The sequence below is a fragment of the Psittacula echo genome, assembly GCF_963264785.1.
Source record: "Psittacula echo genome assembly, chromosome: Z".
NCBI lineage: Eukaryota > Metazoa > Chordata > Aves > Psittaciformes > Psittacidae > Psittacula > Psittacula echo.
This window is the reverse complement of record NC_137742.1, coordinates 86,874,285-86,935,232: the sequence shown is the minus strand read 5'-3', so window position 1 is coordinate 86,935,232 and position 60,948 is coordinate 86,874,285. Positions and strand designations below refer to the sequence as shown.

The 60,948-nt window shown below is 37.7% G+C and overlaps 1 protein-coding gene across 1 annotated transcript; it reads right to left on the bottom strand.

The window, feature by feature from the left end:
* Positions 1-1,536: 1,536 nt before the first annotated feature.
* ESRP2 (epithelial splicing regulatory protein 2) lies at positions 1,537-45,336 on the bottom strand. Its single transcript, XM_080636601.1, has 15 exons — positions 44,802-45,336; positions 43,776-43,904; positions 23,545-23,658; positions 21,533-21,647; positions 20,676-20,774; positions 20,465-20,519; positions 19,539-19,649; positions 18,558-18,690; positions 18,319-18,361; positions 17,513-17,814; positions 15,557-15,778; positions 14,144-14,330; positions 12,728-12,920; positions 11,559-11,736; positions 1,537-2,594 (listed from the first exon to the last, which is right to left on the bottom strand). Exons 1-15 carry the CDS (start codon positions 44,934-44,936, stop codon positions 2,505-2,507), a joined length of 2,106 nt encoding a protein of 701 aa, XP_080492727.1. The 5' UTR covers positions 44,937-45,336; the 3' UTR covers positions 1,537-2,504.
* Positions 45,337-60,948: the final 15,612 nt, after the last annotated feature.

Genomic DNA, 60,948 nt, shown 5'->3' with positions numbered 1-60,948 from the left:
CTCTGTGTTAGAAGGACGAAGTGAACTTAACACAGGTATAGAGTACAAGAGAGATTGTTCTGCAAAACAAAGTAAAATTTGGTGCAGTTCAACTGAATTAAATAGGTCTTTGCTGTAATTTTAACAAGGCTAAGAAAAAAGCAGGATAGCAAATGAGATTATTTAGTATTTGGAGTTGATTTACTTTGAAGTGCATTTGCCCTCATGAATTCTTAAAAGACAGTTCCAAAACACTGGGTTTAAAGAAGACATCTGTCTACCCTATGGCACCAGAGTAGGCAGCCATTTCTTATAACATGCTGGAAGTCTTTCCAAGTTAAGTTTGGAAGCCCTATTTGTTGGATAGAAATGGATCTCTGAAGTTTCAAAACCAAAGGTTGAAGGATCAGAAGCTCAGAATACAAGGTTAGTTTGTTGGAGAAATCAGCACCAAACAAAACACATACTGAAAAACCAAACAGTTTTATGCGTAATAACTCAAACCAAGTTAAGGTCATGTGACATATGTTTTCATGAGTTTATAAAAGGTTAAAAAATTTAAGGGTTAAACTTTTTATAGAATATATGCATGCCAGGTATACTGCAAAGAATTAGACTTCTTAGTTATTACCCATAGCGTTTTCTGAGCAGCTTTACATTCAAAGATATGAAAATAAAGCAAGTACATGCCACCCAAACACTTGTCAGGCATTAGAAGTATTCTTAAGATATAAGCAACAGTACACTTTAGAAACTAAAAGCAGGTATAAGACAGTTAGTACAGATTTCCTACAATTTCTTCTCACAGAACCAAAATTAGCCAGGAAATAGCATGCAGAAAGAAATTCAGACATAAAACACACCATGCCAGAAGCCCAGTTCAGGTTTGGAATAGTGTGGGGTGTCCCTGCCCATGGCAGGGGGGTTGGAACTAGATGATCTTAAGGTCCTTTCCAACCCTAACTATTCTATGATTCTATTTCGGAATAACATTCTGCTCAGTAAGAAAGTTGTACACGGTTTGGGTTGAGCCACAAATCTGAGCTAAAACATGGTCTGCTTTCAACCAGCTCTTTGCTGTTAATCCATATTGAGTCATTTACCATCAGTCCTGGATGTAAGCTAAATATCACAGTTTAGAGTCAGCTGGAAACAGACATGGAGCACAGTCAGATTTGTAGGCACAGAGGAGAGCTTTAAAAAGCAGTTCAAATAGCAGCATTGGTGTAATACCAAAATCAGGATTTGGAAATTCACATCATAAGAGTTCCATAGAAAGTTAGTAGACAAGCCTACATGTTCTGCAAGCAACATACTTAAAGTAAAATAAAGCCCTGTGTGATACTACTGAGGACTGCTTAGAATTCAGGATGAGCTACTCCATAAATTATTTTCTAGTCAAAGATTGTTTTCATTTCATGCAGCGTAGAACCTGCTATGCTGCTGATTTATTTTCCAGTTACTCTGAGTAAAACAAGAGAGCCAAACAGATTGCCCAAGGTCACATAAACATAGAAAATCTCAGAGTGATAATAAGTGTTCTGTATGCCATCAGATTATGCAGCCTCTGTAGCTTCTCCCTAACAGATCTAATCATATCATGAGAGAACAACTCATTTGAAAACAACAGAAGTGATGATGAGTATATGAAAATAACTCTATCAAGGCCCAGTATCCAATTGCTGTTTTTTGTACTGAAAGTTTTGTGTGGCTTTTTGTTGTTGTTGTTTTGGGTTGTTGTTGGTTTTTGTTTGTGTTTTTCTTTTTTTGGGGAGCAGGTTGTTTTTGGGTTGTTTTGGGTTTTTTTAAGGAAAAAAAAGTAGTAACTGGTCAGTAGCATTTTGAGTAGAATACAATAGTACTTGCACATCACAAACTCCAAATTTTCTTTTGAGAATTTTCATATTAGAATTTTTTTTTTAAATCATGTGTTAGTACCAAAAATGCAGGGAAATTTACCATTAGCAAATTTAGTCAGTTGCATTAGAAAGACACTATACCAAAGAAGTTTCTCCTAAAAAAAAAAAAGAATGTAATGGTTTACATTGTATCAGAGAGACCAAGAAACAGACAGCTATATGATACAGGAAAGAAAGTCAGAGGTTTGGGGGCTTTTTACACACACACTTGTGTGTGCTTTGTAGCCATATCCAGGAAAAAAAAAAAAAAAAAAAAATCATCTGCTATGCTAAAAATAAAACATTGCACTGAAAGCTTCACATACAAATCAAGGACTAAGAAATCCTTTTGGAAATTTAAACACATCATCTACTCAGAACCAGGCAATCACACTACCTCCACCACTACTATCCCATCACTCACAGATCACAATTGGCCTATTATGTTAGTTGATTTTTTAACAGGACAAAAGCAGAAAGATTAAAGCAAGAATCCCAACGCAAGCTAAGAAGGAGAATAAGCCATAAACAAGAACTTTACCACTAAGCCCTTCTTTCCCTTCTCATTCAACACTGGAGAAGCAGCTTCTGCCAGATGATCTTACCTTCTTCAGAAGTTACAAAGAGTTACAAACAGACCCACTCTTTCGGTGCTTGTAACACACTCCTTGCTTGATCACTCAGCTGAATAAGGCCATTGTAGTCATCAGGAGCATACTACAGTACAAGTGTGATATACGATAATCAGCACGAGAAGGAATAGTTCTGGTACAGCAAGCCACACAGATGATCATTTGCAACCATAATTAAGTACATCATCTATAATAACTGGCAGGAGACATTGAATTTGACAGATAACTGTTTTTATGCAAGATAAAAAACCCGTCTGGCTTATGCAAGATAAAAAACTTCTGGAATTACTGATTGTAGAAACAGATATAAAGTAAATTCATACGGGGAATATTCTAAACTGTGTATTTGAACTGTTCCTTATCAAGGAAGGGAAAAAGGTCAGACCACAAAGTGCTCCTTTTTCCCCTTCTACTTTATGAGACAGAAGCATCAGTACCAAAACTCTAAAGTTTGCATAACCATGCTTCCAGTAACAAGTCTTACTGGGACAGATGAGCACCTTCCAGTGTGGGAACTGAAGTGGGGCATTACAGATCTCATTCAGATCTTTCATGCAGTCATGGAAATAAACTGCAGCTTTCCCAGGGAAGAGTGATAAACACTCTAGCTGCATGTAATACTTGCATTACATAGACTACACCTGCACACTTACAGAAAATCCCAGCATAAATACACTTTAAGATAAAATAGCATTTATACTAATGTAGGAAAAAGAAATGAACTATACAGTGTAACTGTGTTGTGATAGATTTGTAGCAGAATATTAAGATATAGTGACTGCAAAGTACAATCACATCAGTAAATTAAAACAAAAATCCCACTTGTGGATCAGATCTAGGAAATATTTGAGATCTTAAATCTGAACAGTAATAATGTATACTGCAGGGTCTGGTACAAATATGAAATCTATAGCCATAAAATAGATCTTGGGGAATATGAAACATTGTTTTGTATCTATCTCGTAATCTTTCCAAATTACATATCCTGGAAAGGGACTGAGCATTCTTGCACATGGTACAAAGACTACTGGAGTGGCTCCTGTAATCCAGAAGACAAATATTTAGCCTGATACAAGTTACTGAATATCATTTCAGTGGCAAGAAGTTTCCTGTCTCTCCCAGACTAGCATTTTAGAGGACTGACAAATGCACACAATGTAGACATACTATGCTGTCTTTCTTTTCTATTTCTGTAATACAGAGTCTCCTGCCAGTTTAGGAAGAAAAAGGTATTATATTCTGGCATACAGAACACATTGTATCCATCCAAAGTGAAGTTGAAAAGAAAAAATACCAACCGTCACAGTATACACCTTCCACAGAGACAATAACCAAGAGCCCAGAGAACATAAAAGAAAAGAACCTCCCAGAATTTTACTACTGAATTCTAGCCACCTTCACATCTAGACCCATGCCATTAAGTAAAAGACAAATATAAGAAGTACCTTCTAGATAGCCTCTGCCAGGGCAACCAGACCGTGCAAATATTAGATTTATCAGTTCCCAGACCTGCCCTTGAAACAAATCTACAAAATGTAAGTTTACTCTTTGGAAGGAATGTCTCAAGATAGTACATACTTTAGATTATCAGTAGAAGTAGAGTAGGCAAAGATCTATGTGAGGGACAGTATTTAAAAGGTTGTACTTGAAATACACAAACAATGTAGAAAGGAAGGAAAGAAGAAAGGAAAAAAAAATCAAAATACCCAGCAACAGAAGCAACTTCTAGACACAAGAAAGGTAAAAGACTGCAGTTAAATGAAACAGAAATTGTGGAAGAGTAAGTTCTTTAAACATACAGATTTTGGAAAGTAGTACTGCAAACCAAGCTAGAAAATAAGGTGGGAGAATTCTTGTTCTCTGTGTATGAAATGGAAACTACCCTAACATGCCTTAAGAAGTACGTAATCATGAATACTTCTGATTCTGTCTGCATTTCAGAAACCAATGAGAACAAAACAAAACATCCAACTGTGCAGGACAAAGTGTACAGCCAAAGGTAAACCTGTAAGCTCATTGCTCAGAATAGAAATACAGTTTTGCTAGCTTCACCTCCAATGCAATAGGCCCAGTATAATCAGCTGGAAGTTCACTAAGCTAGAATCCTGTAGTTTGTTTCCCATCCAAGTATGACAATACTGAGATAATATAAAACTCCACATTGTATATTCAAATACCTACACTTTATCACACAAATAGCTAGTAAAATGTTACCAAATACTGCAATAGTTGCCCTTAAAGTGGAATAAGATTAAAGCAGACCTCAATGTTAGTGCATCCACTACCTTCTTCCTACCCCACTATCATCTCATTCCCATCTTCCTTTCTTCTCTGAACAGAAACACAGCCTCTTTCCTCAGAGCTGCTGCATTCTTCCCTCCTCCTTGTGAGCTCACAGCTCTTGAGAGGAGTTCGACTTCCATTCCAACCTAGAAGTTTCTATTATTCTTCCTCACCCAGGGGTTTCCTCTTACTCTCGGTATGTCAACAGTAGCATTAAAATATAGTAATCTAGATGATAAAAAGGGGGAACCTATTTCCTAGAATGACTGAAGAAGAAGGCAGAAGTAAATTCAGACAAAGCAATTTCTTTTAACTTTGAGTAGCCATGAAATAGTCTTGCTTAGTCTAGTAAGGAAGATCACACAAAATACCATTCAAATTGAGAGCTTCATCAGAAAAGTCAGCTGCACAGTGAAGGCCATTAAGATATGGTTCTCAGCATATGCTATAATGGCTTCTTCCAGTGATCAGAGTTGGGAAGTAGGATCCAAGAAAGTTGGAAACTAGGTATGGGATAAGATTGGCATTTAGAATCAGAATTAGGAGATAGTAGCAAACCTTTGCAAACAGTTACTAAGTAAAAGTCTGGGGTCAGTGATTAGCTCTACAACAGACTGAAAGATGACAGGAAGAATATCCATATATATATATATATGTATAGACATATATATATGTATACACACATATATGTATATATGTATACACACATATATATATATGGGGGGAAAAAAACCCCAGCTGAATGGAACAGAGATTCCATCAAATAGTGAAGAATGGCGCTTTATGTTCCCTGCATTCTTCTTCAGTTATCTCCCTGTGACAATGGAGAATTTCATAGCTGAAGACAAAGGCAAAATATTGCTTCCCAAAGGACACGTTGGTACTTTACAGAATCATCACTTTACCTTACAAGCATAAGGTAAATATCTTTCTAGATATAAACATTTGAAATGGCAGAGATACTCATGTATATTAAATTATGTTGTAATATAGTCTATAATATTCAATAACATATGATAATAACTGACAGATATATCTTAAATAACACTACTTCCCTCTCCTAAAGGAGATGAACATTTATGACTGTATCCAGTATAGTAGCATCTCTTAGGTAGACCATCTGCTATGCTTACTACACCGCAAAACCATAGTTTTGTAAAAAAAAAAAAAACAAACAAAAAAACCCAAAACCAACCAACCAAACAAAAAAACAAAACAAAGCAAACAAACCAACCAAAACAAAAAAAAAAAACCAACAACAAACTAAAAAAAAAAAAAAAAGAAAAAAAAAGAAAGAAAAAGATAATAGGAATCAGAGACAGACTGGTTAAAAAAAAAAAAAAAGTTAGTATACTACACTCTCCTTATAGCTGTTGTTTTCTTCTTCGTCCATGCTATTTCTTTCAGTACTACCTGCTATGTTGAAAGGAATATGGGACTGTCTTTGTCCCTCACAGACTGTACACAGATTTAAACAGGACACCAAACAGAAAGACACTGATTTCCATTTCATTTCTGTATCTCCTAGAGTAAGCATTCAAGGATCAGTCTGAAAAGGCATATGCAAAGCAACCTAGGGTAAAAAAAAAAAAAAAATAAAAAATCTATTGCTAAAACCAAAATTAAACTAAGAAAGTATATTTAGATGTGACACAAATGGGGAAAAAAATAGAGGGAGGGAAGAGAAGGCTGAAAGCTAAAAAGAAAAAATAATTTTATGTGTATATATATATATATCTCCATCACCCTTGGAAGGGAAAACATCACAGGCAAAATGGCATTTTCAGGATTGTAGTTGCAATTCTAACCCAAACTACCAATAAACTCTGTTCCTAAGAGAAGAAATCGATTTCTCAGACTTTGGAAAAAAGTTTAGATACTGTAAGCGTGCAACACAGAATCTGACCTAATGACCAGGTAGCTAACCTTTGGCACAAGAGTGAGGAGAAACAACCTAACGTGGCTTTGCCATTATCGCTTGCACCCCAAGCATGCTGATACAAGCACTGGCCACCACCTGAATGCTCTGTGGAACAGACAGTGAAATATGTAATACCTGTTCCCAAAAATACAGCTTGAAGGTGGTGCCACTTAGTCTCTTGCTTCAAGCGTGGAAGGCAACAGAAGAAACAGTAACCATTAATTTACTACACTCAGTTCCACAGATGCTTTCACTACACAAGTAACATTCCCAGGTGGGAGATAAATTTAGCAATAAAGCAAACAAAACAGATACTCTATTACAAGTGCATGGTAAGAGCATATAATAACATCTATATTGCCAAATGACTTCAAATACCAGTGAGTGGGCATTCATCCTCTACCACATTCTCTTTCCCTTCCTTAGTCAGAATGTGCAATGCCCGGAGCTGGCATACAGACATGGGGTATCCCTTTCAGACTATGAAGGGTCAGATTTCAAAAGGAACCCATAGGAAACAGAATACTTCTTTGTTCAAGCATGCAATTTGGAAAAAACCAAAAAAACCCTAATCCCTAAAAACTAAGTAACAATGAAGCCTGCTGTCCTGATACAAGAGAAATGTTGCTAATGCCTTTGGAATTAAGCCATCCATCCACTCCCCTTCACTTCCTTATTACTCTTTTAAGCACAAGCCACCCTTTTTCCCCGTCAACAATAAGCCTTGAATTCTGGGTTTCTGAAGACTTGGAGGATTAATATATTGCAAAAGCTCTTTTTAGCTGCAGATAAAAAGCACCTAAGCCCAGTACAGGTTTAAGGAACAGTATTTTAAACTCCACCTACAAAAAAACACAAACATGTACACAAAGAAGTCCCTTCATTTCCATCCTAGATTTTTGAGCACATTCAGGAGGCTTTAAGTAATGCTCAGATGATGAGCATTGCCCCTAAATCTTAGTCTTCTCCTAGTTTATTTTTTTACTAGTTGAAGCACTACCATAATTACACACAACTTACCTAAATAGGAAGTCTGCTTTCTAAGAACTAATCCACACAGACTTTTTTAGGCAGACATGAGTTCACCTTACATGCCAAACTCCAAAAAAGTAGCCTACTATTACTAAATGCATGCTGAATGCTAGCTAAGATGACAGCTGTGAATTAGCTTTTGGTCAGCTAAGACCATGGCACCTACTTGTACATAAACCTAACAGTTGTCAGAATACCAACTCTGTCAGTGTTGGCAATAAATCTGCATTCTCATAATCAGTAAAAAAAGAGAAAAAAAAAATAAAATCAGCTCATTCTTTGGAGACTAGAAACATTTCTCATTGATTCATCTAAAGGTTGAAAAGTAAAATCCATGGAGGATTTAGCCTGTCAATAAAGAGAATGACATTTTAGCAAAGCATTTCATTCTGATTTGTACAAACAACTACATGTAAATCCATCACTCAGCTACACCTGATCCTTATTTAATTTCTCTCATTGTTCCTACATCTGTAGAGTGATGGCCCAAAGTAGCAGAGCAGTGTGTTGCACGTAATTACTATTTTTGCACCAATTCTTCCTCAAACTTTTCCCCATAGGATCTGAAATATTAATTATTTTTCTTAATTCTAGAAGGGTCTCTTCACAATCACTTTTTTTTTTTTTTTTTTTTTTAATTATAATGGAAGTTTCCTGTAAGCATCCACAAATCCCTTACTTTAACATAATGCCCATAATGCTGAGTCACTTGTACTCAGTACCTGTCAGAGCTATGACTGTCATCCCACTGTGCTATCCAAACTGTATGATGGGTTTGTTGTTGTGGTGGTTTTGGGTTTGTTGTTAAGTATCTTTTATCTATGTATCCGGTATAAGATTGGAGTCAAATCAATAGCCCTATTGCATTACAGTACAACTAAAAAGCAGTTTAACATGAATTACTAACTGAATCAGTGTACTAATATTAGCTGTTTTGAAGATTACAGTACGATACTATACAGGAAGATGATGGGAAAAATTAACATCTCCAAGATTTACTATTAAAATTCCTCACAGGTTTTTCAAGATTGTTTAATGCAAGATACAGTAAACACATGCAAGCTGGAAGGAATTCTCAACAATAAAAATAAGAAAGCAGAACTACAAGAAGAAATCAAACTGCTGAACCACTAAACAAGAGGTTTGATACAATTATATGAAAATTAAAATGCTGATCTACAGATTTTTATATTATTTATAAGAAGCATGTACTGATGTTGAGACCAGCTTTTTGAAGCCCATGATAAGCGAAGTCTATCTCTTAAGAGGCAGGTCTGGTATGAAAGGTGCTTTCACTCTGAGTAGCAACATGTGCATACATGCAATAAGCCCATCAAGACTGAAGGAAGAAAACAGAAGAGAATAAAGCAAGAATTGAAACTTCAAACCTGTTCCTTCCAGACAAGTACACAGAAAGACAAAAATCACCCTTCGATCTCAGCATCTCCAATCTGGTTCCCAGAATACCAACATTGAAGCCCACTGAATACCAACATCAATTAGTTATACAGAGATTAAAACCATGCCCAAAACACTCATGATTACTAGGAGCTCACTTTACAAACGAGCAGGAGCATCATGCAATAAATCCTTGGCAGCAAAAGAAAATGAAAAAATTATGTGATGAGATAGGAAGGGAAAAAAAAAAATAAAAAAAAAAAATCAGCTATTGCTCCAGAGCCATAATATTGCCCCAGTATAGTAAGTCACCACCTTTTTCTCCCCTAAAGGAATGAGCGAGTATAAAACTAGTATTACCACATGCGGGATTCCAAGAACAATGGAAAATAATTCCTTGGCTCCTTTCTAAGATACTGAACCCGATCTCATTTGGACAACATCTTCTAAAGAAATCAAAGAGGTGACCAATGTAATAACAGTAAATGATGATGACAAGAGGTTGCAGCAGAAGTATATAGTTTCCACCTTGTAGCAAAATTTCCATTCATTTGAAACACTGAATGGTGCAATACAAACACTGTGAACTGCTCTCCAAAAGCAGAAACAAGGAAAATGGAAAACTCAGCACAAGACCCAAAGTCCACATTCACCAAACTGAAGATCTAATAGAAGATAGAGCTACTAGACATTGTCACTGAACTGTTCCATGCAAGGGCAGATTCAGGTCACATTTTTCAATGCTGCACTTACAGTTCTGGCTGAATTTCAATTCAGAAAATAGGCTTCTCCACTTTAGGTTTTAATACAACCACCATTCATCCACCAAAATGCCCAGTAAGTTAAAACAAGACAAAACCAAAAAGTAAAATATCAATGGCTAAGCAACAGATGAATGATTACTACTGTTTGGCTGGAAACAATGAAAGCCACACGTAAATTGCATTTGGTTTGAGCTCCGGAAGTATCCGTTGAAGAAAAAGCTCTGAAATACAACATTTTGTTTCTTTTTAATTACTATCAAAATTCAACGCACTTTTCATAAGCTAACTTTCAAAATTTTCCACTGAAAAACCAAGTATGTGAAACTATATTCAAATACAAATGTACCATTTGAAAAGAAGCCATAACAGGCAGAGCACTGCATCTTCCAAAACTCAAACATGCATGTCTAATCATTGGTTCTCAATCTACCTTCATTTACATAGCAGACATCTTGCTCTACTAATTAAAGACTTTGTTCAGTAAGAATCTTAAAGAAAAGACATATCATGCCTGAATGTTTCACAGTAACTCCTGCCATGCATTAAAAAGAACTCATCTGCATCTTAGGCTTTAGCAATATCACTGTTACACAACTTACAGAATTCTGAAGGACAAACATGCAAAAATAGTCTTTTTTTCCACACACATCCCTTGAATAGGTCATTTGAGACCCACCATGTTAAGTCAGGGCTTCAGCAGTAGTACCAACAGGGTATTTCTGCTATTTGTGCAACTGCTCTTATGTACAGAAATTAAACACTCACCAAAATATAACCATATTCAATTATCTTCCCTTTTAGCAAATATGTGATGACAAAACAAAGGTATAGGTAACAATATCCTCTGAGAAAAAAGGCAGAAGACATGGAAGGACCCATTCCATGAATTTAAACAAGTGCTGCTGGAAAAAAACATTTGTACATGGTGCTCTGCTTTCTTGCTTTTTTTTTTTTTTTTTTATTTGTTTTGTTTTAAATGTTCCTCAAGTTTCTATGTGTTTGCTCACTGACAGAGCACTGAATCAGCACATAGTGACTGAAGTTACCTACAGCACACAGAACATTTACTATCAGTAGAAAATGGTCTGATGAATACAGTTTTCCTTTAGGTTTCAATGTAATGCAGTCTTAATGGAAAATGTTCCTGCCTGTAACCTAAATAATTAGTCCTTGAAAGAGTGTCTGACAGAGGTGTCTGTCCCTCTCCTTTTGCAAACAAGTCACCACACATATGCCACAGCCTTTTGTACTGAAAGTTTGCCCCCAGTAGGCTTTAACACCCAAGTATTGAAGGTCAAACACTGCCCCTGCATAGGTCTTTCACCAAAAATAGGCCAGAACTGAAAGCTCTTGGCAACCCCCACTTTCCTCTGACAGCCTCACTCACTCTGGGGCTTTGTGCCTTCTGCCTCTCTAAGCTCAAGCCCTAACCCTTAGACACCAAATTACTGCTGTCAAATTAGTATATGTTTATTACATAAGAAATAAGGCAAATTGTGTATTAGACGTCGGTCTGCCTGTTAAATATACAACATTGACCTTTCACACTTATTCAGTAGTTTCCAACAACACCCACTTGCTCAGTTTGATCCCCACTGATTGTCATTCGGGGGTCCAAATACCATACCAAGGAGAGGGGCTGCATACTGACCTGGTACCCCTGGAAGAAACTGAGTATCTCCTTTATTCCTGTATTATATGGCAAGCCCTGCATACGGACTAATGCTCCAGGCTGGGGCAGAATCGGAGTGTGGGTGGCAGTGGCAGCAGCAGCTACAGCTCCTGGAGGAGCTGTAAGATACCCCACTGTGGTGGGGGATACTGGAGGACTGAAAGAGAAAGAGGCAAAATAGTTATGAAAACTAAAACCTGGTTTTATCACTTGAAATAGGCAAAGATGAAAATGAAAATTTAAATAAGCCCAAAACCCACAGTAATCCTAGCAGCCCTGATGTGGACTTTCAAAATTTCTCTTCAGCATCTGATAATTTATTTTCAGATAAGAGAGGGAAAGGAACATAGCTAACATTTGTAGTTGAAGGCAAAGAGTGGCATTTGTTAGTTCACAGGGGAGAAGAAAAATGGTAGCTGCTGGTGATTTGTTCTAAGCTTGTTCATAAAACCATGAGGAAAAAGAAAGTGGGGAAAAGAGAGAAAGTCATAGTATAAAAAGGAGACAAGGGCGCAAAACTGGGACTTCTGAGCCACAAACCATTGAACAAAGCAGCAACTCTGGTCAGGGCCCTCCTAGCAATTTGCCAGATGCTTGGGCTAGTAAATGTCAGAAGCCTAAGAGCTATCAATGAGCAAGCTACTTCCAGACTTCAGTGAGCAATGTTGATACCATCTGTGGGTAGGGAGAAAGGGGAGATCTTCTGCTCTGCTTACACATGTAAAGTGTTCTTTGGTGTCACTGATATAAGAAATCAAACCTAGTACACACCTATGATGAGTCTTCCAGTATGGAAACAGTATTTTAAGTACAAGAACAAACTTGACGGTAGAGACATGTATTGACACAGCCTCTCATCTGTCCAAGAAATAGAACCACCTTGATGACATTGCCCCGGTGCCAAAAACATGGTTAAATATTAGACCAACATTATCATGAAACTCAAACAGAACCTACAGAAAAGTCAAACTTATTACAAGGCCACAGAGAATCAGGCAAAATGGCTACTGCCTCTGTTGACAAACGTCAAGTTCCCAGGACTATCTACACCAGAAAAACAAGTTTAAGAGCTGTTCACAGGTGACCACACACATTGCCTGCTCCACTGAGATGAAATGTGAGAAGAAGCAGCTAAGTCTAGGGGTTACCTGGGATAGTAAGTAGTGTAATTCATGTAAAGCTGAGCAGCCTGAGCTGGGTAGTAGGTAACAGTTTGAGGAGCAGCTGCTGAGGCTTGGGGAGTCCTGGTGGCTGGCAAAAGGGCTTGTGGCTGATAAATCGCTGCCTCTGCTGGGATCACAGCTGCTGCCTGGAAAGCAGCATAGGCTGGTGGAGAGAGACCTAAACACAAACGAGGACAGAGCAACAAAAAAGGATCAGAACAGAGATCTCTGCAATATGAAAGGAGTTATTCATCCCAATGTGATTAATACCATCTGGGTGTGAACACTTGTGCAAAGACTGCTCTATAGCCTCTCCCCTGGAGACCCCTGCTACATCATCATGAATGACAATGGGGACATTCAAAATAAGCAATTCCTAAGAGTTCACAACACCCTGGAGCTGAACAACCTTGTCCATATGTAAATGGAAAGTAGGGAACTGCAGAGTTATTAGAAGAAAGCATAAAGCCATGTGCATACAGAAAGCAGGCGTGCACACCAACACATCCTCTGTTCTTTTTAACAGAAGTTGTACTCTGTGGGACAAAAGTACCGTAAGATTAGCTACACATGGGCATCCATCCTTGTGTGTAAGCCTCTTGCAACTTCAAAAAGTAGTTTTTGGGATCTAGCAAATGGAAAAAATAATACCCCACTAGATCACTAGTCTAATGCATTTTCATGAACAAATACCCCATTTGTGTCAAAATATTAAGTTTGGCTTGGTGTGCAATCAAATTCTTATATATACTATATTCAGCAGTTTTTTACTATTTTGCAAATACATGTTGATATCTGCTTTGTTATTTGGTATTGAAATTAATTAGAATAGTACAGTAAAGTTCCATTATAGTGCCACAATAAGGCTCACTGTAATCTTAGATAAAAAAATAAAAAATATAAAAAAAAAATCAATCCAACTTCACCACTATGGTCTGTTAGTGTACCATCTCAGTGGGTGCTTTCCTTCAAAAGTAAGCCCAAAGAGTACCTTCTGAATACTCTAAGGCAAGACAGCAAGAGCACTCATCGGCAGCTAGAATCTAGAATTTCTCCCCATTTTAATAATCTCTTTAATTCCAAGTAGGTTACACTACAGGCAAGTCTACTGCAGAGCTCAGAAGAACAGTACACCCACAAAAAGCAAAGTGTGCAACAATTTCACTGGCAAGGCCTTACTGCCCCCTACTCATCACTGAAAATAAAATAAAAACTCCTCTGATCAGTCCCATTATTGACCAAAGAGAACAATTTCAACCTCAGCATGTACACAGATGGATGATTATTGATCACGGCAAAACCCAAGTCAAAAGGTGAAAGGCCACAAAGCTTCAGCACCTACCACATATCAGCCTTTAGCAGCAAAGAGCAGAAGAATTGGAGACTTACATGGTAACTTACATGGCGGTGGGGATAAGCCACTACGATTTAAAGTGCCTCCCATTAAAACAAAGTTCATCTCCTCTCCTGAACACTGGAATACTTCCACATAACGGTCCTTCATCACTTTTTTGTGACATTTTTGAGCTACCATATAGGCTTTATCAGCAGATTTCATTTGGATAAAAGCATCACCTGATGGTCGTCCCTATGGGATGGGGAAATAATCTGTTATTAAAACAGCCAGGACACAAGAAATGCAGAAAGAACAGAGATCAAATGTTTACTGAAAATCTGTATTGTTCTTTGTCATCTGGCACCAACCACTAATAACTCAACAATTATTTTTAGGAGCGGAAAGGCAAGACTCATATAATCAGCCAGTTAACACAACTCTACTTCCACCTTCTGCAGGGAGAGAGTAATTTAGCACAGAGACAAAGTTTGGAGGCCTCTAGTTCAAAAGATGTTCAAAGTAGGGCTAACTTTCAAGTTACATCAGGCCACTCATGGCCTTCTACATTTGAAATCTAGACATCTCCGGAGGCTAAGATTCCAGAGTATCTCTGGGAACCTGTTCTAGTACCTAAATAACTTCTATTTATGATAATTTTATTTTCTTTCCTTTTCACCTAATTGGAGTTTTCCTTGATGCAGGTTATAAACACTGTCTCTTATTCTGTAAGCTGTAGGAAGAGTCTGGCTTTGTCTTCCCTGTAACTGCTTTGTAGGTGATAGTACAAAAATATAAAGCTCCAGACATGACTTAGCAAGGTCCGTAACTACATCAGAAACTGATTTTCAGGTCTGATTTTCTGTGACCTGACAGACATTGCTGTATATGTAAAATACTTAAAACGTTAACAAAAAGCAAAACAAATACAGCAAATCTCTCATTTATTTTCTTTAGTACCTCAATATTTCTGTGACTAATGGAACTTATTTTTAATAAAAGACAACAGGGAAAACTATCCCTGTGATTATGTCATTAAAATATATCCAAAGCACAATTTTACATTATCAATTTTCTTTAAAGCCTGATAAGTGTCTAATCAAGTTAGAAGTTAGGAAACTTCATTTTCCCACAGCTACCACTGAGCAGAAACCATGAACCTGACAGAGCAGCTATGCTATCAAAGACACCTCTGTCTTGTGTATTACCTGCACTTGCCTGAAATGCAAGGGACTATTTAAGACAGCCTCCAGGATAAAGCTATTCTTAAAGAACCAACTTCATCCTCCCCAATCTGATGCATATATATAGGAAGAAAAGCGTGTATGTAAAAGTGGAAGAGAAATGAGGAAAAGTCACAAACAACAGTATTTTCTCAAGGTTACAGAAGACAAAGCACAACCAGTAACAGGTAAGCTATCCTGACTACTAGCCCTGTTCAGTAACAGGAAAGTTAGCCCTCCTGTGTAAAATCTTGTTACCTGTTGATTGAAGACCATGTGAATTCCATGGGGCTTGATATCCCCTGTGGCGTCTCCCATGAATTCCAGGATGTCATCGATGCCAGCAGTGTAGGGAAGACCTCTGAGCCGAACACAGTCACGTATGCTACCAGTGGGAATGGTGTATGGGGAGGGTATGACAGGAATGATGGGAGTTGGGAGAGTGGGAATAAGAGGTGTTGACATATATCGATTAAGTACCTGTTGGCAAAAAAGCACATAGATAGAGATTAACACATCATCTTGTTGAATACAAATCAATTCTCACAATACTGTTTCACATATTTAATTAAATCTACTTCCAACATCAGAGGGAAAAAAACCAAAATAAAACCAAACCTTCTCAAACCAAATGATTTCTGATTGTTTCCTTTTGGGCATCTAGTTTCAAAATCAGAAGGGGAGAGGGGAAGTCTAAGAAATTTAATTTGCTAAACCCTAATAACAGACCTTTCTAATCTCTAATAATAAGTTAAAAGCAGATTACATTTCATTTTAGAATACCCCAAAAAAGAACATCTGAAAATCATATTTGTTCTAATAAACCAGTATTGTCACATGCAGTTCTTACTTAAATTAGGGTAAATTAAAACCAGTCATTCTAGATGAACTGAGACCTTAAATAACTAACAAGTAAAAACAGTGGCTCTAATTAATTAATAAAACTTGACCAGTTAGTGAGAGTGCTTGGTTTTTTTAACTTGAGTGCTCATGTCCAAGTCTGAGGTAGGGAGGAAAAAATTAGTATTTAAAAACAGGGATAAAGAACTATAGGAGACCTTGATCTCAACATTTTATTTTCTCTTGACTCACTCCCAAATGACAAAGGGAACATAACATGCTGTTGGGATGTAATGCTGAAAATCATTATTTAAGGATTACCAAAAATAAAGAAAAGAGATTTCACTCTTTTGAAAGAGATACTAAACAAGAGGTTTACTTTTGTCAGTACTGATTCAGTCTAGGGAGGCTGTCTCAACAGAAGCCTTTTTTCAGGAATTTACTTGTAGCACATTTCAGGCCAGAAATTGTCTCTCTTATTTGCAAATAGACTATTGTAATTACTTTGTATTAACACTAAATAGCTGGGAGCTGGCTTTACCCCTTGTAATTACTCAAACAAGGAGCCTGCAATTCCCTAAAAATCATCTCTTGCTTAAGCAGGAGAAAAAAAAAAAAAAACAAACCAAACCAAAACTGTCATAGAGGAAGAAGTAATGGTAGAATAGAAGCTTTATCCTGGTCTTCATAACAACAATGAGAGCAGACTTGGTCACTGTGGCAGAAAAATGCATCATGGGATGGTTTTCACAGGCTTGAGTTGCTGATGCCAATACAAAATGGTTGTACCAGTTTAAGAAGGTGATGACAGGAACTGGTGAAGGACAAAAGTGAAATATATTATCTTAGTAAAACAGGTATTTCACTTCCTTTCACCAAAAGTCAGATACATCCTGGTAAGTCTTTGTTACCAACAAAGCAGTTGGAGGAAAAGCTGATTTAATGCATCCAGATTTGAATTTAATGTTAGAAATTCTGTATAGAGATGAGAATTTAAAGACAACACTGCAGATTTTCGAGAAGCATTACTACAGTGCTATCAATCTAGTATGTTTTTAGAATTATTTGTGTAATTTCAGTCAACCTTGAAGAAGTAGAAGAAAACTATCCCATCGTTTTTACTTCAGAATCTGAGGGATCTTAAAAAAAAAAAAACCCACACAAAAAAAGTGGCAGTAAAAAAGCAAACAGCAAAACCCAAGAACAATGCTGTGTAATTTTCCACAGCAATCAGGAAGCACATACTGCCCTTTCTAGAACTTGACATCCTTAATGTAATAGACTTTCATGGTTGTCTACAACGTATTTACGTTCAAGTGTTAGAAGAAAAGCTCTAACTGTTAAGTTTCAAGTCTCACTGCCAATAGCTACAACCTGTTGGACTTCTGCCGCCGTGCTCCTGAAAAGTTCAATGTAACGTTTTCCAAGTATTTCTTTGTGCTTTTTAAGTGCATTCTGTGCATATTCTTCACAGGAAAATAACACAAATGCATCTCCTGTGGGCCTGCCATCTGGGTATTTAACAAAGAGAAGTCCCTCTTTCCCTCCTGTGACTGGACACTCTGGCCCCAGGAACCCTAAGACATCCTCCTGAGTAGCAGTGAAGGGAAGGCCTCTCATCCGGATGATAACTTGATTCTCCTTAGATAAGAACTGGGCCACTTCATTGGAGGTGCCTGGTAGAAAGATAACAACATATGCTCAGTCAATTCCATAGGCTGCAGAAGCAGCAAAGCATTAAGGAGAAAAAAACAGGAGATGAATAGCTAGCAACAAACCCACAGAAGGCCTGAGACAATACTAACATCCAGCAATCTATTTTGAAATGAAAATCCCTTACCCTGAATGTATCTCATATTTTAATGAAATTGGAACAAAGATGGGGTGAGTGTGAACTTACACAAGACACACAGATGCTTCTACTGCAAAGGCTCATGTTCCTCCCTAACAGCAAGATCCGGCTGTGAACATCACAGCTCAAATGCTCACAACTCAAATTCAACCATGTGGAACAAGAACTTGACACGGTCAAGTATTCTTGGAAGGCAAAACAGGGAAAGCTACTTTATTATCTACTTGTGTCCTCAGCCAAGGGGGGGAAAAATAATAAAAAAAACCCCATAACTAGTACTATACTCCTATGAACTTAAGTAATCACACTGAACTCCAGCATCACTTACCTCCTGCAATTTTTAAGAATTCTTCCCCAGTTGCTTTGTAAACCTTAAAGAGAAAGAGATTTTAAAAAACTCACAGAAAAATTACAGCATTCAACTCCAAAACACACTCTTCCACATGTCAGAGAATTCTATTTTGCCCAAAGTACCAAAATGCAAGTGCAGTTTTTTCTCATTTAAAACTGTAGTCTAAAATATCCAGTTTGCTCCCCAGAGATTTATTTCAGGTCACTGCTTCTTACCTCAATGTATCTGCTACCCATGTGATGCTTATGTCTTTCCAGTGCAAGATCTCTCTGCTCAGAATTGACAAATCGAACTAATGCCTCCCCATTTCTCCTTCCTTGAGCATTCAGACAAAGAGCCACACCACCTCTGGAAGGTAAAGCCAACAAAAATAAACTTAGTCTGAATTTTTAATACATTTAATAAAAATTGTGTAAGAATAGTAGGGAAATCAGATTTTGACATGGAGTTTAAAGATTACAAAAGAAAACGCTACTACACATGATTTAATTTCATTTTTAATGTAACACAATTATACTGCAGAATCCCCTTCAGTGAGATCCTGGATCTCATGCTGTTCATCACTTTCTCAGCTTCCATGCAGATGTAAATTTGCAGGACCCTCCTATCATCTCATAAATGCAGATTTGAATTTCCTTATACCTCTAGATAGAAGAAAAATAGGCTCTCTCAGTGTTAAGAAACTGGAATATATATTAATTGACAGGTATGCTAAATTAAACTCACTCTCTCTATATAACATATAAATATAAATACACACACACAGAGAAAGGTGTACACACATCAGTCATATGAAAATTTCTTCCGAACAGCACTTGAATGTTTCTGAATCCAGCCTGTTTAGGAAATATAGCAAGTATCGAAGAGTTGACACCAAATTCAATCTTCTTTTACATCTTGGACTCTACCTTAATTATTGCAGTAGAAGTTTCTCCCTTTCAGTACAAGCAAAAAAATGAAAGGATTTTGGTTTTCAACTAATAAGTCTCTTTTCTTGTCCACTTGACTCATAACTCTTTCTTGCACACCTAAGGCTGTTAAACCTGTTCAGTTATCATGACCATTGGTTTGTGAAGGGGCCTTGCTGGGGAAAGATAGAAGTGAGGGCTCTAGTGGGGGATGTGTGTTAAACAAATACTAAAAAAGCTTACTATAAAGACAAAGTGATAAAGCAAGACAAGTTCTTATTATCTTACTTGGCAATGTTGAGTCCTTTGAAAAACCGAGCAATATCTTGGTCTGAAGACTGCCATGGCAAACCCCTGGCACGTATTACTGTCTCACTGTTCACCGTTTCAGATTTACTACTGCACAGAAAGGAGAAAAAAGTCAAAGTAAGCTTTAATCTAGGTTTTCCTTAATTTAGCAGATTTCAATTTGTTAGTAATTTAGCTTGCTAATCTGTGTATTTGCTGTTAAGACTCTTCTAATTCTGTTAATCATTTTCATAAAGAAAGAAAAGATAACTGGGGTAATTCTTTTATATACAGAATGCCTAAGATATGCCACATTGTCAGCACATTGCAGTTTCTTAAAAAAAAAAAAAAAAAAAAAAAAGTAGGAAGACTATCTCAAAATGAAATAATAAGGAACTGGATTAATCTTATTTGGAAAAATCAAATAATAAATCATAGATTATTATAAAGGCACTCCTAATTATGAACACATAGAACATGTATTATTTATGCTTAAGATGTTCCATTCTCAAAGAACTAGTCTGTTTCTTCTCTCCCTAAATCCAACATGCAATACAAAGCATATTAGATCACTCTTCAGAAGTACCATGTAGTTCAGCAGTGTGCACTAGATATTACCCTGTTGACTTAGGGAAAGTTGACAAACATTTCTTCACCGCTGGGTAAGATAAGTCAGCCTCACTGCCATGCTAAACAGAAACTAAAGGACAAAGAGCACTTAACTTGCAGTGACTTTAAAGAGATGGACTAAAGTACAGCATTCAACATAAAAGCTGTAGTTTGTCTGCACTAGGAGGCTGAATACTCTGTTACTGTTAGCAGGGCTAACCTACTTTGACAGTGACGATGGTAAAATATCCATAAGTTTTCCTGGCTGAAGACAAGTTTCATCTTTGGTTGTAAACAACAATGACAAAGGTACTTACCAAGGACCTGTTTCATACTTGTGTTTCACATTTTCAGGCTCAGTAAATAAGTGACCTGCAACAAAACAGGAAGCTTAAATATAACCAGGGTCAGAGATTACTTAAGAATGACAGTACCACCACCAATTCCCCCCCCCAAAAAAAAAAAAAAAAAAAAAAAGAAAATAAAAAAAAAAGAAAATTCATAAGTCTGTATTAATAGTTCACTTACTACAACTTTCAGAGAGCATGGTGAAAATTATAGCCACCATGGTTTTCACTTGCCACACACCAAAGTCTTCCTCTGCTTCATCTGTTCCCAAGCCTAGATCTAAACAAGTGATTATAGAAAATAACAGACTTGCACAATCATTTGTAAACAAGCCATAAGGCTTTCCTGATATTAACACAGAACTGGTAATCAAATTTACTGGTCTTAGCTGAGACATGTGACCATTAAATGTGTTACTCTGCTCATAAACCAGTTCATATTCACTTTAATGGTCAACAGTCTAAAAACTACTGATAGCTTTCATCATTTCAGCATTAACAGTAAAAAAAAATAAAGTAAAAAATAAAAGGCTGAGTAAGTTCCTTTCACTTCAAACACAACTGAACTTTAACCACATTCAGCTGGGCCACAGCAATCCTCCTACAATTTAGATGTAAGGTTTTTAAACTTGTTTTATTGTTGCTGGTTTGGATTTTGGGGCTTTTTTTTAAGCATCATGCAAGAGAACTATTACTATCTGCAAACAGTAGAAGCTTACAGGCAACTGGTACTGAAAAGGCCCACTGATAGCTAGGCCCCTCTTTTAAGATCAAGTATCAGTGTAAGCAATTTTTTTCCTTGGTAGATTTACCAAATATGTTTTCAAACTCAGTGTTAGACTCAAATTGAAAACAAAAATGTATTACAAGAAGAGCTGCTCCTCCCAACCTACACTTAAGTGAACATCCTTCTATTTTATCTGTCAATTTTTAAAACCCACACCTTGGATTAGAAGAATAAAACCTGTGATGATCACAGAGATAAAAACCTAAGGATGCAGAATTGATTCTAGCATAGAAGCTGAAACAAAAGGATACATTCTGCCATGGTCTTGATAGTCTGATCTTTCACGGCGGCTGAACTAGGGTAGCAAGTGTGAAATTCTTTGCGCAGATCATAAAAGGAATAGAAGCAGTCTGACAGCACGAAGTTCTACAAGGAAGGCAAAAAGCTTGTTTTGTACACACCATTCCTTTAAATTCTGATTAATGTTTTTGGACTGAATGAGGCAGTGTTAAAAATCACATAGTTGCATGTCACCACCTTATCTATGATAGACCAGTTTAGTTCCTTTGAGACACAGTTCAAATTCCATAGCCTGACAGAATTAGAGCTCTAGATGAGCAAACCCAAAAAGCTTCTCAGAGGCAGACCTGTGCAAAACAGCTGGACAAGACAGCTAGGGGAAAAAAAAAAAAAAAAAAAAAAAAAAAAAATCTACATTGTCCTGTTTTATTACCACTCCTATTTAGGATACTGTTTTTTCTCTTTTGTGGCTACCCTGAAAGACAATATTGAACTGAAACATAACAGTGTACAAAATATCTTCCAGCAAGTTAAAGACATTTCTTCATTACTGTCCTATACTGGATAAGAACTTTAATTATCTGTTTTATCTATTATTAATTAAAAATACTTAACATTGTTAAGCAAACTTCCAAACAGCACTTCACACCAACTTAGCTTGTTTTTCAAGGAATAAACCAGATAATTCTGGCTTACTTCACTACTTTCTCACTCTCCAACTATTTTACTACATAGAAGTTTGACTTCAGTCTAGTCAAACAGCATTCACCTTTGTAAATAAAGAATTAAGAAAAGTCACAAGGTAATGCTTCTTATAACAGTAGGAAAAGCAAGAGCCAAGGTCTGAGGCTTATTAACATTTCTGGAGGGAGAAATACACTTTTGCAAGTGAAAAAGTGTTGTAGGAGGGAAAAAAAGAAAAAAGAGAAAGAAATGCTCTAATAAGAGCTCAACTCCTAATCAGATCCATTCCTTAATCTGGTATGGACAATTATTTCTTCCACAGCATTACAATGTTAGTTTTGTTTTAGTTTGATTCAATAGAGAAGTACAAACATTTACCCACAAAACCCAGTACTATCATGTTTGAATGTTAAATATCATTCCTTTTTCTTTACTTGCTTCATCCCTACACAAACAGGTGCTTTCCATAAAAAGTCAGTGTTACATTCTAATATAACATGAATACCAAATGAATATTTGTAGAAACTCAGTGTGAGACAACACCCTCAAATATATATAGAAAAAAAAACAACCAACCAACCAACCAAACAAAAAAAACCAAACAAAAAAAACCCCCACAACTGGTCAGTCAAATCCTTCCATGTCAGCAGCTCCCATTCCTGTGGGGTTCACGCAGACCGCGCCAAGCAAGTTAACCCATGAGCCACCACCCTGCACAAAGGCAAGGTTCTTCTCCTTGTGCAAGGCAGTCTGCTCTAAGCCCTTGCAGGAACGTAGAAACTCCTGCTTCATGTGGGAGTAGCAAATAAGCTGTAGTAATACTTCCCACTGAATAAACACGGATGGGGAACCACTGCCATTCTCCAGGGCAAGTCATTGCCTGTGTTTACTCTATACAGGACACTGACACATGGCTCCTACCAATTTCAGATCTTGGTAGAAACCCATGGATCCACACAGAACCTGTGGATTCACTCAAGCCTAAACAAGGCAGTAGCTCTCCATCACCATTGCTGAGGTTAACCCCGTACCTTTGCTTCCATTTTCCAAGACCCAAAATTCAAAGTACTTGTATTGTTCCTGTCTCTATCCTCTTTCCTAATTTTCCTCTTTCTTACGCTCATTGGGAGTCCTCAATACTGTAGTACTGTAGCTTGCTTCTAAGAGTAAATGCCAAGAACTACTTCTCTACTACTCATGTCTGAGACAGGGTGGGGATCATCTTAAATATTCTTGGAACACCACAGTTCTCAAGGTTGAATTGTGTTGCTCATAAGTTATCTTCTTTGATGTCCTTAAAACACAGTACTGCCCTTCTACAGCAGTTCTCATCTCATACCTTCTTAGAAGTTTCTGGGTGGAGGACCTGTCGAATGAGTAACTGGCCATCACTGCAGAGTGTGTAATTGCTCCTTCCAAGTACTTTCAAATCACTGGATACCAGCTGACTAAACTGAAAAATAAAGCAATAAAATTTATTGTACTGACTGATACAGATAATTCCATAAACTGAGCACTTAGCAGTACTAAAACACTTTTTTTAAAGAAAATAAAATAATTCAGCACACTTCTTGGTTTTTCCCCTCCAAAAGCTGTTGCAAACATGCTAAAGAGCAAAAGGGGACTCCTGAAAAAGGTAGGCAAATAAACTATATGCATTTGTGGAATAGAAAATAAGAACAGCAACAGTATGGTAAAAAGAACCATTAGGACAATATGGCAGAATTACAAGCTCATATGAAAAGTCATGCTATTATACTGGCAATGTTCAACTCTGAACTAACGATAATAAAAGCTATGAAATATTTCAAAGAAAAAAAATCTTCAAGATCAATTACGATACTGATTTTGCAATAGCCACCCATCAGCATCTATTAAAATTTTGAAAGTTATATGCTAAGAAAATCCAAACAAATGCGGTCTGATACTTTCAAAAGTAAAATTATTATCAAGTTGGATCCAAACCAATGAAAGTTGTTGGTGGAGAGCAGTGTTACAAACACTAGCTAATAGCTAGTAACTATCCTATTTCCTACTTGTAGAATGGATAACTCCCAATAGTTAATTCTCAAGAGGAAAGGACTCAATTTCTCGTGTTCAGTGTTATTTTCCATCCTTTTATTACTCCATGCTAGAGTCAAATTCCTCGCCATAATTGAATCAGTAAGTAGTAGCTTGTTAGCTAACTTTCCAGGGGACAGATATAATTATTCAAAGCTTCCCTCTTGATGCAACTCACTCCAAGGAAAGCCTCACCTCACAAAGCAAGCAGTAATTAACTTCATGATGCAGAAGCCACCCACTGCTCTCGGCAGTAGTTTGCAACTCCAAAACAACCATCCCCAAAACCAAATTACAAGTTGACTTGAAACTCAGACAATATCTTTATGCTGTCTTTTAACCCGTATTGAGGTAAAGAGGGTTGGTTTGATTCATCATCAACACTTTACATAGTTACGTTCTCTGCCTAGAAAAGAGTATGTACCAATATCTGATCCCTTGGCTACACTGTATTTCACTGTGTGAACAAATGTTACAAGATTAGTGTCCCAAAGGTAAGGCTCCTCAAGGGGGAAATCGTGTATTGAACATGAGAAGCAGAGACATCACTACCCACGCTTTATTTCAAAGCAATGTCTCAAACACAGTTCAGGCCCCTTTCTAGGCTTGGACAGCAAACCAGTGTTCCACTGCCATTAGAGTTCAGAAATGCTGTAGTAGTGGCTACTACATACCGAGACAGAAAACTGAGGCGCAGAGCAGGGTAAGGAGAGACACTTACATAAGCATCTTGTGCAAGTTGCTTAATTTGCAGATAAAAAAAATATAGATGTAGACAGAAATCTATAAACCAAAGTTATTTTATATGAAGCAGAAGATAATTTAAACCTTCATAAGCGTGAAATATCCTTCCAAAAAAAGCCTCTACGCAATTCTTTGGTTCTGTGTGCTTTGGTAGTATGCAAACACTAAAATCAACTAACCAGTCCAAACTCTTGCAGATTCAGAAAGCCAGTTTCCTTCTGACTGCTAGGTTCAGGTCGCGTTCCTACCGCAAGTTGAAGTCTTGAAGAACCTGAGGCTATATGGCAAGTCTTTGTTTAAGGGTAGCTGAAAGTCAGAAAATTGAGATTTAAGAGTGCTCAAAATACTTCTGCTGACGTGTAAACACCAGAAAAAAGATGAAAATTCCTGAAGACTCAAAAGGAACCACTTCAGAATTGCAGTTCTGGGGACTGACACCATCACAGACCAACAACAAATGAGAATGTGAACAAATATTCACACCACAAACATGAGAATTGCCTTCTTACTAAATACAGGACCATCTTACTTTCTGCTTTAACTTCTGGGCACAGTAAAGAGCAAATATTTGTAAAAAGGGATTGGAAATGGTGATAAGAATTAACCTCCAGAAGGGGTACAGGGATTCTTGCCAAAAGGAAGCCAAGTCTTACTGATGGAACAGTAATAAAACACTCCTCAAACCTTTAACTTTGTACCCTGTGCTTCTTGTTTCTGAAAGTGCACAGGAGCCTATATAAAGAGTGCAATTAGGGAGCTATTTTGATCAGCAACAAGAAGAAATCCAACACACACAATCTGAGGGAAGTAGCAAGTGTATGCAGGCACCTGCTTTAGAAATAAAACAGAAGAACTGTAGTTTTAGAAAGTCTTTCAGTTAGAAAACAAGAGGAGAAAAATGTTTGGACAAGGGAGAAAATGCTCAGGCCAAACGGTTTAAGTTATGTTAGTAAAAATCAGTTTTGTTGCACTGAAATAGTCACATTTTTTTCAGATGGTGTATCCCACACAATGTACAGCTGAAAAGACTGATAGACAGCACAGCTATTTTCAGAAGGCCCACAGAAGATACCAAGAAGAGTGAAATGCTGCATAAGGATACCAATAAGCCAAATATTCCAAGTGTACTATGGTTTAAAGAAGGCACGAGAGGCAGCATTTGTTTTTATTTTTAACTGAGCCAAAGTATTTGCACTGCATATTTGTAAATGTCAGTGATAACAATTAACATTGCAAACTCCTTTCCAGTGGAAAAATCACTACATCAAAACTATTCTCTACTTTTCTTAGTAGAGGCCAGCAGCTTACAGTTGCCACATGGTTGGCAGGCTCTGTTCAGTGCTTATTTAAAAACTTCTATTTTAAAACCCAGCCTTTTTCAAACTTAGGAGCTCCAGAAGAGGGCAAAAGGAGTGTGGGAAGAATAGTCAGAAGACATGAGCAACGCTTCCTATCCAAAACAGCTTAACTACCACATGGGTTAACTGAGGAGAGGAATGGGGCAGCAGAGTGTGAATGCGAAGATTCACCCAAAAGAAAAGCATGGGGCAAAATAGTGAGTAAAGCACCACCACATAGATGGCATATATTTGGGATTATCTTGAACTGGGTTCTTTCATCTACATGAGATATCTCTAAATTGTGGAAAAATTAAGTATGAGAAGCATAGCTGCTGTCATTACTATAGATTACACTGGACCTCAAAGTCTCTCAGACAATAAACACTGCCTATTACATGTATCAAAAGGAGTTAAAGCAACCACTGCAGATATATTTCAGTGTGGGTTTATGAATGTAAGTTAAGCAATTCAGTGTTCCTGAGGAAAAGCCATCTTCAGCCTCCCTTTTCCCCGCTAGAAATTTCACGCAGCATCTCAAAAATCAGCCTCAAACCGGCACACACCCAAATGTAGCAAGCTAAGGACAAGTTAAGACCAGTGCCAGATTTACATTACATTTTTCTTCCTCACATGTTGAATAACCTGTCCACAACTCTGTCATTTCGTAAATTCCATCCACATCTCCTTCACTCCAGTAATAAAAAACATCTCAGCTATTTACGTCCTGTCATTCACCTTCATGCTGCCCTCCATAGTACTCCCCCAACTTTAGCATGCAAAGCTGCCCCAGCTTAAGACTTCCTCCACCAAGCTCACACGCCCTGCATCTCCCCTGTTAATCTACTCATTTCATAGCAACAGAGTTACAGCACGTTATTTACCACTGTTTGCATCTTGCAACCAGCCCTCATTTCAACTGCAAGAACCACCACATATCGGCATCACCCTCCACCTTTTATTGCTTATTCCAGCAGATCAGTCTTCCTAGGAGAGTTTTGATGAATCATTCCATATTTAAAGGAATGTATTCAATAATTTAATACTGAGATTAAAAATTGAAGAGAGAGAAGAGGAAGAATCAAACAACCTGCTCTGTACATTTACTTCCATGAAACTCAAAACAGTTCTTGGAGAAGAAGTGGTGAGAGGGAAGGACAGAGTTTGAGCACCAGTTTGAAAAACTGGCTGAACAGGATTTTGGTGGTGTAGCTGAGAGTACAAAGAGAATGAAGAGACAAGTTTCGCCAGCAGCAAAGCTGGATGACAGCCAGCACAAGCTGATGTGTTGTCTGCAAATGAATCCCAAGTGGCTGAAGTGATACAGCCCCCTTTGAGTTGCCTTAACTACAACTGAGCAAAGCTGTGGATCTTAGAGAAACAAGATGATTTCGCATTAAGCTCTTTATATAGTTATGATGCACAAAGCACTAAAATAAACCTCTGGCTATTTGGATATTTCCATTTCCTAAATAAGAATAGCTTGCATCATTGAGAAAGGCCACTGCATCTGTGCTGTATCTGTGCATAGCTTCATAATGAAATACTAAGATAATCCAGTTACAGAATGCACCCACACTGTCAACTGAACCATTTCTAGAACACCAACATGCTCTGGGGGATAGTTTCTTTGATTCACCTCTGAAAAGTAACAGAAAATCTGGCTGCTGCTTTCTCAGACCTCCAGCAGCTCCTAGTGTGTCTTCAAAATGGAATCCTTTTCTTTATCAGTGCACAAAGCTTCTCTGTGTTGCCTCTTTTAGCCTTACTGACCTACCGCAGCTAATAGCACAAGACAAGACAAATTATTCACATAACTTCAGAATTAAAGGCATCCTTGCAATATAACCAGGTCTGTGATGTTATGGTAAAGCATAATGTAAAAATCCAGAAAGAAACTTAGCTTGTAGTCCACATTTCAGGTAAACATACATCTATTCTGGAATAGAAAGATACAAGTTATTAATAAATAATCTTTGAAAAAAGGATGGTCCTCACAGCATGGGGACCTGATTTCTAATCAATGGTATTGACAAGTATGTTACTAAATTGCCAAGAGATAACAACTTAATGATTACACATGAATACATGATTAAGTTTCTGCCATATTAGCATACAAAAACCTGCTCGTTTTGACTTCTATGCCATCTTTACACCTAGGTGGGAGGACAAATCACACCTGTTTCAGTCAAAAATTAAGACATAAGACAGACAAACGATACTTGACTTGAAATAAAGAAAACATGTCAGATGTATATGATCATGCTTAGCATTCTAGATAAGCATTTTGAAAAGAAAATGAACAAAAAACACCAGATCAAAAGACAACCTTATTCAGAGATGACATCTTTTGGTTATTATTAAAATGAAAACTTTCAGGGATAACTTAGAAGAAAAGTTATTTCGGCTCACCTGGGCTTGCATATTCAAATGTATTCCCCTGATCTTAAAGGATCTCTTATTATTAATAATACGTAACTGCCCTAGAGAAAGTGAAAATATAACTCTACATATCTGTAAAATACATTGTTTGAGACTAAGATTTATCTGAGTCACATAAATGTGAGCTCAAACCTGAAAAATTAGCTACGTGTGATCATTTTGTTTCATAAATTTCCACTCTGACCAGCACACAAGTCCATGCAAAGCAGAAGCTAGATTTTAGATCTCTTTCTATTTTGCCTACATAAGAGACTTCTTCCAGTAATGAATTATTAGAAGAAAGGTGGAGGGCAGCATAGAAACCACTACAGGCAGTCAGCTCTAACACACAGATACATGTATCTCTGTGTACACATGAATATGTTTTTATGTATAAAGTGATATATTGTGACAGAAATTATAATATTAAAAATCTCATCAGATCAGCTAAAATTTCATGTTTGCATGTCTAACACAGTTTCTAAATTTAGAAGATTATTTCTAAATTTCAATTCATTATACCTCTGAACATTTTAAGTCCTGAAATTTGTTACATTTTATTAGCATAATGAAGTGAAAGAATGACATCTTTTATTCTATCAGATTCTCTAACAATTTACCAAAACAAAACAGTAATACTGTAAGGTCTATAGAGACTCACACACACAGTGCGAATTTCATGTTGTAGAAACAACTTATATAGCAACCACATAGAGCACTTCTTTTTCAACCCAGAAATGTCAGAGTTCACTTTCATGCATACTTTCACACTTCACCATAAACTAATTGCAGCTTTTCTAGGAATGAGACCCCATATATACACATTAACATCACATTACCACTTTGCAACAAATATCACATGTGTTTTGACTAAAGCCATACTGTTTATAGCCATGTATGATATCAAGTCTTGTGTTTTAAAGAAAAATCATTACTTATTAGACATTACTATTATTTGCTACATTAGTTTTAGACTGCCTTTTAAGCATTTGGTGTGGGTCATTCTTTGCTGGTATCATAGAAAATATAACAATGATCTGCCTCGTTTCAGCTAAGAGAAACGGAAAACAATCTCCAAAAAGATGTCTCTGAATATTCTCTACTCCAAGTTTTGCTTCAACAGGCAAGGACTTTTCAATTCTTGCCTGAAAGGCTGATTTTATGGAAAGTCTTCTACAATTCATTGACAGAAAATACCACAAAACAATTATATAGTTACAGGTGCAGTTCCTGAACGTAAATCTCCAGTGGTCAGACACTGAAACAGGCTGCCCAGAGAAGTTGCAGTCTCCATCCTTGGAGATGCTCACAACCTAATTGGACGTGGTCCTTGGCAGCCAGCTCTGGCTGACCCTGCTTTCACGGGTTTGGCTAGATATCTATAGTTCCCTTCCAACCTCACCTATACTGTGATTCTTTGATCAATTTGGGCTCTGTTTTCCCTACTCTGCAGCTAGGGTAAAGATCATTACATCAATGCCATCATATTGTACACATGGGACTGTGGGTGTGTGTTTGGGGAAGGATGTGTTGACTGCTGGGGGAGAGGGAAGTAGAGAGGAGGAAATCAGAATGTGAGATGCAGCCAAATTGTGCCACCAAATCATAAACAAGATTGGAGCACCACTGAAAAACAAATATCCAGCAACCCTAATGTCTCCCTTAAGACTTTAAGGCTCTAATGGATCATGAGAAATCTCAAGAGTAACAAGAAACAGGTTTGGTACACAAAGCTTGGACACACACAACATACCATGACACACAAGCTTTGGGAAATATTTTCAACTGGACTTTGTACTTCAGTTCCTACATCCAATGAGGGTTTCACATTTATTTACAATACTCTCCATGGGCAGTTTTCTACTCCTTCACTCTTCAAACCATGGTGATAATGTCAGCTTTATCCATGCTATGGAGGAATTTAAAGCATGTCAATACTACTGGGAGGTGCACAGACTGCATTTCAGCAGTATTTACAAACACGATAACCCTTTATTGTGCTAAGTAACTTTTTAAACAGAGAATCCCATAGCAAGCCCTTGCTTTTGTTCACTGCTTAACTTCACTGTTACCTGCTATTCCACATGGCTGATAATGGTTACATAGTGACTTTGTACTGACAATTCTAAAAGGGAAAAAAATTAAGTGTAAGCCACAGTGCATTCACAAGCTGCAGTGAACGATTTTTTTTCCCCCTTCTAGCAAAATAGGAAAAATTACTATATATAAATACTATTCAGACACAAACATGAAAAAGAAATTGCCCCTTGGTTTTATTTCTTTGCACGGGAAACTTGTAGAAGGTGACAGAAGGAGATCAGGCCCACTCACTGACAATGTTCAAAACCAATATTGCCAGTCTGATTTGTCCTATTAAGAGGAAAGTAGTTTTTTTGCTGTACTGAACACTGATGCCCAAAACTTTTAGGGACTGAAGACTAGCCTGAACAAAAGCATGGTTTTTATTTCTGGCACACCACAGACATTACAACTGTGCTTATTGTGACCAGTCAAGTTACATATCACCTTATGCGTCTTAAGGTACTATAAACCGGAATAAGTAATTGAGCAATCAGTCACAATGGCCACCAAAAATGTATGTGAGATAAACATACATTTTACCCAAAACCAGTTATTTCCATCCAACTTTGGAATTTCCAAGTGTAAGAGCAGGTTTGTTCTCCTCAGCCTCCAGGAGATGCAGGATGTGCCAATGAGCTTCAAACACTGTAGACTGTCTTCTCCTCAGGTACGTTACGTTGCTTATTACTACCTACTAATCTTGCCATTTTGCATTCTTTCCTGAACAAAGGTCGAACAACAGCAAAGCAGGTACCACGTATCCTGCTGGTGTTCCAAAACAGCTTCACCTGAACTGAGTGTCCATATAGACATAAACTCATGCTCTTACCTCTCATAGAAACTAATTCTTCTCCACCCATGGCATGAGCTAACAAAGGTAACAGGGTTAAGGTCTCAACTACCGCATGCTCTGAATTCTGTCATAAAATTCCAGTCACCATGAATCTTCAAAGAAGTAGTAGTTAAAAAAAAAAAAAATACAGTAATTAAAAAAAAAAAAAAAAAAGTACTTTTAAAGCTACTTTAGATAACCACTTTCATCTTCTACTTTGTTGGGAAGCTGAACTACCAGGAAGGAATATCACCCTGTCCTCTTACTCACTGTCGTCACACAGGTCACACAGAGCTCTCAAGTCAGGAAGACACACAGCCTGGATATAGCTTTTATGTTGACCTCAAGAGGTCAAGGGAGAAAAAAAAAAATGGAAGTTTATCACATCCTTCCATTCCACAAAACATAATCATTCAGAATTACACAGATGCCCTGAAAACTTTCAGCTTACATGAGGGTAGACTACATCTAACTTTCTTCATTAAAATAGGTTTGTTTAGCACAGTTCAGAAACAGGCAGAATATGAAATACAGACATGGAACAACAGTCGTTGTGCTTCATCCAGTAACAGTTTGTAGAGAATAGAAAACAGACCATTGTGATTCAGGACTGTGATAAACTATCTCGACGGTTAAACTGCCTCATAATTTCTTTCTTTGGCTCTTTTTAATTGGGCCTGGGTCTCTGTGTGACAAAGTAAACAATAGCTAACTGAAAGTAGTAATTCTTCCTAGGAATGAATGCAAACATCTAACCTTCTGCCAAGACAAAGATCTGTCCAAGCCATGCCATTTGAGCATTATATGTCCATTTTTGATTAATTATTTCTTAGATGGAAATTGCAACACCAGTTTATTTGCAAGCTTTCCAGCTATGGTGTCTACAGCACCAAATTTAAGTAATGCATTAGGCATAAAAGGTAAGACCATGATTCAGGCCATCTAAATGTCACAGCAATCAGATCACAGCTTTTATCTTCAAAAGCACAATCTGTTTTAATAAAAGAGTGTTGAAATATGCACAGTATTCCACAAATAAGCTACTTGAAGTTAGCCTTGTGAAAGATAAAGCACCCCATTCCAGCAACGTAAGAATTTCACAGTTCTTAGGACTTACTTTACTAGTATATTATGTGTCAGGAAACAGCTAAATAAGGAAACACTGTGATGAAATAAGTTTTCATCTTTAAATTAACCTGTATGAAAAGGCTACTAGCTACCAAATACAACAAAATAATGCAGAATAGATATATATTTTGCAGAATGCCTTGGCATTTGCTAACATAGATTATTTACCAGTCTGTCTTTAAGCAAAAGGAAACTCTGAATATTAGTAGTGCAAAAAAAATCCATAGTCAACCTTTTACCTACATTTCAAGCAGGATTACATGGTGCCTCACACTCCTCACAGGTGCTATCAGCTCAACTCACAGAGCAAGTCATTTCAGCCTGAAAGACAAGGTTGAACATACTTTCCAAACCCTACGTTTTAATTAATGCCACGGCTGCAATGCTTCCTAAAGCCTTGATTTAAGCACAGGCTCCCTCTCACGGTGTTCTTTCTATAGCTCCCCCATTTCCACTTACCTCTGTTTCAAGGACAAACTTTCACTAGCAATGTGATCTTTAGCACTGGCTCTATTGACTTTAATGCATGGTACTGCTATATTTACTCAACACTACCTCATTGTTTGTAGTGCAAGCGTAACCACTTGTAGGAGAATAGCCAATACCTGCAAAATTACAGCATTTTTTTCTGTTGGGTTCTTTTTTAAGTTGCTTCTGTATTAATATCCAGGGAAAGTAAAAAGAAGTAGAGACACATAAAGAAAGAAGACATAAATATTATCTACAATTCAGTGTTTCCTTCAAGATTCTCTCATATTCCTGCCTCTCCTTTAAACTTACACTACAAATATGAATATCATAGGCATGGATATTCCTGAACAACAGCTGAGATTCATGAAGCATCTGAGCAATTTTTGTTAAAACCCATACAAACATCAATAAAAAAGAAGAACTTCTATTAACTCACTCTTCTCTGCTTCAGAAATTCGAGTTCCCCTTTTCTTATTCAACATGCTTTCACAAAAACATAATGCAGAAGAGGAAGTAGATGCCTAAACCAGCTTGCCTTTAATTTCTGAAATTTTAAAGTCAGAGATTAGGGCAGTGACCTCATGCATCAGAAATTAATTATGTTTGATTGTTAGGAAGCAAAAATGAGAATAAGAGATTATTGCCTCCTAACTTCTAGCAGTTTGTAACTGAGTAAGATCAGAATTTACATTTGGCCTTCCCAGTGATTCAGACCTTCCCAATACAGACCAAGAACATTAATGATGACATTATTATGGTGACATTATTTAGATGTTGCTTCCTCTTATAGCTTCTTGTTCAGGCAGCTTCTTGTTTCCAAAGTGAAAGGCTTGGTATGAGTTGTCTGGAATATGAAACAAGTCACACAGATTCCTGCGATCAGTTCTCAATGTCTGAGACTTACTGGGAGAGGGGAATTGATTTATGCTTTCTTTTGTTTCTTTAAGCATACCATGAGATGAGCAGTTTCCTTATCCTGCACTTCATATTTACATGGTGCCATTTTACATGCTTTACAATATGCACAAGTTCATCCTATAACCATTTAATTGTGCTGAACAAAATAACACTGGCTAATACACTCAAATAATCAATCAAGCATACCCCAAAACTCTGTCATATTCGCATTTTTGTGACTGCTATATATTTTCCAGTTCTCTGTCTCTTGCATCCCCCTCCAATCCAATAATTATTTAATTCAAGAGGTTTGATGTGTTATACACTATTTGGTGTCTCTCTTCAGCTGCAAAGGATTCCTAAATCAACTTTCAGGCACACAGCTACAATAAGATCTACTCACAAAGCATAGTGGTTTTTGCACTTCTATTTTCCAAGTTGCATACTATAGCTCTACTTTAGTCTTAGTGCAATTCACTGCAACAGATTCACTTATCAGGAAAGGCGTTCTACCACAGTTTCTGTAAAGGCATTTAATTTTACACACTGCCAATGTCTACACAACCTATTATAATGTTAAAGCACATACTTAAATTTCAGGCGTCCAGAATCATTACAGGAGCCAAGTTTTTGCACAAGAGAATAGAGCTGTTTCTTAATCTTTAAATTATGTTTCTTTCCTATGTTTTAGTTCTAACCCAGTATCTATTTCCCAACACTTTTTGTCCCTCTCTACCCACTGTAGCTCTACAAAGAAAGGTAGTTAGGGGAAAGAGAACTTAAAATATTTTTAAATGGAAGTTTGGGAGAAGTGGCAGGGCTGGGTTTTTTTGTTTTGTCACTCATCGCAAGTGGTGAGCATTCAAATTTCAATTGCCAATGCCTTTTGCATAATATATATCTTAAAACTCACATCTACCTTCAGAGCATGTGGATTTAATGAATGTGGGACAGATTAGTAAAACAGCTGTTTATAAACAAAGCAATAATAGAGGTTATTGTATAAAAGTCTACTGGAGTAAGCTGAGAACAGTTTCAAGAACATCAACACATGTTTAATCAGACAGGGCAAACATGGCTTCCGATTCAGTAGCTCCTTAGGACACACAGATAAAGATGTCTTTCAGGTATCATTATTGCTCTCATTTCCTGAAATAAGGTTGTAGCTAACAGAAATGAAGGAAAACAACATGATATTTCTGCACTTTTGAAGCAAAGCAGCAGCTATTATAAAGAAAAAAAAAAAAGCTTTTACATAGCAGACAAGAGATGGCAAGGACAAGAATGTGACGAAAAATTGCTGTTTATGTCTCTAATTGAGACATAAAAATTACAATTTTAACCACATAAATTACAAAACAGGGCTGACGAAAAGAAAAAGAAAAGGGAAAGAAAAAGGGAAAGGGAAAAGAAAAGGGAAAGGAAAAGGGAAAGAAAAAGGGAAAGGGAAAAGAAAAGGGAAAGAAAAAGGGAAAGGGAAAGAAAAAGGGAAAGAAAAAGGGAAAGAAAAAGGGAAAAGAAAAGGGAAAAGAAAGGGAAAAGAAAGGGAAAAGAAAAGGGAAAAGAAAGGGAAAAGAAAGGGAAAAGAAAGGGAAAAGAAAAGGGAAAAGAAAAGGGAAAAGAAAAGGGAAAAGAAAAGGGAAAAGAAAAGGGAAAAGAAAAGGGAAAAGAAAAGGGAAAAGAAAAGGGAAAAGAAAAGGGAAAAGAAAAGGGAAAAGAAAAGGGAAAAGAAAAGGGAAAAGAAAAGGGAAAAGAAAAGGGAAAAGAAAAGGGAAAAGAAAAGGGAAAAGAAAAGGGAAAAGAAAAGGGAAAAGAAAAGGGAAAAGAAAAGGGAAAAGAAAAGGGAAAAGAAAAGGGAAAAGAAAAGGGAAAAGAAAAGGGAAAAGAAAAGGGAAAAGAAAAGGGAAAAGAAAAGGGAAAAGAAAAGGGAAAAGAAAAGGGAAAAGAAAAGGGAAAAGAAAAGGGAAAAGAAAAGGGAAAAGAAAAGGGAAAAGAAAAGGGAAAAGAAAAGGGAAAAGAAAAGGGAAAAGAAAAGGGAAAAGAAAAGGGAAAAGAAAAGGGAAAAGAAAAGGGAAAAGAAAAGGGAAAAGAAAAGGGAAAAGAAAAGGGAAAAGAAAAGGGAAAAGAAAAGGGAAAAGAAAAGGGAAAAGAAAAGAAAAGAAAAATATCTTTTCCAATCAGCATTTTTACTTTTTGGTCACCACGCTGCTTTGCTGGCAGGAGCTATTCCAACACCTGTGCATCAGTCTTTAGCCTAGCTGCTCAGCAACAAGTGCTGCAACATGCTGACAGAGATGTTGCTCTTGTTTGGCAACACTTGGCTACACAAGACCTTTTGCGGAAACAACTGCAGAACCTCAGTATGGTGATTTTCGGTTGGTTGTTTTTTTTTATTTTCTTGGGTTTGTTTTTTTTCTTTTTCTTTTTTTTTTTTTTTTTTTTTTCTGAGGGGGGTTTGTTGTTTTGGATTTGTGGTTGTTTGGGGTTTCTTTGATTTTTTTCTGTGTTTTTTTTTTTTTTTTTTGTTGTTGTTGTTGCCTTTTTTTTTGGGGGGGTGTTTGTTTTGGGTTTTTTTTTTAAAATCCAAGTAAACCAACAAACAGATGCAAGAACTATGAACCCTTTCAAAAGCTGTAACAAGAACAAGATAAAATGCTACCAGAGGAAGACAGAAACAGTGGAGGCTTGCAGATGAACCAGAGTATCCACACACAGTTTTCTAAGCTACTTCTATGTTAACATGTGAGAACTGATAGAAGCACTGAATTTATTGTCAAAGTGGTGGAAAACAAATCCTTCATTCCTCATTTATTATTCCTCAGCCATTTTTGAGGACACTGACATTTTCCCATTAACACATTCCGAGTGACTTTTTCAGTAGCTACTTACAGCAAGTTAGGGGAAACAACAGTCTTTGAGGATCGTGTAATCCAGTAATATCTGTACTAAAGGGCTTATACCTTGTTTTACTGTCTTCCAATTACTTGTTTAAAAACCACAAGTACAATTTCAAGAGAAACTCAAGTATTCAGATACATTATAGCTGAGTGAGGATAGGTATTCCAAGTTATTCCAGACAAGTCATTGTAAAGTCATATCCCTTTGTCTACTCCTGTGAGACCCCATGTGAAGCCCTGTGTGCAGTTCTGGCGTCCTCAACATAAGAAGCACGTATTGCTGCTGCAGCAAGTCCAGAGGACATCTCAAGGATGATCAGGGGCTGGAGCATCTCCTGTATGAAGATGGGCTGAGAAAATTGGGGCTGTTCAGCCTGGAGAAGCTTGAACCTCATAGCAGCCTTCCAGTGTCTGAAGGAGGCCTACAAGAATGCTGGGGAGGGACTCTTCATCAGGGACTGTAGTGATAGGAAAAGAGGTGATGGATTTAAACTGAAACAGGGGAAGTTTGGATTAGATATAAGGAAGAAGTTCTTCCCTGTGAGGGTGGTGAGGCACTGAGTATGTTGCCTAAAAAAGCGGTAAATGCTCCATCCCTGGCAGTGTTCAAGGCCAGGTTGGACAGAACCTTGGGCAACATGGTCTAGTGTGAGGCATCCCTGTCCATGGGGAGGGGGGGGGAGTGGAACTGGATGAGCTTTAAGGTCCTTTCCAACCCAAACTATTCTGTGATTCTACAGTTTATTTTTCTATATATGCTAATCCACCCAGGTGTGGTAAGAGATTGAATGTTACTGTTTAACTTCATCAGAAAAAGTCACAGCATCTGCTGTCACAGAAAGTCTGCTCAGGCTCATTCTCAAAACACTGGGCCAAATTATTCACTTCTACTGAATATTGGCACTTCCAGCTTAAAGAGAAGAAAGCCTAGGAAGCTGGGACTACCACATTTTTATGCTTGCAAAGATAAGTATACGCAGCTTTGGACAAATTCCTTTATCTAATTTTCTGCTCATTTTGAATTGAAGTGCACTTAAAATGTAGAAACAAAGCAAGTTTTAAGGGAACCATTGAGGAATTCAGATGAAAGTATTGCAACCTTCAGAGAAGCTATGGTTATTGCTTTTCCACAGAAGCTAGAAGAATATAAATGCTGCCAACAATAAATGTATTCACATATGTATATTCATGTATATACATGTATATATATGTATATTCATGTATACATACATATTATATACATAAAACAGATGAACTCTTTCTGCTATTAACTATTTTCTGGTTTTGAGGGAATAGATTTGAGTGTTTCAGTAATAACATAGTGGGAGCTGGTAGCACAGAGGATTTGTAAAGGAAAAATTTTTCACATATACCATCAACAAGAGAATAACCACTAGGGTTCTGAAACAAAAGTTCGCCATCCATTTTCACTAAGGGAAAAAAAAATCCACTCTAATAGCCTGTAGCTACAGGAAGCATTAGCACACCCTTATGTCCCCACAGCAAAGACAGGATATTTCAGTATTAGGTATCAAACACAAATTAGCCAATGCACATTGAAGTTTATCAATGGAAATAAAGAGCTAGTAGATGACAATGTATATTAAGAACCCTGCATAAGGCTACATGCAAACAGTACACTCTGTCCTCCTGCAAAAGCAGAATTTTATCACTGACCTGCCCTGACAACCTGAAGGTCACTTTGTACCTACCAGGGAATCCTTCCCACTCACTGCAGATCCCAAACCAAGGCCACAGTTTCACAATATCAACTGCTTGCTGTTCAACGTGTCTTAAAACAATTCTCTCCTTTCACCGACACTGCTTGTTCATAACCCAGTGCCATGGGTGCCCTCAGAAAAGCTACCTAATCTTCCACACTGTACCTCAGACCAAACTACTCCAGACCAGAACTCTATTTCACTCAGAACAGTGCTCCACTCCAGTTTAATATGCAGCTCCCGAAACCTTTGTATTGGCAGAATACAATTGTTGAGGGAAGTCCATGTAGTAGCACCTACCTAAGTAAATGGTGCCACTAAAAAGTTTTCGTTCAACTGCAGCTCGAGAAAATGATGCGGGGGCAGAAATACCTTAAGCAGGTATCACCATCAAACATGTTGGATCATGAAAATACAACCAAAGGGTGTAGTTTCATGGGATGTAAGCTTGGACAGCAAAGCGTCTTAGAAGTTCCCACCCTACCTGCTTATTTCAGTGATCCTGTTTACAGCACAGCTTCACAAAGAGTTTTACTGACACAACAAGATGGCAAAGTATGGTGCAGTGGCAAGAAAGAAGCTGGCTTCACTGCTGAAGCCAAATCTTGTGAAACTACACCCTAAGTATCTGTTGTGGAGAGAACAGCTTGCTCGGTACACTTGCCAAATGTTTGCCAAACACCTGCTCCAAAACTTCTGAGCTCAGACCCAGTAAATATTCCAAAACACAGACTCTTTTAGGAGGTTTACTGAGGTGACGCAGTCACCAAATAATCTGAAGTTGTAAGACCAACCACAGGACTCAAAACCAAACAAAAAAAGATCATCCTGCATTTTCAGGCTTTTTTTTTGCAGACTGAAGGTTCAGAGGTGCATTAAAGAAATCTTTAATCCAAAATGCATTTGTGACAGCTGGCAAGTGAGCCAAGAAAACTTCTAGCTGGTGCTTTGTGAAGAAGAGGCTGCAGAACAAGTTTCGCTAAAAAAAAAAAAATATATATATATATATATATACATATATATATATATATAAAGAAAAAAAGCTGTAACCAGTTTATCAGGTTAGAGGAATTCACTGGCTCTTCCGCCTCTCCCCACATTCCATTTGTTTCCAACTGCTAATCTAACAAGCTTGTTTCTTGCTGAATTTGTTGATATGTGAGAAAATAAATTGTGCCTGAAGCTCAACTGGATGATCAATAGGCATCCAAACATGCTCCAGAGAACTGGTAATTTGCAACCACCTGATGAAGTGGCAACCCCTCAAGATTTTCAATTTGTGCATAGTTTTTTAGAAGAGTGGGGAAAAAAAAATGGCCCAGCTTTGTCTTTCTGTGTTTAAGAATATGAATTGAATCTGTCATTGATGTACTTGACTCAATGCAATGAATGTTTAGCAAGACTCAGATAGTCTTTCAAACAATTTTTTAATACTTAAATGTCAATCCATAGATGAAATGTGGATGCTTTCAGCAGGTCCAAAAGCAGACCCAGTTCTCATGAGAACCTCTCCCTTCTTATGTATATCGTTCAAAGTATGGTGGTAATTACAGCTAAACGCTGCAAACAGCTCTTTAAAATTATCAGCTCTTCTTAAGACATATCCTTTGTCAGGGAGACATGCAAATATTGCCTTGCAAAAGTAAAGTAACATGTCTTAAGGCAAATCATGCTGATTCAGCCAGGTTTTTTGTATGGGAAGGATTAAGAAATCCACAACACTTTCAAATTAGTATTCAATCTTCAACTTAAAACCCCGATGGCTAGAATCAGAGAAGCATATTAAGATGTCAGGTTTTTGATGATCAAGTAATGGGGCTGAGAGAAAGGCAAACTTCATTTTGGTTTGGCTCTTGAAAAGCAACCTTCCACTCCTGCAAGGTTTCAAAGAGCAACCTGAAAATAATTCTCTCCCTTAAAAGCTTGAAAGTGGAAAACCATAAAATTCCAGCAGTTATTTAGAAAAATATAATATGCTAAATAAGCCGGCTCTGTGATTTGAGGATGTGAACAATTAAACCTAGCAAGAATGTCCTAGCAGTGCAGGAAGAAACTGTTCCCTTTAGCAAGCAGTGTAGGTAATTGATATTTAGAGGCTTGCATCACAGGTTCAAGACAGTTCCAGATGCACACTTGAATAAGAGAACACCCACTTTCCTTGTTTAAAAAAAAAAAAAAAAAAAAAAAAAAACCAAAACCCACAAAACCTCATATTTTTCTGCTCAGTAGCATTCTGCAACTATAACAACATACCTCAGTCAGCAGCTGCAGGTTACTGGTCCAACAACAGGTAAGTTATTAATATCATTATGAATTAAATACATCAAGCAGACTGTTCCAAAGGGCACATATTTTACGACTCCAGGTAACTATTTGTACATTACCAGGATCTCCCTCCCCTCCCCATCTCAAGCATAGCTATTGGAACATTGCACATCACCTATCAGAAAACACAGCTGGATCTCATAAATGCACTAGCATCTGTGGAATTAAATGCTTGTTACCCTGCACAAGCATAGTATTTAACAACTTGCAGCAAAATGTGTAGAGCATCCACTGCAGCAAACAGCTTGGTTATTCAGGAGCACCGTGCTTCAGAACTTCACTTTGTAAAATTATTCAGCAAAAATACACCAGTGGGGAACTCTATTTTAGACTATTTCTTAAGACAAACTCAGGTAGTATGTTGTGCGATATGTAACACTGTAAGGATATGAAATCAAATTGAAATGATGCATCATTTGTTTAAGTGCCTTGTGACAAGCAGAGTAAATACTTCACAAACTTTTGGTAGACTCTATCATTGCTGGAAAGGGAACTAAACAGTAAGAGAAGGAGGCTTTCTGTGGTGAGTGGAAATCTCTGGACCCACAGTAGCTGATGTACTGTTTACCAATTACAAATCTCAGAATCAGAATCACAGAACAGCTGAGGCTGGGAGAAACCTCTGAAGCACAAATATAAATTACAATGGATTTATGCTTAGAGATTCTTATTTCCTTCTGTGTGTACAGACTGAGCACCCAAGGCAAAAGCCAGAAGCAGGCACTGAAACTTTCATTTAGATGATTGAGATGTGCACTAAAGTGAGCAATTTTCAGCTGCATCATCAAATTTTCTACCACCATCCAACCAGGGTGTGGAAAGCTAATTTCACATACTCTATGACACTATCTCCAATCAAGGTACAAGTTTACTTCCTTTTACTCCCTCTTTCCAAATAACCACTTCTTCACCCTGGTGTGCTTTTGCTAACCAAAACATTTAACTGAGGAAAAAGAATGTGTTGACAAATACCTGAATCACCCTTAAAATACGTGACACAATTAAAGTATTTGATGGACTTATCTTTGAAGGTGCAGAAAATGATCTACTATTAGAGAATATAGAATTCTGCTTTTAGCCACCATTGTGAGAGGAGGAATTAATTTTCTCCTAACTCCCATGGTGTCAGGACACAAAGAAGGGAAGTGAGGTGATCTTAGGTAAAGTGTGCTCCAGAAAACCTATGACAGAATTGGCCACAAGTGCCATCCAACAATCAACTGCAAAATCATTATTTAGTTGCATGGATATGCCAAACAAAAAAGGAAAAAAAAAAATGTTTTTCAAGAGTCTCTACCCACCTACTCACAAAGGTAGCATTTCCTTTCATTTGCTAAAGCGGACCCACCTACAGTGCAATTTACGGCAATAAGATACAATCTCTCATAAAGTATTGAGTATAATTAAAGTGTGTCTGTTATAAAGGTAAACAGAGTGTACTAGGCTAAGCTGATGTCTTTAGTTCAAGATCTGGGACAAGATCAAACCTGCAGCTGCACATTTTCTCAGGGGTTATTTTGAAGCTTTTTTAGAAAAAAGAAATCACCTCTTGGTCTTGGACTCTAACAAAACTAGCATAGGTACAGTAAATGCCATCTGCAGCTCATATTGGCAAATTTTAAGACACATAAAAGTTTCACATTTCTATTTTCTAAGATACTAACTCAAGTGAAGTGTTAACTAGTCAGTATCAAACAGGGTTAGGACCTAGTCTGCCAAGTTATCTGTGTCACCAGAAGTTACAGCAACATGAACCTGTTCTACTGCCTAAGCAAGTTTCTTGCCGAAACACACCTATGAATGATTCAGACAAGGTGTGGAAAGCCAGTTTTATATGTTACACAAAAATGCACCATTGTATTTTTCCATTCAAGTACATTTCATATAAAGAACACACAGTGAAGGCAAGCAAACTTTCAGGAACTGCATAGGTGTATGCTACTTGCATTAAAATCTTTCAGGTAACTTCGGACTCTTGAATAGCAAGGATCAAATAAATTTACAGAATTACAGTCTTAGTGTAATATTAAATGAGCCAAAGAGCAAAATACAGAAGTTGTAGGGGAAAAAAAAAAAAAAAAAAAAATCCAACAAAAAACCCCAGTAATCGCTTTATAATCCGCTAAACTAATTATGCTCATCTGGAAATGAGTGAGATACAACAAATACAGCTGATGTTTTGTGAAAGCATAGTTTGAAGTTTTCAACTCACTTTTAGAATAACAAATAAGGACAAGGTCTTTAATAGATATTAGATCAGTGAACCTGTAGATTAAAATAAACAAACTGAATTTTGAAAGTTTTATTAGCACTGCTAACTTAAGTAGTGCACTTATCACCCTACTCTTTTTAAGGTCTGAGTAAGAGAAATCTGGAATAAAAGTAGACCTATTGAAATAATCAGAAGCCAGATCTTCCAAGGACTAGTGCACCAGCTCAAACACTCTGGTATTGTATGTAATTGTTTCAGAATTACAGGGTTCCCATTTCAAATGGCTAAGGTCTCTTCTGGGTTGGCTTTAAAATCAGCACAAATCCTGCCAGTGGTTTCAAAGTGAAAGGCAAACTAAAGTCCACTAATTTCACCAAATCAATTGAATCTCATCCCCAGGCTTAACCCTGAGCAGCCCCTGCTCCCAAGAGCAGGGCCTCACCTGCTGAAGAACCCGGTCCAGTGGTTCGGCTTTGTCCAATCCCTCTGGTGTTAAGCCACTCACTTCACGACACTGCTCACTTAAATCCAAATTGTCTGCTTTCACCAGGGATTTGTGTAGAGTCCCTACCTAAAATCATTTAAGAAATTATGGACAACAGTGAGGAACAATCGAATTGTCTATTTTTTAACAACACATTGAGGCTGCAGAAAAATCAGCAAGTTGCACTATCACCATCCCGATAACAACCGCAAAGAGGAGAAGCGTTTGTTGATCGAAACCTTGCACCTGGGTTTCCTCCCCTCCCACCAGGAGGGCCACACTCTCAACTTCCCTGAATCGGAGCCGGTTTTCATGCAACCTCTTTTGCAGTTAGCACCGATTTTTACAAGAGTTATTAACTGCAAAGGAAAAATCACATAACATTAAGGCAGCTTCCTGAATCTATTAATGAAATTGATAGCTGTGTTTGTTTTAGCAATGCCCTTCATCTCTAGGGGCATTGTTTATTATTGTTTATGGTAGGTCTTCCATAAAGAAAAATATTAGCATATTTTCAGATTAGCTTAAAAATTAAAGGGGGTCAGTCTTCTCTTAAAGCTTATCCAAACAGCGGTTGGGAAAAATCCCAGTCTCCCAAAGTAGGCCGCAGAGGGTCCAACGGTTACCCTGAGCCAGCTCCGGGAAAGCATGCTCACATGGAGCTCACGGAGGCAGCTTTATGTTTCAAACCTTCAAAACCCCGTAGCCATCTTCAGATTTGAAGCTACAGACGTTTTACAGGGGACGGGGTTGGGATAGAAGCGGCTAAGCTTTCTTAAAAAGTTAGGTTTTTTCCCTTTGAAAGGAAAGACAAAAGGCGCTTCTCAAGGGAGTGACCCCGGGGTCGGGTCCCTCTCCCCCTGTTCCCTCCCCTCAGTGCTTTCAGAGATGAAGAACCGGCTCCGGGGAGGCGGCGAGTGGCCGGGCGCCTGCCCGCCCTCGGCCCGGGGAACGCGCCCTCGGCCCGGGGGGTCGAAGCCATACCTTCTTGCTGTGTAGGTCCACAACTTGCCACACCAACAGAATTAGCTCCCTCTCATCCGAACCCAGTTTAGCCCCATATGCACCAGCGGTTGCCCCAAACAACACCACCAAAGAGTCACTGTGCGAAGCCGTCATGACCACAGGGGGAAACAACTACAATCAAAAGCAGAGGTCAAAAAAAAAAAAAAAAAAAAAAAAAGGGAGGAAGAAAAAAAAAAAAAAAGACAAAGAAAAAGAAAACAAAAAACGACACGCGAACAAACAAGAACAAAAAAATCCCACAAGGCTCACCCCCTACCGCTAAATAATCAAAGGAGAAAGGAGCAAACGCGGAGTCACAATATCGAAAGGAAAGAGCTGGTTAAGATGTTGGGAGTCAACAACAACGGAGAAAGCTCCCATTTCTACCTGTTCCCGGTGATCTCCTTCCCGGAGCTGATTAGGAGGTGAAATTACCACGCTGTGGGTTGTTTCCCTCCTGACATCATGGCAGAAATCCAGCCTGGGCTGGAGCAGTTTTCTTTTTTTTTTCCCCATTCCCTTCCCCTCGTCCAAGTTACCTGCCCGCGGTGCAGACCACGTGACTCTAGTCAATCTCCCAGGGGGCCGAGGCCATTGGGCCTTTGAGAAAGGTGTAGGAGGGACAGACAGAGAATCAGCGCCCAGCTGAGCTGGCCTGATTGGGTTTTGAGGGAGATCAAAGGAAAACTCCCTTCCCCTCCCTTTCATCTTGCCTGCAGGAAGTGCCTCTACCTGTATTCGGTCCTGTGGGGTCCCGCCCGGCTCCGCCGCTGACCATGCGCTCTCCGGTGCTCGCCTGTGAGGGGACAGGGGGTGTCTGTGCACTCACACCGGGACCCTTCTTTTGGCAATGTGAAGAATATACTCCAACAGTTGCTAAAACACCCTCTACAACTTCGCTTTCAACAGCGTTCACCTGCTGGTGAGCGGTCGTTCTTAGTGCTGGTGGTGACTGTGCAATAACAGCGCCGGAGTACAGGGGGACGTTTAAGGGCTACGCAGGCAGAAAGTACTTTGTGCTTTACGCTCTGTACGGCACCTGGTTTACAAAGGTGGATCTTAATAACACAATTTTCGTTTTGGAGAAAGGATATATATCTAGGATGTCTTGCAAAACAGAAATGCAAGCCCTGTATTTTCTACTAACTGTTCAGTAAGAAGCTGTCTCCTGGACATTAACTGCAGTCCAAGGTCCACAGTTTCTCTCTACTTCTCTTCTATTTCACAGGTAAGACTCTACAATGGGAAAACACCATCTAGTTTAGCTACTAGGAAAATACTCCTCTAAGCATTTCTGCTCGATGGGAGCAGCACTAATATTTGGAACATCAAAGGGGCTGAGACCATTTTTGTAGACACTGTCAAACTCACATTTACTTTAAATCAGAAATGAAAATCAAAGAGCATCTAAGCTGTTCTGACCATGTGTACTACTTTTCCTGTTGCCACCACTGCTAAGTTACTAATGATTGTCAAATGCTGCAAGTTAGATTAGTCATGATTTTTCTTTTGCTTAATTACATCTTCAGTTTGTACTCCAGTATTAGTGTGGTATTGAAATACAGTTTTCACTGAATGAAAAATCTTGCTGCTATTTCACTGCTGATGTCTATCACAGAAGAATGCAGAGCTGGACATTTAACTGAATATCTGATGGGCTTAAATATTAACAGCACATTTTCTCCTCTTCTTTAAACATGCTAATTCTGTAATTGGTTAATTTTAGCAGTTATTGTGGATCTCATTCAGCAAACACCAATTCACATGCTAACACCATCACCAAGACTATTTCCATTTATTTCAATGAAAATAAACTGCAGTTCAAGGATGCTGTCTTAGAATTCATGTATTGCACGTATATATCTGCATAGGCTATGCAGAAAACCGTGCAGGGCATGTGTATCTCACTGAACATTACAAGGTAATTGTGAAATGCCTCTCAGCTGTTGTCTTTGCTGCTCACACATTCAACTGCCTGAAAAGCAGTCCTGAAGATAGATCATTATTACAGAAAGGGGACATTCCCAGACACTCAGAGATGAAAACTTTAATGGGTAACATACACATAATTGCATGCTGAAAATGTTTTCAGTAGTATATTTTCTGGCATTGCTGAATTTACTCAGCAACTGTATTTTCCTCTGTCAATACAAGTCTAGAAGTCCTTGGCAGAATAAAAATCCATTCATGTTTTTTTTTGTTTGGCTATGTCCTTTGGATATGGTGGTTACAGCCTGTTCATTGTGTATGGGATAATTTTGAGCCCTTAAATCTGTAATAAGAACCATAAAAATACACTGACTTCAAGTGTGAGAACTGCTGCTCTTGTCTCAGTGTATTCCCTCTTCTCCTGAATACACATATATATGGGGATGTTTGGGGAGAGGCAGTATCTATACACGTAAATGTACATATTTTACATCTAGCTATGTTCACAGAAAAGAAGTCTGCTACAATTTATCTGCCATTTCATAACCCTAATATGTAACCACTTCATACAAAATGGGGTTATAATTAGCACATTTCTAGAGAAGATCACACACATAATATATTCTTGCCCAGCTTCAAATATAGGCTTACAGGCTTCAGTGGATTGGCACAGAGAATGCCAATGCATATGTAATTGGCTTTTAGAATTTAATGTGAAAGAAAAAAGTAGTGTAAATCACTTATAACATATCAAATTAAAGTAGACCTATTCATATCAATGCCAAAGACCCTTGAAAACTTCCTTGAATCACAGAGGCTAGTGAGCCCAAATGCTCGTCTGCTTTTCACAATTATACTAGCTCAGCTAATAAAACCTAGTATCACTCTCTATAAAAACAATCTGGTTTCTACTCTTAGACTATCTTGACTCATATAGTTCTACTGTTACTAAGTTGTTTAAACTGTTCTAGCTAAATGGACTTCAAAAATATTCTAAAATGTTTTTTAAAAAATTCAAATAAACGCTGGCCTTCCTAAGATTTCAGGCATTTTCAATATCAGATTATGCAACTGGTTCACCTTCTATCACAACCCTCTGTCTCTCTGCATACAACCCTTAATTATACCAGTCTCTGCAATGTTATTGATCTAAAAAAGTTAAATGAATGACATCTCATGTCTCCACAGAACAACAACAAAATTGATCCACTTCCTGAAACACCATGTGGGACAAGCCTTTGTACACTGGCCATTAGCAAAGTTAATTTGTAACCAACATCTTGATGAAGAGTTACTGCTCTCCTTTAGCTTTAATCCTGGCAGGCATATTTATAGGTTCTTGTTTGTAGGATCCATACAAGGATAGCATCTCGTAAATGCAACTAAGTGGAGAATAAAAGTTTTAAAGACGGATGTTTATTGTTATGCAAGTTCTGAACTGTGATGATTTTGTTTGTTTCTCTTTAGTCAAACAAGCAAAAGTGGAAAATAGAATGGGTTTACAGTTAGGCCATATGAGAACACTGAAGATGTTTATTAAATGCATTGTCTTTGCAATGGACAAATCTGTATTGACAAATTTACTCTCACTATACACACTATACAGTTTAATGGATCTAGACAAAAAAAAAAAAAAAAAAAAAGAAGAAAGAAAAAACTACTCCTCTTTTTACCTTTACTATGTTGTTATTAAAAATTGCGATCACTGAAGCCCTTTTGCTATAGCCTTATAAAGGGAGTATGAAACTTGGAGACATGAGATCTGGAGTAATTATGCTGACCACATTCAGATACAGCAATACTTCAATTACCTTTCTGAGAAGCTAAAAGTCAATCCTCTGTTCCAAACTTGTATGATACTGAAAAGCTACTTATCTTCCTTATGTATATTTTACTCATCAGTCAAAAGGAAGACAATTATGATGATGTTTACCCTTGTAAAACGGTTTGAAATGCCCTGAGAAAAGTGAACTAACTTTGAAGTTGAGTCTAACTTCAAAATTGGCCATGTTGGTGAGGCAGGGAAGTTAGATCAAATGACTTCCAGAAGTCTCTCCAGCTGAAATTATTCTGTGGTTCTGAGAAACAGCTGTTACATTAAGTATGTATGGAGCCTTGGGTTCTATATGCACCATAAGGATACTAGTAAATTCTGTGTGTGCCTTAGCACCTCCAAACTGCACTGGCACAAGAAGTAAAAGACACAGCTACAGTTTGGGTGAAGTGATTCAGAGCAGCCCTGTGGGGAAGGACTTGGGGGTGTTGATTGATGAGAAAATGAACATGAGCCAGCTTTCAGTGTGTGCTCGCAGCCCAGAAAGTCAACCATATCCTGGGCTGCACCAAAAAGAGAACGACCAGCAGGTCAAAGGAGGTGATCCTGCCCCTCTACTCTGCTTTTGTAAGACCCTGCTTGGAGCACTGTGTGCATTTCTGGTGTTCTCAACATAAGAAGGACATGGAACTGTTGGAACAAGTCCAGAGAAGGGCCACAAGGATGATCAGGGGCTGGAGCACCTCCTGTATGAAGATAGGCTGAGAAAGTTGGGGCTGTTCATCCTGGAGAAGAGAAGTCTGCGTGGAGACCTCAGAGCAGCCTTCCAGTATCTGAAGGGGGCTTATAAGGATGCTGGAGAGGGACTCCTTATGAGGGACTGTAGTGACAGGACAAGGGGTAATGGATTTAAACTTGAACAGAGGAAATTCAGGTTAGATATAAGGAAGAAGTTCATTACTGTGGGTGTGGTAAGGCACTGAACAGACTGCCCAAACAAGTGGTAAATGCACTATCCCTAGCAGTTTTCAAGGCCAGGATGGACAGACTCTTGAGCAGCATGGTCTAGTGTGAGGCATCCCTGTCCATGGCAGGGAGTTGGAACTAAATGATTTTAAGGTCCTTTCCAACTCAAATCATTCTATGATTCTATGTAACTGATCCGTAAGTAAATGTGAAAAGACATTTAGATTTCATACCCATTCAGTTCTTGGCTTCCAGGTGGGATTTTAAGTAACTGTAGAAATGTTTTCTGAAGGAGGAGCTTTTGTAACTCAAACATAAACTCATACGTAAACATTTTCTGGCATCCTTTAACACCAAATGAGTGGGAAAGGGCATGGGAACAACTGCTTAACAGTGTTCTTTGATTGCTGTCTAGAAGTCTGGAGAGATCTGATTTGTTTGGTCTGCCAGGTAGGTCTGTCATGATTATGATGCAATATAAAAGTCTTGAAATAATTTCCAGTGGGATATTCACAAAAGCTCTGCAATATGCAAAAGCACTTCAGAATGGTGGTTTCTTATGGATCGTTCCCATGCAGACTCTAGCCCCATCAAACCACACTGAAAGCATTCTCTTAGAATCCCCTATCAGTTGGAATTCAATTTCTATTGACTGAAAGATAAACTAAAACATAAAATTGGTGACTAGGCAAGACAAATAAAAATGAAATTACTTTACCTATTATTTTACATAGGTTCTCTCCTTTACGGAATGACAACCAGTCCAGTGTGTTAATCCTACACACACTCCCACTGAAGTATAGGTGTATGCTGTTCAGGCAAATTTAGGCAAATTTATCTAGATTATAGGTATCAAGCTTTTGATCTATGGCTTTACTTTTCTGTCAAATATATGGCCAAATAAAACATGCATGCATAGTAGTGTCTTTCATCAATATTACTGCAGATTTGCAGTTAACAGTTTACAACAAACACATACTGAATTTAGATTTTTCCTTCATTGGAAATAATGCTTTCCTTCAATTAATTTCCTAAATAGTTTTCTGGAATTAGAATCATTGAACTGTTAGCTGGTGAGGACCTCTGGAAGCCCCCTTGTCCAACATTGAGACCACAGCTGGACTGCAGCCAACACTAGATTGAACCAGGTAATGCTTTGCTTAGCAATGTGGTGAAAACCTCTATGCCTAACCTGCTCCAGCGCTACACTATCTTGCTGATGAGAAATTTTCTCCTAGTGGCCAATCTGATCTCACTGCTAAATTTTTAAATAACTCACTGCAACTAGTTGAGACAGGACCTTTAAGCTGTGGTAAGTTAGACAAGCCATGTGATATGATTTCTCTTACCTAATGAGATGAATATGCAAGTACTTCCTGAACCTTTCAATCTACCTTACCCGTGATAGAAAATTCACTTTGTGTGAAGTTTTATTGTCACTAGAATCTGCCTAAATAAACTTCCACCGTAACTGGGCATTTTTTACTAGTCTCAGATATACTATGAAAATGGAAATTCAGTAGGAAATATTACTTCTGTGGCAGGTTTTTAAGCAAATTGATGTTCAGCCTTAGATTATAACACTTCCATTACTCACCCATTCTCTCTTTGCCCATTGAAAGGATATAGAAGTTCGCAAGTCTGTCAGTGTGACTGCATATCCAACAGTAAAAAAATTGCTTTTTAGTGATGAGATTTAATATAATAAGTAATTTGTTGCATCAGCTAAGGGACCACCTCCTCCTTTCCCCCTCAAACCACTAAAACCATCCTTGCTACCACCACCATGCTTTGGTGAAAAGAGTAAATACACTGACTGATAACACAATTCACTGCAATACCTAAAAGCCAAAATGCTAGCTTTCACTCACTACTAATAGAATAATCTTATTCATATATAACAATAAAATCTAAATCACTTTGCATGCTTGCAATTCAAAATGATAAACCTTATATCCTCTTGTAAAAAGATCAATTGTTTAACTCCTCATAACAGAAAATGGGGATGATCTGAAGTCAATATGAAGCATTTAGTTTGGGCCATTTTATACTTCATATACTTTGCATTTAACAGACCAACTCAGAGACTTCCAGCCACTGGAACAGCAAGACAGGAAATGAAACCCAGTAGCCTTTTAACTTTTTGCAGAACAATTTTTGTAGTCACTCCTTCAACGAATTGATGATATTCTGCCCACCATATTCCCACACATAAATGCATTCACACCTTAGATCTAGAAAGTTCTCAGAAGTTCACTGAAACACAAAATCACTGATCTTTCAAAGTGAGACAGCAAAAGCCACCTGAAACTTTAGATATCCAACCCAAGTCACCTTACATGCAAACATAAAAAACAATTAGGCAACATAAGAAATGTAAATGTCACTACATGCATCAAAAAGTCTGCATGCTATACTCTGCACTCACTCACTGAGAGCAGATAATTCTGCAATATTGCAGTGATGAAAGAACTGATCATTGAGTGAATACAGAGACTGTGTACTAGAAGTCCAAATTGCTCCATGAAAAATAACTGTACAAACTACATAATTAATGAGAAATTTATGCAAGTTATATTTTCTCAAGCTTTACTGACATCTGGCTGATACTGGCCTCATGAGAGTATTTTGGCAGTAATTATTAAGTTCTTGCTTTTTATTTAGATTGTACCACAAGCTCCCAGCTGACTTGAAAACCCTGATAAAAAAAGAGGGTGTGTTCCTATAATACTTCTTTCCCATTTGATTTAGCTACTCTGATATTTAACCTGTTCCTTCATTATAATTTAATTAAACTTATTCCACACACAGATATGCTAACACACATAATTTTCTCACCACAGTATGAACAGAAGTAAAATGTAAATGCAAAACTTAGGCAAAACTTAACAACCTGTTGCAGTACTTAGGCTTTAAAAACATTTAATTGAAATATTTTGTATAATAAACTGATGGATGCAATTCTGTGCATCCAAAATAGACATTAAGGGAGACCTATCATTCAATGGTTTCTTTTTCTTTCATCTTGATTATTTTGCTGCAGTTCATTCTACCACCAATTATTACATCCATAGTATCTGCCAGGGAATCTCAAATATCCTCTGTGCTCTATTCTATCCAATTACAAGGATGGAAAAATTTCCCCAAAGGATCAGGCCTGTGACATAACATTTTTGTTTTTACCACCTTTACTTTGAAAGTACATGGTCTTGAAGAAGTCTTGTCTGACTATCAGACTCTAGCAGAATTAATATGTCAATTTCTAGGAAGATTAGATGAGTTTATTTTCTACTCTATAATTTCTAACTTGATAACTACAGGTTTTGGAAAGAGACCTCATTTTTTTTACAGCACCTCTATATACAATTGCTTGCATGGAATACTCTAGTTTACACCAAACTGTATTATACATAGTTACAGTTAAGACAGTAGAGTCATCAGATTCTCACTCTAATAAATTTCCTTGTTTCTATTCAACAAATCCTCTCTTCACGTTAACCTCTTGGTCTGGTTGAGCAAATATCCTTCCTCCTTTGGCCTGATGATGGTTTTATATGCTGTTGAATATACAGTGGAGGATAGAAGTAGTGTCCTTACTTATACACCTGGCTGATCCTAGAGAGTGATCTGAATTCCTGAGAAGAAACATTCTCAAAGAAACACATTGCACAGCCTGCAAATGTATTCAAGAAAAAAATAAAAATAGCACACACACACAAAAAAAGGAGAGCTTTACCTAGATTCTTCCCTTTGGCATTCTGCAGAAATTTTAAACTTGAGATGCTGTATGATGCAATTCAGTGCATTTTATTACTTAATAGCCACCTTATAAACACAGATAATAACTAAGCACATGGCAAGCAGGTACAATGAGTTCTGCCTTTTCCCTTCCCGGTAAGTTGGACTTGTGATAACGTACCATGACAGAGCTGTTTTACAAGTGCCAGTACTACCGCACCTCCTTTCCACAACCCTCTGCTAATACGGCACACCCTTGTTTGACAGGAAATGTCACCTTGTGTTCAGTCATTTATTGGTTTTCTAAAGTAATTATTTCAGTCAGAGTGTGACACAGTTAATATACATTAAAATTTTGTCTTTTTTACACTGAAGTATATGCTGGTCAGGAAAAGAAAAAGAGCCTTGGGGCATACACCACAAGAGAAAGTTGCCTAGCACATCCTGGGAGCAGCTACACAGTGACTAGAGCAAATGTACTGATAATGCTTGGGGTGAAGCAGGTGTCTAGGACATAACTTTAGCTTTCAACCACTCCTTTCCATTCTCTAGTGCTTTCTTTGTGTGAGCAGGGAGGCAGTGAAGTCCAATCTATCCCTTCATTATTTTTTTCACGTAGATTAAATCATAGTATGCACTATAAACAAACATACCCCCAGTGATGAAATGGGAATAGTAAGGAGTTGGTTGGGCCTGTCACATATGACAAACTGTGTTCTTGAGTTGCAGGTTTCACAATCAAGTATTTTTGACATAAATATAAATTTCAGGCATAGCTTGTTCATCCAACCTCAGCTACTCATGCTCATCCCACCCTCTGCTCATTGTCCTTTGAAGGTCCCTTTAAAGCCAAAATATTCTATGATTGTCCCCTCTGATACTTCAGTGCTATTGTTTGTGGGGCTACATTGTGAATGAGCTTTGAAGTAATGATCCAGTTTCGGAAAATTTGGATCTGATTCAGTTAAAACCAAACAGAACACCACATCACCTCGTTTTGATAGTGTTCCTTAAGACGGATCCATTTTCTCATTTGGTTCAGAGCTTGGTCCCACAAACAGTTATCCTGGAAAACCAAGACAGTGACTCATGGGAATGGGAAAACAAGAAGGGTACTGCTGCTGTATCATGAATGCATGGCTTTAGGGCACATCAAGCTTTTCTATGGCCAGTTACTACTGAACACCTCCAGCTGTCACTACAGCAATCAGGGTGGCTATCACTGTAACAGGTGAGTCATATTGGGTAGTGTTTTACACCTACTTTTACAAACCTAAGTGGTAAGACTGTGAAGATTGGGTCTTCTTGTTTCTTCAGATCTCTGGACTATTTTCCATATATGCAGGTATCCCTGTCTGAGGGTGTAGCTACAGTAAGAAAAAAGTGCTTTTACCATGTAGATTCCTGAAGAAGGGAATACTGTTCTACAAATTCAATTCTAGCCAGCCAGATGAAAGTACTAGCAATTTGTTTTGCATTGTGTAATAGTTGAACTTGTGTTGGTCAACTTTTGGCAGGAGCACATAATTTCCCTTGGGGAAGACAAGGCAAAAAGTCTCAATAACAAAGCGTAGAGACTTTTCTTCAGTATTATGGGTTCTGCTCTGTACCCCTCAGTGTAAGATGAACATTCTGTACAAGGTGATGAGATTTTTAATATATGATACCAGGCTTTTCCTCTTACTTAACATTATGTTTGTGATAAAATAACATATATATTTAATCTTTTATTCTCACAATACATTTTGCAAAAATTACTTTAAAAACATTCATTTGCATTGGCATTGAAAGCACAAGGCTTAATCTATCCAACCCTTGTGAACCTGTTGGGTGTAGGGAAACAAGGTGGATCCTACCACCTTCAATCAAAGATTAGCTGCTTTAATCAGAGATGTGAACAGCTTGCAGACTCAACTTTTGATTTCCACAAAGCCTGTTTGTTTTACTTAAGGTTAGTTTATTACACCCCTGTTACCACAGAACTGCTAGGGAGCTAAGCCACACCTTTATGAACATACTTAGCACTTCCTGCACAGTGCAGCCTTAATAGCAGTCTCCTGTTCTCCACAGAGATAATTGGAGGTAAAAAAGCATGAACAGCTACATCTTAAGAACTTGGCTGGCTGGCAAAGCCAGTGCATGTCACCTGTTTTCATGCTCTAATTAAATAGTTCACACAAGGTCTGGGACAAGTGTTTACCTCAAGATGCATTTTTATTTTCTTTTTTTTTTTTTTTAAAGTATTTGATGCTTAGAATACTGATAATATGTTTCTTACCCTTTCATCAGTTGGAATCCAGCTCTTCCATTGGTGGCAGCTTTGTGACTAGAAGCAAATGAATTGGTGGGTTCCTCTCAAATCCCTCTGGGCTGCTACATATGCTGTATTAGAGTAATGGTATGCTGAGTGGCAGTTGCAGCAAACGGGATAGGGGTTCATTGTAGTAAACAACCCTCTCAGCGCTCTGAGGCAGCAGCTTGGTATAATTGCCAGATCAATTCCATCCTTTTTTTCTGGTTCATCTGTAATTTAAATTATTATATAAAAATATTTGTCAGTCCTGTTGATGCTCAGTGTTTATATAAATCTGTGACTGGTTTTTTTGTTTATTTTGTTCATTGCTGTTTTAGTTGTTTTTTTTTTTACCCATAGTATACTTAAAGAATCAATTTTTAAACACACACATTTAGTAATATTTAAAAATTATCAAAGCACAGAACTCTCTGCTGAAACTTAAGCTGCCTAAAAATGCCTAAGGCATACAGAACATTCATATTAGAAAGCTTCTTACTGATGAATCATTCCTGTAGTTTCACAGACTTCCTCCATTACTCTTCCTCCTGATTCAGGATATAAAGCTATCTTTTGTTTTATTGTCACTGCATACTACAAACAGAACTTCAGGTTACCACTAAAGTATTCCTTGGAATTTTTGTGACATGTTACAAATTATAGTAGTTTCTAAGGCTTGGATGGACAGTAATGGTCATTAATAAGATACAGTTGCTAGCACAGTAATAAGGTAGAGTAGGTGTGCATAATCGTGTTCTGTGAGAACTTAACCAGAATCCTCCAGCTCATGGACATGAAAATATTTTGTAATCACAACCATTAAAAGAAAGGACAGAAAATCAACTTGCATGTTTCCTTCAGGATTTATTTAAAGAGGAAAATATTTACAGGCAGACAGCTACAGGAAAGTAAAAACTGGGAATAATTTTCTTCATTGTTATTTATGCTTTTCTGAGAATGAAACCTGAAGTACACATGATTATGATGTAGGCTCAAATGCGATGGGAAAGGACTCATACTTCAAGAGTTATGATCTGGTCGCACAAGTCTAAAAACAGTAGAAGAGAAGAGACAGACAATGCATTTGAGGATGTATCTGCATTACTCCAAAAGAACAACAGTATCCGTAATAGTCACCATATACTGAGAGAGGGAAAAGGAGGTTGTGAGCATATACATAATGAAGTAGATATACTGGATGTTAAACAAGAGCTAGTTTCATTTATTTGAACAGTTTATCTATAGTAGCAACCAAAGCCCCAGTGTGCAAACAGCCTGGGCAACCACGGTGGAGGAATGTATTCCACAGGTCTGCAAAGACTTCATATGAAGCAATATCTTTTTACTGGGATTAGTTACCTTTGTTCATACTAGGCTCAAAGGGATTTACAAAACCACTAGATACACACAGAGTCACAGAGTAACTTCTTCATTGTTATATGGACAATGTGTTGCATAAGACAGACTTGCTTTTTCTCCCACGTAGAAAGGAAAACATCCTTTTCTTAAAAGAAAAGGGACTGGCAATGCATGGGTTATGTAGAAAGGATTATACAGTCTCAGCTGAAAAAAAAATAATTGTATGACCACTGACAAGAAGTGTTAAGTCTGTTTCAGGAACAGAGATAATTAAGCAAGCAGTTCTTCAAGTCCACAGTTCCTGCTTCTTTGGCAACAAGTATTTGTTGTCAAGTGCTGCTATTTAATATAAAATTTGCTCTTCAGTCTTCATTTGTCTTGAATACAATCAGGACTAGATGACAAAAAACATTCGTCACATTTCAACAGGGAACTGGGCTTGGCAATGAGCATGATGGTTTGTGCAATGATTGAGAAACAGAGGCAAAGGACGTTTATTGGAATGCTCTCAAACTTATAAAGCCAAATTTGCTCCCTTCATTTTTAATGTGAAATAAAAACTTCAGTATGTGGGTGAAGCAGTCAGGAGTCTATCTGATCCATTGTCCTTGAGTAATTTCAATAGCATTGTGTATACACAAAGGAAAATTTATTTGTTTCATTTCTTAGGCCTTTTAGAGGATAACGAGACACAGGGTTTGAACCACTTCCATGGCCTCAATATCTAATTTTAAATAATAAAAATACGACAGTTCAGTTTCCTAATCTATTTCCTAGATCAAAATACATCTTATTTCAACCAAGGTAACATTAATGTTTGGATAGCAAGCTCACTGAAATGCATGATCCCATATTTTCATTCGTCACCTTTCTGCTCCATCAAAGTTTTTAAGTGTAGGTTGAAGGCTGGCACTTTATCTGTTCCCTTTAAGCATTTCTGGCTTCCTCTTCCATTACTTCATATTTCTCTATACTTTCTCTCACGTATCTGAAAATGCAGATATTAGCTGAGCATATAGCAACACGGAATGCTCAAATGTCTGTAGAGATCACAGGTTTCTCACAATAGTTTACAAGTATAAATTGAATGCATATTTCACATGTCGTTCATGACATATAGTTATTACTGTCTCTCCCTCACTCCAAATGAAATGAAGTGACACTTTAAAGAAAAACCAGCCTTAATAGGGTGAAATTCACACCTGCCATAATGCCATTATACACTTAATATTTTTACGTTAGATTTGAATGTGACTCACATTTCTACCAGCATTATATAGGACCCTTTTCTAGAATGACTGCCTGGGAGAGACATGCTCCCTTATGATACCATTCCTCCAGGCCTCCCAGAAATGCCTTCATGTTTCATGAAGCACCCTCAGTCTGAAGTTGCTATATCTATGCAACTGTTGTTCCTTGTGCAGCCCTTCATAATTGCTTTCCATCTGGATTATGCTGTTGTCATGTAGTCTGCATAAAGCTGCACATTAAAAACATAATAAAATGAAGTTCATGTCAGTACAGCAAAGACTTCAGAACTGCTTGACTTCTAGCATTTACTTTTTTTTTTAATATGTTGGTTATAAGCTACAAGTGTTTCATAGGATAAGAGTATAATCTCATCTTTTTCTAATTACTCTTTTCTGTGTTTACACACATGCCAGCACATGGCCACAGTTGCAATCCATATGCCCCAATTTGATATCCTTGATATGTCATGACTGGCAGAATGCATACGACTAAAAGGCATGACAGGCAGAATTCTTTGTGAGGATTTAGAAACCCAGGATATCTGCTCCTACTTGGAAACAGTGTGAAACTGTATTTTATCTACAATTCAAAAGGCTGGACAGGGCCTTTGGAAGGTGATGAGGATACGCTTCCATCGACTAAGAATACAGAAAAGAACTCTGAAGTCAACTCCAGTGGCAGGCTTAACTCCAATGACTGAGTTTTTCGTAGACCATGCAAAGGTCCCAGATGTGATGTAAAGCACACTCCTGCATAAGATCTCTTATTTCTTACCATTTACGCAGCTGGCACAGATGGCAGTTGTGAAGGCAGCATTTGGGACACAGCTGATCTATTGCATTCAACTATTGCTTCTTGCTAAGCAGACTCAATAGAAGTCAGCAGATAAAAGACTCCAGCAGGACCTGTAAAAATTCATTTACTCATCCTGAGTAGTACATGGGTTAATTCCTCTTGGAATTTAAAGCAAAGAAGGAAACACTTTATTGGCATTATTTTTATATAAATCAGTTATACTTCCTGGACTCTGGATCAATTCGGAATAAAGAATGCGTGCCAGTGTCATGTTTAGTGCTTTGTACTACTACATAGATGCATTTTATTCCATCATGGTAAGATATGCAGTGAATGCAGGTTTTAAGGTTATTTGTAATACTTGCCTTCATTTTCATTTTGAAAATTCTGAGACTGTGTCCTTTGCACATGGCTAATTATATTAACAGAAGATAACTATCATTCAATTTCTGCAACACCACACATTGGCTTAGTGTGGAAAATTAGAGTGGGAGGCCTTTAAGTAGAAATAATACCTTGATGTATTTGTGTTTGGTCCTGAAACTATGAACCTCTTATAAGAAATGCTCTGGAAGACAGTAGTGGCACAGTATCCCATACCAGTGCTCTACAGTGACCTTACCTTCAAATCAAATGTTAAGTGCTACCAACTGAACCAACATCTCATAATGGATTTTCTCCTATGGACTCATTCAAATAATAATCCATACTAATTTGTATGTTTTCAGGAAATAGTAGAAGGATGAATATTAAGCTGTACCCAGACTACTTTCATGGTTGGATCACTGTGCTGATAAACACTATTCAGATTTGCAAATTTATATATTGACTGACTTCACATGAAAAGATTCTTGCTTTTGTTTGTTTTACAAAGCATTATAGAAGAAATCTGTGCTTAACAGTTGCATATCTTTTGCCTTCTCCTTCTCTTTCCTTCCTTCAACTTAACTTTAATAATTATCCTTAATGTCTTGGGAAGATGACAGTCAGATTCTACTCAATGATTAGACTTTTTCCCCAGGGTTATGTGCTCTCTGGACCAATTTGAATTTTTTACCCTGAAGAAGAGTATCAAAACAAGTAGATGTATTTAAAAAATATAGAAGGCATGCTCAAACAGTAGAAAGTCTCACACTTCATATGCACTACAAAGGAAACCACAGGATAATAGACACATCCAATTTTAAATATAAAATATGTTTATATACATATAATAATGACATGTGGGAATCAGATAGGAGACTTTCATAATACAGAGGTGATAGAAACCTTGAAGAATCCATGGATATTCTTTACCTTTTCCTTTTTAAACAGGCATTTTTCTTCATATACCACTCAGAATTAGGTCACTTTTGAAAATGTTCTTAGGCGGTGACTGCTCAACACACCCCAGGCAAGAGGACAGACATACCGCTGTTGCAATTGCACTGCTGTACAATTTGTCTCAGGGAGGCAGGAGGAGAAAAGGAGTATTTCAACTTGTTAGAAAAATATAAATCTGAGTCTTTTGTTTTGCATTGTGGCTCAAAAAAACCTGAGAACAAAATATACAGTCCATAGGAACATTCAGCAGTAGCAGTGTTTGTTAATAGAAACACTACTTCACATGTGTCGAATACTAAATGTCCACTTACTTGCTCAGTTTAGCTTTCATCATTACTGCATTAACTCTTACAGCCTTACATACAGCATCTTCTGCTTGAACATTTACTGTGGTTAGGGTAGTCAAGCTATGATCTAGAAGGTAAACACAATCAATTCAGCTCTCATGTGGCCTTCAGCCAATTATTTTTCATATTCTCTATGTATTTTAACTAGTTAATACAGAGGTATATACTGATAGTTTGCCTGCCAAAAGCATTTCAAAGATATGTTAAGTCTCAGATTAAGAAAAACGTTTCCAGACAGGAAACAAAAAAGCGCCAGTTTATGTCTGATAGAACACTGAACAGTGCCAGCAGCATTGCTAAAAGAATGCTGGATTAGAGTTTAAGAAACTGTTAAAATCATAGCAAACTGAC

Bases quoted from the DNA above. Each gene is read 5' to 3' on its own strand.
- ESRP2 (XM_080636601.1), bottom strand. From the start codon at position 44,936: ATGACGGCTTCGCACAGTGACTCTTTGGTGGTGTTGTTTGGGGCAACC. The intron at 23,659-43,775 runs GTGAGGCCCTGC...TTTATTTTTCAG, and splicing joins TGGACCGGGTTCTTCAGCAG to TTTAGTCAGCTGGTATCCAG. The intron at 18,362-18,557 runs GTAAGAAGCAGT...TTTCTCTTTAAG, and splicing joins TGGGTAGCAGATACATTGAG to GTTTACAAAGCAACTGGGGA.